General features: G+C 40.4%; 1 protein-coding gene across 1 annotated transcript; it reads left to right on the top strand.

Moving 5' to 3' along the window:
- The first annotated feature begins 44,409 nt into the window (after positions 1-44,409).
- PDP1 (pyruvate dehydrogenase phosphatase catalytic subunit 1) lies at positions 44,410-50,997 on the top strand. The gene is made up of 2 exons (XM_007934872.2): positions 44,410-44,542; positions 49,340-50,997. The coding sequence occupies exons 1-2, from the start codon at positions 44,410-44,412 to the stop codon at positions 50,995-50,997; spliced, it is 1,791 nt and encodes a 596-aa protein (XP_007933063.1).
- The last annotated feature ends 15,410 nt before the right edge of the window (positions 50,998-66,407 follow it).

Genomic DNA, 66,407 nt, shown 5'->3' with positions numbered 1-66,407 from the left:
CCTGCTACTCTGTGCTACGCCTGTGCTTACCTTGCTCCCGAAGACCTGGTCCCTCTCGGTAGGGTAACAAGGGAACGTGTTCAGTGCAGACACCAGTAGGTAGAAGGTTATAAGTACCATTCAATTGTTCTTACTAGTTCAAATCTATTAATAAAGTGATGCAGGAAAAAACGCATGCAAAATTATTTTCATCCATATAAAATTGATGACTTCTCATTTTAGAATGTCTCTTCATTTAAGTCATCCTAACTTCATTCTGTCATGAGGTTGTTATTAGCTGCTGGCCAATCTGCTCCTGACTCACAGTGACTTCAAGCACAAGGGAACACAACACTGCCTTGTCCTAAGCCAGCCTAGTGATCAGTTGCAGATGAGATCACTGTGATCCATAAAGTTTTATTTCCTGATTTCAAAAGTAGACAGCCAGGCCTTTTCCCCTAGTCTATCTTAGTCTGGAAATTCCACTGAAAACCTATTCGGCATCATAGCAACACAAGCCTCCACTGACAGATGAGTGATGGTTGTGCATGAAGTGCATTTGTTGGGAATCAAAGCCACATCTCCCACACGCGAAGCAAGAATTCTACCACTGGACCATATTGCCCCACACAACAAGGCAGAGGCATCTGAAAAATACAATAAATAAATAAGTACATATCAAGAAATGTGTTATATGTTCATTGTTTTATCCAAGGTTCCTATCTTCTTTCTGCCTCCTCTTGTTCCAATTTCAGACACACACACAACTCTTGGGCAATAATTTACCAATGCCATTGTTAAAGTTATTTTTCTATTGATTTGAATATTGTTATTTGAAGGACACCTGAGAACATTATTCCCAACTTCCTCTGGTCCTAAAATTTCCCAAATGTTCCTACTCCAGTGTTTCAATCACTGTGATCTAAGACAAAGTAGCTTTTAATAAAGAAGCAAGATTTTCATAAAAATATTAATCTAGGACATATACAAAGTAAAATGAGCTTACAAGATTGTAAACAGGGAACCAGAGACATCAATTGGCAAGTAAGGACAACTACAAACAAAAAGAGGGAAAAGACTGTGGAGTTGCAGAATTTCTAAATGGTGAGGAAGTTAAGAAAGTTGAAAGATAGAATGGACTATTCTAAACTCGGGGATAAAATTATAAATCATAGGGTAACTTCAAAGAAAAATGATAAACCTTCACATCACAATAAAAAAGAGGACAAGCACAAATATTCAGCATATACTAAAACAACAGCAACAAAGGAAATGATAACACGAGGACATTATGCTGAGTGAAATAAGTCAGTCACAAAAGGACAAATATTGTATTAGTCCGTTATTGTAAAACTTAAGGAAAGGTTTATCTATTGGAGGAAATTTTCTTTGTTGGTTACCAGGGGTGGGAGGGGAGGGGAGGGAATGCTGTTAGTTAGATAGAGATAAATATTGATTTGGGTGAAGAGAAGGGCAATGTACCAAATGAGAGTGATCAATATGGCAGCATTGAGGATGAGAAAGACATAGAGAGGTACATGGGAAGACAGACAACAAATATGAACCTTTTTGCATATACAGTACTGAGTTGTCAGTGAAGGCAAACATGGGTATATGGACGGATAGATAGATGGACAAGCTAAACGATTATGTCTATGAAATGGGGAGTGTATCCAAGATCATATATATGTATAGGGTGGGCAGACAATGGTCCTATAAGTTTATATGAATGATCAGAATTCCCAGGTATATAGTAGAGCTGACAAGGGGCAAGGTTGTGGTCACTGTTTGGTCACAGCCAGCTACCCAGAGGGACCGACTAGTTGAACCTGTGGGCTTGGGACCATAGTCGCAGGGGACATCAAGCTCAATTGACATAACATACTATATAAAACATTGTTCCACCTCCTACTTTGGCGAGTAGTGACTGGGATCTTAAAAGCTAGCAAGCTGCCATCTAGATGCAATGATGGGTCTCTCCTCATCAAGAGCAAAGAAGAAAGAAGAAAACCAAAATTAATGGAAACAATCAGTCCTAGTGACTGGTACACCATCCGATCTGCAACCTCTACAACTATGAGACCAGAAGAACTAGATGGTGCCCTGCTACCACTGTCATCCACTTGGAAGGGATATAGGAGATCCTGGATAGAGAGGGAGAACAATGTGGAACAAAAATCAAAATCATTTGGGGGGGGAAAAAAAAAAAAAAGAGAGAGAAGGTGAGGACCAGGTTTGCTGGTCCAATAGAGCCTGGTGGAACCACTGAGACTATGGCCCCTAGCTGCCCTTCAGGTCTGGAATTGAACCCACACCTGTGGTTGCCAGCCAAACAATGTACAGGCATGTGAGTTAAACATTTACCTCAAGTAGACACACGCCCTAGAGAGAACAATCATGGGAGAAGGAAGGGCTGCTTATGCACAGGGAGATAGCTCAGGGGGCAGGAGTGTATGGAGGGCTGGTCACTGGGAAGAGGTAACTATGGGGAGGAAGTGGGAGGGGAGCTGTTGCATTGTGGTAAACTGTGGTCAATGACATGAGACAAAGTATATGCGAACTGCTGTATGGAAAGTGAATTTGCTCTATAAATCTTCACCCAAATAAAAATTAATTAATTAATTAATTTTAAAAAAATTAATCTATTTTCATGGGTATTACTCTTTGCAATATTCTCCATCTATCTAAATACTCTCCATGCTTCCAGACTCACCTCCAGTCTTATCTCTTTCCTGAAGTCTCAATCTAATCTGGAATTTCTCACCTTCCCTCCTATGGTACTTGTACCTAGATATCAGTTATTACTTGTATATCATCATTTAGTAATGCTTTGGGTTAGGGGAAAAAAGACCCCAGATTCAAACATGTTCTATAGAGACCTTTTTATTAAGCCTTAGACAGGACAAAGACAATCATCTAGGATGAGGGAAACCATCAACATAGTACAGAACCTGGATGGAGTCTGCTGGATAATAGTGATAGTGTTCATCATATTTTAAGGAGCACAAAGGAAATCATCACAAGATCACAATTGGTGGCAAATCAGTCCCTCACTGTCACAGGTGGGACTACAGATGCAGGGGAAAGGACCATGATTGGGATACGTACATAATTGAAGATCAAAAAGGGTTACAGGATGGGGTTCTGGGGCTTGACTACCTGGCTATGTGGTGGTCAGGGTATGACTAATGACATGGAGCCTGAGTCATAGCCACAATGTGGCTACAAGACAATACTCTGGTCTTTAATTTAAACTAGATAACATACAGCAATTTTCAGTAAATCATTAATGGCACACTCAGGCAAGTTCCCTAGTTCTTTGTGTCAGCATAACTATGTTCATCCACACTCTTCCTGAGGGCAAATTACCCCTCCCTAGGTTTGTTCTGGACTTGCCTAGCCACCAAAAAAGCCAACCCACTGCTATTGAGTTGGTTTTGACTCATAGCAACCGCCACTGGGTTTCCAAGGCTATAGATCTTTACGGAAGTAGATTGCTTCATCTCCTTCCTGTAGAGCACCTGGTGAGTTTGAACTGCTGACCTTCTGGTTAAAGTGAGATGCCTTATCTACTAGGCTACCAGAGCTCCTTATGACCAGCCACATGGCTGTTCTACTCTAATGACATCTGAATGTATGTCATGACTCAAAACAGAGTTAGGGCTCCCACTGTACACTGCAGCCTTCCACAAACCAAGTGCTTTGGAATTTAAGCCCTAATACAATATACATATATAGTTACCTTACTGGTTCAAGGACAGGAACTATGGCTCAAACTTTAGGAAATTCTGCCACCTAGCATAATCAGAACTGATTGGCTTTTGTCTGCCATCAGACAACAGTAATGAAGGTAGAACAAAGAAATATCTAGTAGATATGTGAACAACTAAGTATAGTAACATTATGATAGAAGCTAGGTGGTAGGTATGAGTATTTAGTGTAAAATTTTTTCAAATTTTCTATAAATTTGAAAATTTTCATAATAAAACATTAAACAAAAATTCCTTAGCTTTTCTCATCTTCCAAAATTGGTGCATTCATCCTCCATTTTGTATTTCCTTTGCTTCTCACATTTCCTGGAAATAACAGAGACAGCCTTGTGACTAGATAACTATCTGTTGCTTTTTAAAGGACTCTTAAACCCACTGCCATTGAGTCAATTTCAATTCATAGCAACCCTATAAGATAGAGTAAAACTGCCCCATAAGGTTTCCAAGGCTGTAAATCTTTATGGAAGCATATTGCCTCATCTTTCTCCTGTGGAGTGGCTGGTGGGTTCCATCTGCTGACCTTTTGGTTAGCAGGTGAATGCTTTAACTGCTACGCCATGAGAGCTCCTTTGAGGGACTCCAGAGATCTTCTTTTCTGCTCAACATCCCCCTACCTCTTCTCCTATCTGTTAAAAAACAAAAACCAAACTCAGTGCCATCAAGTCGACTCTGACTCCTAGAGACCCTATAGGACAGAGTAGAACTACCCCATAGGGTTTCCAAGGCTGTAAATCTACTGTTGTTAAACGACAGCGGCTCTAGTTGCACAACAAGGAGGTCTGATATTGTAGAGGGTAAGACATTTGGTTGCAAATCAGAAGGTCGGCAATTCAAACCCATCAGCTGCTGCATGGGAGGAAGATGAGGCAATCTACTTCCCTAAAGAGCTACAGCCTTGGAAACCCAATGGGGGTGGCTGTGAGTCAGAATCGACTCAATGGCACTGGGTTTGATTTTGGGTTTGGTGGCACAGTGGTTAAGGCATTCAGCTGCTAACTAAAAGCTTAGCAGTTTGAACCCATCAGCACTCTGAGGGAGAAAGATGAGGCGGTCTGCTTTCATAAAGATTTACAACCTTGGAAACCCTATGGGGCAATATTACTCTTTCTTCTAGGGTCACTTTGAGTCAGAATCGATTCAATGGTGGTGGGTAGACTGTTAAAAATAATTAAAACTCACCAAAATTTGCAGATAAGGTTTACTCTGACTAGTTTTCTATATGCATATAGGTAAACCATTTTGATTCCAGAAAAAGCCAACAGCTTGAAGAAGCTAGGTACAATGGGGCTTCTAAAGAGAAGAAGAGGGAGAAATACAGAAAATCAACCACTGGCTAATCTTAATGTGATTGAACACTGCTCTCCCCTTTATTGAGATCATGGGATATCAGTTTACAAGATGGCCTCTGCCCCTCCACCCAACCGTATCTTTTGAAATTCAATTTTAGTAAGCCTGGCTTCAAACAGGTAAGAAAGAATTTCTTTGACCAGGTGTCCCCATTCTCTCTCTCCTTCTCTTCCACATTATTTTCTTTTCCCTGCATTGGTCTCTCCTCACTATTCCTCTACCCTTGGAAACCTAGTTTTATTCCCATGGAGCAGCACTGAGCCTGGAGGAAGAGCAAAGAGGCCAGTGGGGTTGGAGTAAAATGAGGGAGAAAGAGAGTGGGAGATGAGGTGAGAAAGGCTGCCTGGAGTCCTTGACTCTATTTGGTGGGTTCTATTTGGAAAATATCCGTGAGTGGTGCAAACAGCTAAAGCACTTCACTGCTATTACCCTAGAGGTGCCTCAAAAAAAGAAAAAGAAACCAAACTCATTGCCATGGAGACAATTCTGACTCATAGTGACCCCCACTGGGTTTCTGAGGTGGTAAGTCTTTATGGAAGTAGATTGCCCCATCTTCCTTCCTCAGAGCAGTTGGTGGGTTTGAACTGCCAACCTTCTGGTTAACAGTCAAATGCCTTAGGCACTGCACCACCAAAGTTCCTTAGAGGTGCCTCGCTTCCTTGAAAGAAAAGCTGCTGGTAGATTAATTTTGGCCAGGGATTTCTTTAACGTGCATATTTGGTTGCATGGGTAAGAAAATCCATAAATCAAAGCAAAAGATCTGCTACCCATTTCCCTCGTTGTCACTGTCAGGTCAGTTCCTGCTTGTGGAGAGCCCATGTGTGTCAGAGTAGAACTGTGTTCCATAGGGTTTTCAATGGCTGATTTTTCAGAAAGAGATCACCAGGCCTTTCTACTTGAACCTCCAACTATTTGTACCACCTATAGGGACCTAAGCATGGGCGCTCTGGTAGCATAGTGGCTAAGGCACTTGACTGCTAACCAGAAGGCTGGCGGTTCAAACCCACCAGCCATTCCTCGGAAGGAAGATGGGGTAATCTACTTCCGTAGTGATACTGCCTCGAAAACCCAAGGAGGGGTCGCTATGAGTCGGGTACGACTTGACGGCACATAACAACAACAATATAGGGACACTGCTAAAGATTTATTCCTTTTGATCTAAAGGGAATTTTTGGTCAAGAATCTCCTATCAAAATGCAAATATTCTAAAGTGAGGAAAGTAATCTAAGCCAAGAGGAAATTCACTGTCAAATAACTGAAAGAAAAAGGCCTCTGTTATGTTAAGCAAGATAAAGAGTAGACAGGATAAGAAAGAAGAAAGAGAATCCGTGTGGAAAACAAACTACAATGTACTGTCTTGCCTATGGCAAAGTTAAAAAACAGGGGTCACCAACAGGGGACAACTGCAATCTCTGCTCCTCAGGCCAAGGCAGCCCGAAACTAAAAGTCAGGTCAGGATAGTAGTCACCCAAAGACCTGTCTCTGGCTCTAGCCTCACTTGTTTTATAGGAACTTCAATTCCCTTCATTTTTCTCCAGTTGATTATGGGAGGACTCAGAGGGTGTCTAGTGACACCCTCAGTGAGTGTTACTTGAGAATTAATCTTCTCCCCTACCTTTACCCATTGAAGCTATGAATTCTTCCTGGACATTTCATCAACCCACCACCAAACTCACTGCCATCAAGTCAATTCTGACTCTTAGTGACCCTTTAGGACCTAGTAGAACTGCCCTATAGGTTTCCAAGGCTGTAAATCTTTACAGAAGCAGACTGTCTCATTTTTTTCTTACAGAGCAGCTGGTAGGTTTGAACCACATACCTTTTTGGTTAGCAGCCCAATGCTTTAACCACTGCACCACCAGAGCTCCTGCCACTGCATCAAAGCCAATGCCAAAGGCCTGGATGCCTGCCCAAGGCCCATCTCCTCCTCCATATCATCTCTGGTCCAGAAAAAGGCTGGCTTCAGCTTTGCTCTCAGCTGTTCTGCCTTTTCTGGGTTCTAAGAGTAGACCCAAATAAGGAATGTTCCCACCACCCTTCCCAAGAGCCTTATCTGAATCCCTCTTTTGTTCTTTTTATTGCACCCTCTTCTTAGTCCTTGGGCACAGATCATAGGGGCAAAGAAGGGGCCCTCACAGGGATAAACTAGTGTTGTACTGAGATAACACTACCCCTTATCACTGACTCAGTGTCCTTGGACAATCTTGTGACTTTCCACTCTTTTTCCCTAGGGTGTATTCTCATCTCCCTGAAGAGGCTCTTTAGTTCTTTATGCAAATAGATGTATAACTAACTCTCCTTCTGTTTCTTTTCAGGGAAGATTGAATACTAGGGAGACCCCAGCCAGGATGCGTACCTCCACTTTCCAAATATTGGTTGCCATTGAGTCACTCCCACCTCATAGTGAGCCCATGTGTGTCAGAGTAGAACCGTGCTCCACAGGGTTTTCAAGGTCGATTTTTTGGGAAGCAGACCACCAGGCCTTTCTTCTGAGTGTCCTCTAAGTGGACTCAAGCCTCCAACCTTTGGGTTAGCAGTTGAGTGTATTAATTTTCTGCACCACTCAGGGACATTTTCTAAATAGAACCCACCATACTGTCAAGGACCTTCTCATGCCATGGACTCTAGGCAGCTTTTCTCACCTCATCTCCTCCCACTCTCCCCCTCATTCACTTTAATCCAATCCCACTGGCTTCTTTGCTCTTCCACCAGTCTCAATGCTGCTCTGTGGGCATAAAACCAGATTTCCAAGGGTAGAGGAATAGTGGGGATGAGACCAGTGCAGGGAGAATAAAATATTCTCTCAAGAAATGTGGAAGAGAAGGAAAGAGAGAATGGGAAAATCTGGTCAAAGAAAGCTTTGTGTGTGAGTGTAATGGTGAGAGTAATGGTGACACTTTCTGTTTTAAGATGAAGGTAGAACTGACCGTGTTTATATATGTACAATAAGGAATCAGAGGAGAGAGACTTATTAAAAATAAACAGATTTTATATTTATGTACATTTTGATTGATTGCAAAAAAAAAAAATAAATAAATAAAAGGCAAAATATTTCCCCATCCCTGCATGCATGCTCCTTTTCAATATCACATTACTATTCCTTCCATGGGAGCTCTGGTAGCATAGTGGCTAAGACACTTGCCTGCTAACCAGAAGGCTGGCGGTTCAAACCCACCAGCCACTCCTCGGAAGGAAGGTTGGGCAATCCTACTTCCGTAGTGATAATGCCTCGGAAACCCAAGGAGGGGTCGCTATGAGTCGGGGCCGACTCGACGGCACATAACAACAACAACAACAACAACAATTCCTTCCATAAAGAGGTATAGTTTTATCTCTTCATCTCTTGTATGTCAGCTTGGCCATGTGATTTCTTTTGGCCAATGACATAGCAAATGTGACGCAGAGGCTTGAAAGAGTTTGTGCATTGGAATCTGCCCTCTTTTGCTTCTTTTCGAAACCAGTGGCCAATAAAAAGCCTGACGTGGCCCACTAGATCTGAAGAAACAAGGCCAAGTTGCCTTCCCACCATAACCAACCACCAGACATGTGAGTGAAGCTATCGATGATCTATCAGCCTCCAGCTGACCCACCATCTGATTGCAGCTACGTGATTGAGTTCAGGCAAGGCCAGCAGAAGAACCACCCCGCTGAGCTCCGTTCAAATTGCTGACATCCAGAACCATGACTTACTCAGTGATTGTCAGATAACTGACACATTGTTAGAAGGTTAGAAGACAGAATGCGTAATTGATGGGTTACGCATCTGAAAGGAGGTTGGATGAAATAATATCTAAGGTCCTGTTCAGATACTGAAATTCTGTGATTTGATAATAAGATCTCAATGTCTACAACAAATATAATATATACAATTTATATTTGGAGTTTAAGACTATGTCTTCTCCCACTCTTTTGTATTGTAAATCCCAGAGATACAAAGTGTATGACCACAAAGAACTAAGCCTGATTATCACATACACTGATCTGGTCAGGCCGTGGTCTGATGCCATGAGGCTGAGCCTTTCATATGTTTTGTACTTCACATGATTTGTATCCCGATCTTGGATAAGACCTATATGCATTTAAAAATAATAATAACAAAGAATTGAGACTTAAGTATGAATTAATTTTAAAAATAAAAAGATACTGAAATCATTTGCAAAGTCACACACAACCATAAAAGAATGTGGCCTCTGTAACACTAAAGGAAATTACTTCTAGGCTTCCATCCAGCACAATGCAATTTTCAATGATGAAGATAGAGGCCTTGAAAATAAGAGGTAATAATGGAAATGCTGACAAACCCATAACTCCTATTGCTGAAGGAATGAGAAAAAAAAAAGTCCAGAATAATAATGACCCAATATGAATTCCCAATGTTGTTACCTAGTGTTGGCAGGAAGTGACAGGGCAGGCTTTCATAATGACATTATAATGACATTACAAATTGTTTAGTTAAATCATGCCTAAAAATCAAGGAGAAGAGCACTATTTAATTTTGGGTAAGATTCCATTTCTCTAAGATTTTGCTTCCTGCTCACAAGTCAGAGATTTCTCAGATGGGCCACTACCCTGGCCTGGTGTATATAACGTCCAACTTGGGTATTGTGGAGGGCGATGCAGAAGGGGTTGGCGGATTCATCTTCATACAGAACGTGAACTCACCAAGGACGGTAGGCCTGGGATTCTGAGAAAATGTACTCTTTCAGATTTGCGTTTGGGGCTCTCCCCCTTCCCTGTGTTCACACAGTTTTCTCTTTGAAGCACAGGGACATCAGGAAAGAGTTAAGAGAGATTCTCATTTCCATTTATTCTCCCCCTGCCTCCTCTGCCTGTAATTCCCCTGAGGGCTCAAAGGGTCTGGTCCTCCCAACACTCAGAGGATACCCAGCAGGAGGGGCCCTGGCCAGTTTGAAGGTACAGCTGCCCTGATTCATTACAGAATGTTCTCTCTTCTTATCTTGCCTTTTTTTAGCCTGAAGGACAAAGTTGGAGAGAGGAGTCTTGGTTTTCCCTGTTAATCTGCTCCAGCTGGCACACTGTCCACCATCTGAAATCACTTCTGCTGTAACAATTGGGGGTGGGGGAGGGCAGTAACAACCATTTTATGTAATTTTATGAGTAACAGGAAGGGAATTCAGCTCAGAAAACTTTTTGACGAGCAATCATTCAGGCAAATAAAAATGAGGACAAAGGATGACTTATGATGAGCAAAATGAAACAGTTATGCCAAGAATTTACATGAATCTGGTTTTCCAAAAGCCACTTTATTATTTTATGGTTTGGAATGATCTGCAACCTCATTCACTTGATGAGGGCTCCTTACTTGCCCAAGACTTACTATCATATTGTGGTAGTTAAGGTTATGGGTCCACTTGGCTGAGCCTGGTTTTGAGTGCCTCATGATGACACTGGCAGTCAGCTCCATGGTGGGATCTGCCACGAGCAGCTGAGCAGCTGCCTTAGGGACGTGGTCTGCTTCCAGTGTATAAGAAGCAGCTTTGGCAATGGTCTACAGCTTTTTGGCATGCTTGGACCCCGCGTGTAGCTGAGTCTTCATTTAGCAGCCTGACATGTTTCCTGCCCATCTTGGGACTGTCTCTGGACTTGAACTTGTGGTCTGCCAGTTTGTGTGGTAATATTGAGACTATGCCAGTTTATTTGTTGACCTTGGGCTCGTTAGCCTCAGCACCCAGCAGCTGCCTGAGTGAAGAGACATACCTCTAGCTCCAGTGGGCCGGGAGCAAGAGACAGAGCTGAAGCCCAAGGGGATTTCACCTAGCCTCTAGGGCTGGCATTTGGACTCAGACTTCTAGCCCCCAAAACTATAAGAGAATAAAGCCCTGTTTGTTGAGATCACCCATTTTGTTGTATATTCCTGTTAGAGCAGCATTAGGTAACCAAAACACCTATGAACTTGGAACGAATAGACATACGGAAACTCAGACTCTCAAAGCTGAAGGGACCTCAGAGTTCATTTTGGTTCACCAGCTCCATCACATCACTCACTCCCATTTGAGTGTTGGAGAACAAAGATCAAGAGTTTAGGCAAACTAGGAAGAAACAGAATGTGTGTAAATGCTCCCATGAACAAATGACTCCTTTCCCATGAGACCAGAACAAGACAGTACCTGTCTATCATTACTGAACATTTTGATTGAAGATTCTATAGAAGAATCCTGATCAAAAGGGGTAAAATGTGGAACTAAATTCCAAATTCTCATGAAATCCAGACTTTCTGGAGCCATTGAGGCTGGATTAACCCCTGAAATTGTTGCCTTGAGATAATCCTTAAACCTTCCATCAAACATATCCCTTTAAGTCTTTAAACCAAACAGTAGGTTAGCTTAATTAGTAAAGAATGTTTTCCTTGAATATTGTGCTCCTTTGAAGAACCATGATATGAGATCAACTAAACAACAGCCACTTGAAAATTCAGATAGAAAGCTTGAGGGGAGAGTGAGTTTATATTAATTGTGGAGGAACAATTTGGAAAGGGAAGATGAGAATAGTTGCCCAACTTGAAGAATATGATCAATGCCACTGAATTGTTCATGTAAAAATTGAATTGGTGTATGTTTTGTTGTGTATATTTTCCACAACAATTTTAAAAAAGGCTTTATTCCTCTGAGGCATCACACATAAATTTTATGTGAATATGTTTTCTTGTATCTTTTGTTTTCATTCTGGATTTTTATAATAATTTCCCTCAAATAGATTTTTCTTTTTCCCCTTTCTATTTTGGAAAATTTGAAACCTACAGATTATTACAATGAACACACCTATTCTCTTTACGTAGATTCAGCAATAAAAATTTTTTGCCATGTCTATTTTTCTCTCTCCATATATGTATTTACTTTTTTTGGGGAACTATTTAAAGGTTGCAGGCATTATGACATTTCACACCTAAAATATTTCAGCATGTGTCTCCTAAGATCAGAAATATTCTTCTTCATTGAGATGAGATAAAAAAAAAAGTGCTACCTGAAAAATAGACTATAGTTAAATTTCCCCAATTGTCTCCAAAATGTCCTTTATAGTTGTTTTCTTCCTGTCTCATCTTCCTTCCCCCTCATTACTCCTTTCCTTCATTTTGGATCTAGCACTCAGTTATTCAGCCATTCTTTGGCTATAATGTCACTTTAGTCTTTTTAAATCTGAAACACGTCCTGCCTTATTTATTTTATTTTTGATTTGTTTGTTTTTTGCAATATTGACATTTTTGAAGAGTTCAAGCCAGCTGCCTTACAGGATGTCCCAGAATCTGGATTTGTCTGCTTCTTACCTCATGATTATATTAATATTAAATATTTTTGGTAAGAATTAGATAGTAATACTATGTGCTTCCCATTGCATCTCATCTGTAGGAACGTGTTGGTCAATAATGTTCATTATTGATGATATCTGATCACTTGGTAAGGTTGTGTCTGCCAGAGGTCCTCATTTTAAAGGTATCTTTTTTCATTGTAATAAATGAATTTCTATGGGGGATATATTGAGGGAAGATGTGTTCTTAATTACTTAATTCAGTACAGCCAGAGTTAAAAAAGAAATGTTGACTTGATATTAGATATTACCCCATAGTTGAAATGCAACACCTGACATGCCCTGCTTGACTTGCCACATATTTTTTACACTAGATGGGTGGGAGGGGAAATAAGATTAAAACTAACCCTCTGCCTTTACAAACCACTAGCCTGCAGAAATCTGAAAATCATTCTCATGGCTTTCCAGCACATCTAATATTATCTATGATTTTGGCCTCATCCAAGCTTTCTGACCCTTATTAAAATTCATGGTGAAACTTAAGAAGGCATACCAAAAAAGTTATGTATAACAAAGAGCAACAATGCCCTTGTTGTTGTTGTTGTTATGTGCCGTTGAATCAGACCCGACCCATGGCGACCCCTCCTTGGGTTTCCAGGGCAGTATCACTACGGAAGTAGATTGCCCCATCTTCCTTCCGGGGAGTGGCTGGTGGGTTTGAACCGCCAGCCCTCTGGTTAGCAGTCAAATGCCTTAGCCACTACACTACCAGAGCTCCCGACAACAACAATGCCCTAGGTAGATAATTCTCATGCTTAAAACACAATATTACACTAGGTAAACCAAAGGTTTGCTTCTCAGCACTTCAAGGCTGGAGTATCATGGATAATACAGAGCTTATTCTACTACACTTGAAGCAGGGTGGTATTTTCTTTGCTGGCTAGCACAAAGGACATGAACTTGAGAAAGCAGAACAAAAATAGATCTCCAATGCTATGTCAATCTTTTTTTTTTCTTCTAAATTTTATTTTGTAGTTCTTGTTGAGAATGTATATATACAGCAAAATGTGCACCAATTTCAGTTTCTACATGGACCAGTCAGTGATACTGATATTAAGTATGTTCTCTGAGTTGTGCAACAATTCTTACCCTCCCTTTCTGAATTGTTCCTCTCTCATCAATATAAACCTACTTCCCCCTAAGGTTGTTATTTAATCTTTCGAGTTGCTTTTGTTCATTTGATTCCTATACAGATAGTTCTTAAAAGAGCATAATGCTCAAGGCAGACTTTTTTTTTTTTTTTTTAACTAGTTAAGCTAGACTATTGTTTAGTTTTAAATTGACTTCAAGGGATATTTTTGTCTCTAGGTTTAAAGATTATCTTAAGGAAACAGTTGCAGAAGTTTACCAACTGTCCATGGCTCCAACAAGCCTATAGAGCCCAATGTCCATCACTTTTAGGTGAAAAATCCTTGCTGCTGTAACTGGAATTTACTGTTTTGGTAATTAGTATTCCAACACTGAAAAGAACATCTGTCTCTGAGTGTATATTAAACATGGTGCTGATGGTGCATAATGTATGCACCCCCCGCTTCATGGCTTTCCTGTGTCACGAGAGAGCCAGGAGGCCTGTGGAATCCCTGCATTCCCCCACGATATTGCAAGTTTCATGAGAACCAGAACAGACCAAACCAGTTGCAATAGAGTCAATTCTGACTCGTGATGACCCCATGTGTTACAGAGTAGAACTCTCCCCAGGATTTTCAAGGCTGTGACTTTATGGAAGTGGATCACCAGGCCTTTCTTCTGAGGGGCTCTGGGTGTAATTGAGCTTAAAAAAAAAAAAAAGCTTTTCAATTAGTACCATACTTTTACTCAAATATCATGAGCCTTGTAAGTTTGTTTGCTAACTGCTTCCCACCTCCCCCATTTAGGTATATTTGTAAGCATGCTATGCTAATTTTTTTACAGGAACATATAAAAATATTAGCAAAGTACTTACAATAATACCTTGCAGGGCGAGGATGTGGTTGGTAAAGGAACATAGGAGGTGGGTACTGATTATTTGCATAAAAATATGGTAGTTGAGCACTTAATCACTTGTACCACTCAAAGACTTCTATGAGAACAAGAGTTTGCTTCTCTGTCCCTGTTCATTGGGCATCCATTGATTATTGGTTGAATGAATTAATGACTAAACATAATGTTCTTCAAGGTCAAGTCAATTCAACATTTCCCTATGGAGTACTTTCTAAGCAAGTGATATAACCTCATGAACTTGTTAATTACAAAATTTGTGTCTCGGGAGTGTGTGAATAAAGAGGGCCTGCTTAGTTTCTCTTTCTGAACTTCCAACAGGTCAGCGAATCATTCAGAGACAGTGTAGGCTTTCAGGCACACCTCTTCATGGCAGATCACTCACAGTGCAACCCCTCAAGGCCACATGTCACTTTTTTTTTTTTTAGGCAAAGCAAGAACAGCAAAGAATCTCCCATCATCACTAGTGTGGTTATCTCCTCCCAATGTTGCCTTTGCTGAGCTACTACAGGTCACAGGAAGAAAGAAGTCTGAGGATGATTGATAGAATGCATAATTTGCTTAAATACCTAACATTATTTATCTACATGACTTTGTCTAGAAATAGTGTGATATAAAATTTTGGTTAATTTGCATAAATATATGGTGGTTAATCAAAATTATTTGTCTTGTAAGCATGAGGCATCCCTGAGTGATGTGAATGGTTAATGAACTCAGTTACCAACTGAAAGGCTGGAGGGTCAAGTCCATCCAGAGGTATCTTGGTAGAAAGGCTTGGCAATCTACTTCTGAAAAATCAGCCACTGAAAACCCACGGAGCATAGTGCTGTTCTGACAGGCCTATGTAGGGATACCATGAGCTGGAATTGACTAGATGGCAACTGGTGTTTTTAAACACTAGTGTATTTGTTGCTCATGCGTAGGCGTTTTAGTTTCAGCTAACCTGAAAGAATCAAGCAGAATATATGTTCACTTGAATCAGAACCCTCCAGACTCAATGACGGAAAATAGTGCATGGTACAGAAGGAGAAAAGGGGCAGGCAAGAGAGACTATCTTCCCTAAAGCAGGAGAAAGGGGATAAAAGCCAGGAACCCGGACAGAGGAGCAGTCAGCCCCAGGGATAACTCAGGGACGCCCAAAGCAGCAGGTAGGAAGAGCAGGAGAAAGGGAATTAAAAGCCAGGAAGCCAGACAGAGGAACAGTCAGCCACAGGGAGCCAGGTGGGGGTGATACGAGAGGTCTCCAACAGCAAGACAAACTTGTCTGTTGGTTTGTCCTACTGTGGTGACATGTAGATGTGAGTTTTGAGGCTGAGCCTCTGGTGTTTAAAACCCAGCAAAATGCACCTGGTACACAGGTAACAGCCCAGCTTATAGACTGAGACAGACTAGGAAGAAGGAAGAGGCCATCCACTTTTCAAAGAATTGGCCAGGGAAAACCTTATGAATCCCTAAATAAACAGCAATAATAAACATTAAAATGTAAGAATAGTAGGAGTAGTTTGTGATTATTGCGTGCTGCTCACAACAACCCTCTGAAATAGGGGCTAAGTACGATCCTTATTGTACAGAGGAGGAAGCTGAGGCTTAGCAAGGCTTGGAACTCCCAGTAAATGGGTGGAACAAAGATTTGAGCTGAGTGTCTCTGACCTTACATCCTTTTGCATCACTAGACACAGGGAATGCTTCCAAGTACACAGTAGAGATGAAAGATTGTTGTTTACAAGGGTAGTTTGGCAAGTTTTCAAGGAAATCTTTGATCATTTCTTAAAGTGCTTATGTTGGGAGGAACTCAGGGCAGATAAGCACCTGTAGGATCATTGCCCCAAGAGTTCAGACAGAGGGTTCCTGCCCTCCTTAGACATCGTTTTGATATCATCTAGGCTTTTTGTTGTCTTTGTGGTCCTCCTCGGATCCCTCTCCAAAAGTGACACATATGATACACTGATGGATATTGCACAGTTCCTGTGAGGCACCAATTTGCAAACTGACGAAAAGCTCTGCTGCTACAGGTGAGTTGAACTCAAGACCCTGGCTGACCCAGCCTTCCCTGCGGCCGAGTTAGAGTCTATCACTGCTGACCTTATATACACAGATCCAAACATCTCATCCTTTTCTGTCTTCCTTGTGAAAAATTAGGGAGGAAACACATACATGCAAAAGTTCTTTTTATTTTGTAGCCTGTTGTTGTTATGTGCTGTTGACTTGGACCTGACTCATAGAGACCCCTCCTTGGGTTTCTGAGGCAGTATCACTATGGAAGTAGATTGCCCAACCTTCCTTCCAAGAAGTGGCTGGTGGGTTTGAACCACCAACCTTCTGGTTAGCAGTCAAGTGCCTTAGGCACTACGCTACCAGAGCTCCTAAACCTAGAAATAAACAAAAAGTCTACATTCATCAAGCTTAATTTTATTTAAACCTCACAAGATTTTACGGGCAGAATATTCTCCTAAAACTAGCTTCCATATTGGCAACAGCCACTTTACAAAGCTATAGTTCAAATTCTGCCCCACTGTGGGCAGAATTTTTTCCCCTTCTACTCACTTTCCCCAACCCTTACTCCACCTAGGACACATCCACAGGTATATACAAGAATATTCAAAGCCAGTTTTTAAAAGCAAGCATATATCTTAATCAAAAGGGGGAAAATACAGAGCAAAATGTCAAATTCTCATGGAATCTAGACTTTTGGAATCACAGAGGCTGGATGAAGTCCCCAAACTATTGCCCTGAGATAGTCTTTAAAATATAAACCAAAAATGTCCCTTGAAGTCTTCTTAAAACTGAACAATAGTCTACCTTAACTAGTGAAGAATGTCTGCCTTGACAATTATACTCTTTTAAGAGACAATTGTACTCTTTTATCTATAGGGGATCAAATGGACATGAACAACTTGAAAGATTAGATAGGAACCTCAGGGGGCAGTAAGTTTATGTTAATAAGAGAAGTACACTTCAAAAAGAAGGCTGAGAATTTTTGCAAAGCTTGAAGACTTGATCAATGCCACTGAACCGTATATGGAGAAATTTTTGAATTAGTGTATGTTCTGCTGCATATATTCTCAACAACAAAAAGTAAAAATAAAAATAAATTATAAAAAAGATATTCCAATAAAGACAGCAACATTAAAATTTTAAAAAGTAAGCATGTATATTTTCTTTCTTTCAAATTACCTTCCCCCTAATGCAGATATGGTAAAAAGAAAATATAAGGAACTCCTTTGCCTACGAGTCTCTTTCTTCTAGCTCCAGTTCAAATGGAACCACCCCTAACAATAGCTCTTATACTTTGGGATTTCAAGGGCTAATAAATGAATGAAAACAAGAAGAGGCAGACTGATGTGAGGTTGCCAAGTTTCACTTGGCAACTAAGGAAAACACATAATATGCACATTGTCATCATGACTTTATAAAGGGCAATATAACAGAAGAAGCAGTAAAGTACATAATTTCAGGCTACAGAATAATTTTTAAAAATCCATAAAGTTAGTTTATAAAGTTTACTTTATACATAGGAAAAAAAAATAACCACTTTTGCTCTTCTTTTTCTCATTCTTCTATAAATCAGTGAAAATTCCATTATAAACTAGCACAGGTCCTAGGACTCATATTTGGGGACTACTAGCTAAAAGAGGAAGGAGCTCTGGGTAAGGTATTTGGCTGATAACCAGATGGTTAGGGGTTCAAACTCACCAGCTGCTCTGCAAGAGGAACATGAGGCAATCTACTTCCGTAAAGATTTACAGTCTTGGAAACCCAGTGGGGGTTGCTATGAGTTAGAATCAACTCGATGGCAGTAGGTTTGGGTTTTGGTATCTAAAAGAGGAGTCCCTTGGTGGTACAAATGGCTAACATGCTCGGCTGCTAATCTAATGGGGAAACACAGAGGTGCCTTGGAAGAAATGCCTGAGGACCTAATTCTGAAAAATTCAGCCTTTGAAAATCCTATGGAACACAGTTCTATTCTGACACACATAGCATTGCCATGAGTTGCAATCAATTCCTTAGCAGCTATTTAATCTGATAGAAAGTCTTTCCTGACACCTCCCTCCTCTACCCCCAGACAGAACGAATCTCATTCTCCTTTCTCCACAAGAATTTTGTGAATATTTCTGCTATATTACATAAATTCATAATTACTCCTGTTGATATTTATCTAGTAACTTGACTACAAGTTCTTAAATGCATAAAGATTATGTCATTCATTTTTCCACTTCAAGAATATAGGACAAAGTCTTTAAGAGTAAGCACCAGTAGTGTTTATCAAATTTATCTGTACATAAATAAGTCAAATATGAACAGGTTCTCTTCCTAGACAAAACTAATCACCTTATTTGCAAGCTGGCATACATGCAAAATGCCCTAGAGGTAAAAACTAGGGAAATAAAGGAAGTTATAAGAACATTCAGCTGTAACAGGCACATAGCAGTGGATTACAGATTTCAGTTGAAGTTGAAATGATTATTTAACACTATTGTTCAGAATAAACAATCTCCACTAAGAAATTGGTTTGTGATTGTCTTTATACACTGATAGTGGCATTGATTTATACATATTCCAAATGAAATTTCCAGATGCAGAACAGAGTAAGAATCATCAAAAGGCAGGACAATTGCCAGCAGTAAATGAGAACCTCTGAATTCCTTTCTCCAAGCCAGTTATTGGTGAGTCATGGATTTGTGGTCTGAATACTGAACACTGAACCAGCTAGCAGTTCCCTGAAACCAGGAAAACAACAAATCCTAATTTATTTCCCTGGTGAAATCTGGCTACAGTTCAGCAATGCAGTACAAATATGGTCCATAAAAATACCTTTATGGGTTTTCTCATTACATTGACAAATTTCTCTTATGAGGAGTGCAATCACCAAAAATGTCTATCCTCTATACATGTACATTTTCCATAAAGCAAAGAACATAAAAAAGTACAAGGAATTAAAATTGTAATGTTTTTTCTTACACTATAAAATTCAGAGAATATAAAAACCAAAACCAAACCAAACCCATTGCCATTAAGTTGATTCTGACTCATAGTGAGCCTATAGGACAGAGTAGAACTGCCCCATAGGGTTTCCACAGCTGTAAATCTTCATGAAAGCAGACTGGCTTATCCTCCTGTGGAGAGGCTGGTAGGTTCAAACTGCTGATTTTTTGGTTAGCAGCCAAAAGCTTTAACCACGGCGCCACCAGAGCTCCTTCAGAGAATGTAAGCACACATTAATGTTACCTTTGCTATTGTTTTAACTTCTTAGTGGCATTCAAAAGTGAAATAGTTTAGTGTTGATTTAAGGTTTAAATTTGGACTTACCTTCAATAATGATTAAATAGAGTTGAGAGGCTACACCAAACTTTATGAATAAAATTGGCGTTGGCAACTATAAGCAAGATCAGAGGAAAAAAAACTGGAAATTTGGAATATCACCACTTGCTGGTGCTCATTTTCTCAAGTTTCAAGATGAAACTTGAGCATGTTTGAAAGCTAATGGTTAAATATTTCCAACTGCTTATTTTTGTAGCCCTTAGGACCTAAGAACCCTGGTGGAGCAATCATTAAACACTGGTAACCCAAAGGTTAATGGTTCAAACCCACCCAGATGCTCTGCCAGAGAAGAGAACAGGTGATCTGCTCCTGTAAAGATCACAGCCTAGGAAACCCAACGGGGGCAGTTCTACCACGTCATCTAGGGTCATTATGAGTTGGAATCGACTCTACAGCATACAACAGGACCTAGATGAACCATCCCATGCTTTTGTAAAGACACTAAAGTGTAGGTTCAGCTCCAGAACTTACTGAAGCCTCCAGCCTCTAAGATGACCCCATTGATCGCTGCCCTTGGAATTCACACCTTTATGGAGTCCTCTCCCAAATTTTATACAGATTCATTTGTGTGACCCTTAGAATATGGCAGAAGTGATGGTCCATTACTTCCAAGATTAGGTTATACAAGACATTGTGGCTTCCATCTTGAGCTATCCTTATCTTTCTCACTCTTTCTCTCAGATCACTTGCTTTGGGGGAAGCCAGCTGCCATATCACAGGTGGCCCTATACAAAGGTCCAGGTGGCAAGGAACTGCTTTTGAGGCTGGTGCAGGACTGGGCAGGGTTTCGTTCTATTGTACACAGGGTGGCTACAAGTTGGATTCAACTTGATGGCACCTAACAATAACAACCACAATCTTTGTGGGGACAAATTGCCAGGTTTTTCTCCCAAAGGGCCACTGGTAGGTTTGACGCACCAAGCTTTCAGTTTGTAGCCAAGCCCTTAACACTTAACGCCACCAGGGCTCCTCCCTCATCTATTAAAAAACAAAACAAGAAACCCACCAAATTCATTGCCATCCAGTTGATTCTGATTCATAGTGACCCCGTGGGACAGAGCAGAACTTCTCCATAGTGTTTCCAAGGCTGTAAGTCTTTATGGAAGCAGACTGCCAAATCTTACTCCCATGGAGCAGCTGGTGGGTTTAAACTGCTGACCTGTTGGTTAGCAGCCAAGGGCTGTACCACTGTACCACTAGGGCTACTCTCATCTATATAGTCGGAATTAATGTAAATAGAATTGTACTTTTTCTCTTCTTTGTTTCAGAATGAGTTTATAATTACTTTCAGGGATATATAAAATCAAGATAGTATAAAATTAAAAGGAGATTGCGAACAGAAAAATAACAGTGAGGATAGAAAATGGAAATAGTAAAGAGGCTAAAAAAATCTTATAACTAGGCCAAAATTCTGGCTCTGAAATTTTGTGTAACTCTTCCAACCTTCTTCTTCCCCTGACACACACAGAGATTCGTATCAGGTAATTATTCAGTTCAGAGTTCAAAAATTGTTTAAAAAAGAAAATCCAATTACTTAAGAGACATAATTATTCTCGGTACTAACATGGATGGCAATTTTCTCTGGGTGCTGCCCTAAAGCAGACACGGTGTGAAGTACAAGCTAATGCTTTTGCACTCACAGGTCATTTAATGAAATGAAATGATACATACAACATGGCTTAATTCTGTACAGGCAGAATAGCTTCAATCAACAGTACCTATTATTATTACTATTTAGTGTAAAGTTTACCAATACCTATTACAGTTCAACTCTAAAAAACGTTTGCCTTTCATGGACTAATACTCATGGCTTTCTATTCTCATAAATATTAAAAACAGATCATTTTCAGCTATGAACTTAATGAAAACAATTTTTAAAAAGTCCTGGATGTATTTTCCCATATTTCTTCCAACTCAGTAAGAAAGAAAGAGGAGAAACTCAATGGACATGAATGTCTATCTTCAAGGTTGCCCATGTGCAGAGTTTTAGGCCTCCTTGATCCCTTCCTGTTTTTCATTCTCTCTTACTTACCTCACCACTAAGTGCAGACCCTTTTGTGTAACCTATTTCCCATCTGCCCCCTCCTTGACATTCTTGCTGCCACTGGCCAGCTCTGAATTTTAACTCTTTACCCCCTGCAGTGTAGTAAATTACCTGGTATGGCTTTCCTAGCCATAAGTCTTTGTAAACTTCATGGTGGAATTTGCCGTGACCAACTGAGGAGCTCCTGATTGTTAAAGTTATCCACCTGGGGTATTTCTGTTGCGAGTGGCAATGTTCTGGGAAGTTTGCTCTCTCTCTCAGGTGTTTAGAATTCTGATGTTATGATTGGATGGTTTGGCCACTCTGCCAGGCTCAAAAGGAGCCCTCCTAGAGGCAGGAGGAGTCTCTCTGACCGCTGGCTGAGAAAGACATGCTCCTGAGAGAAACGTGCTGCTCAAAGAGACACCGAGAGGCATGCACTGCTGAGAGAGAGACTGTTGTCTGAGAGACAGCAGGCTGAGAGAGACAGAGTGTTGTTCCTGAACTTGAATTGTAGCCTAGTGCATCCCTAATAAGCCCCATAATCTGTGACTTCTGTGTGGCCACTGCAGTGAATTATTGAACTCAACTGAAAGGTGGTGGGGAGGAATGGTTGGTGTCAGGGTTGATGGAAGGACTGGAAGGAGGCAGCATGTCTAGTCTCACAGGAATAGGCCTTGGGCTATTCATGATGACTCTGTCCTCTTGGGCAGTTAGAGGAGGTCGGAAGATGTGGCCTCCTTGCCCCTTTGACACCCCCATATTTAGGTAATTGCTTCAGCTGGTCTCCTGCCACTTGTTCTTCACAAGAGATCCATGATGCCTACAATTGTCAGATCACTCTTTCTCCTGTTTCATCATGATTCAGTCAAGTGAGAACCCGAGTATAGATTGCAGAATGAGAAAGTCCAACATCCTCAAAATTAAAGACTTTCCCAAATCAAGACCCTCTCTTGTGCCCCAGTGCTAACTGCTGCTCTTACCAACATAGCTCCTCCACTCAGACCTTGTATACTCTCCTCTTGGGGTCATTTCTTACTCTGTGGTTCCCACCTAGACTGCACTGCAACCACTCCCTTTCTTGGTTCCAAATCCATTTTAAATCTAGCTCAAATCCTAGCTCAGAGAATTGAGAGTCTCAGAGTTGTATGATCTCTAAAGGTATTGCGTTTGCCCCTCAACCTCATCCAGCTATCCATACACTTATCCACCCATCATTTATTGGGCTCCTCCTAAGCCAAGTAAAAATAAATATGATAGGGTCCCAGTTGAAAAAAGGGCACAATTTCTATAGGGAGCCCAGCATACTAATGATAAAATGAAGGTAAATACAATGTTAAAGAAATGAACAAGGTGTTTTGGGAGCACATTCTTTGTCTCTTGGTGTTTAGATTCTACTTGGATACCTCTAGTCACAGGAAGCTCATTAACTGAAAAGGTAGCTCATTCTGTTTTCAGAAAATTTTAACCACATAAATTTATTAAATAACAAAAACAAAAAAACTCTCGTTTCCATTGAGTCAATTCCAATTCAGAGCAACCCTATAAGACAGAGTGGAACTGCCCTATAGGATTCCCAAGGCTGTAATTTTTATGGAAGCAGACTGCCTCATCCAAGGGATTGGCTGGTGAGTTCAAACCCCCAACCTTTTGATTGGCAGCATCACTTTACCGCTGTGCTACCAGGACTCCTTAAAGTTATCATATTGAGGTTAAGTCTAACTTCCACATATATAACACATATATTGTACTTTTCTCAACTTCCAGGTCTTTGAAGAGAAATCTAGAATTGTTTTTATATGACTGTCATTTAAGTATTTGAAGACCATAGTATGAATATCCCTGACTTTAAAGTTAAACATCTTTACTTTGTGTATGTAGCTATGGCACTGTACTGGCTGCCTTCCTCTGGCTACACTGTAGAGTTTATTTTATTTTATTTTTTTTTCCTTCTTCAAAGTTTGGTGGGGATTCACCAAAGCAGAATGGAGGGAGGTAATCACCAACGTTATTCTCAATTTTTATAATGCAGCCAAAGATCACATTTACCTTTTGAGGAGAGACAATCAAAATACAGACAGTCAAAATTTCCAGTGATTCTTTTTCCTTCTTCTTCTTCTGTCTTACACATCTAAGTGATCTTTCCTCCAAAAGTCTGTGGCATAAACTTGAATGGCTCATAATGGCTCTTGATGCATGCTGCTTTGTATTGTCAGTTAATTTTGTGTGCATATCTAAGCTCTCAACGAGAAGAGAAGGTTTCTTGAGGGTAAAGTTATTTTTATTATCCATATTTTCCCTTAATATCAGGCATACAGTAAGTGCTTAATAAATATATGAATGAATGAATGAGTGCTAAGGGAGAAAAGTACTGTGGTAGCCTGAATAATGTGCCTCACCACCAACAATACCCAGGTCATAACATGACAAGGGGGAATTAAGGTTGCAGATAGAATTAAGGCTACTGATCAGCTGACTTTAAAATCAAGAGATTATTCTGGATTATCTCAGTGGGCCCAATGTAATCACACACATACACACACAAAAAAACCCCCAGTACCATAGAGTCATTTCCAACTCATGGTGATCCATGTGTGTCAGAGTACAACTATGCTCCATAGAGTTTTCAACTGCTGATTTTTCAGAAATATATGGCTAGGCCTTTCTTCTGAGACACTTCTAGGTGGACTAAATCACAGGGGTCCTTGATAAAGGGAGGCAGTAAAAGAGGGCAGAGTCAGAGAGATAACTGAAGATGCCACACTGCCTGCCTTGAAGATGGAAGAAGAGGCCACGAGGCAAGGAATGAAGACAGTCTCTGGAAGCTGGAAAAGACTAGACAACAGTTGCTCCACTATAGAGTCTACGGAATGGAAGACAGTCCTGCTGACACCTTGTTTTAGGTCAGTGAGACCATTTCAGACATCTGGCCTCCAGAACTGTAAGATAATAAATTTGTCTTACTTTAAGGAGCTCTGGTGGTGTAGTGGTTAAGGCATTTGGCTGCTAACCAAAAGCTTGGTGGTTTGAACCCACTAGCCACTCTGCAGAAAAAAAGATGGGGCAATCTGCTTCTGTAAAGATTTATAGCCTTGGAAACCCAATAGGGGTCACTATGAGTAGGAATCAACTCTATGGAAATGAGTTTGGTTTTGGTTTTTTGGTTTAAGCCACTACATTTGAGCTATACAGCAGCAACAGGAAACTAATATAAACTAGTTGCTATTTGTCAGCCATTATTTGGGAAATGAAAATGATTAACATCCCTAATTCTTACAACACACCTAAGAAAAATAATTGAAACTATTGGCTAAATGTGTCAAGATTATTCAGCTTGTAAGAAGCAGAGCTGGGATTTGAACTCAGATATCTTTGGCTCCAACTTACATCATTCCACAAAACCATGATGCCTTAAACAATGAAATCACAAGCCAATTTTCTGATTAGAAATTCCAGAGCTCATTGTTCCTAGCAGAAACCTGATAGATAATTTGATAACTATTGACATAAAGAGCAGTGGTTAAACACTTCATTGCTAATCAAAAGGTCAGAGATTTGAACCCACTCAGTCCCTGGGAGAAAAAAACCTGGCAATCTGCTTCCATAAAGCTTAAAACAAACAAACAAACAAATAAAAAAAACCTCATTGTCATGGAGTCGATTATTAACCTATAGCAACCCTCACTGGGTTTCCAAGGCTGTAAATCTTTATGGAAGCAGACCACCTCATCTATCTTCCATGGAGCAACTGGTGGGTTTGGACCACCAACCTTCTGGTTAGCAGACACCAACAGAGCTCCATAAAGCTTAAAGCCTAGGAAACCCTATGGGGGAGTTCCAAACTGTCATATACAGTCACTATGGGTCAGAATCAATTTGATGGCACATGACACTATTATTAATTCTGGGGAGTTAACCAGATGAATCCATCTGACAGTTGTTGATATGGTTGATACGAAGAGTATTGCTTGTGATTTTGGAAGATTCTTTAGTTACTTCTTCTTGAGCGACTTTATTCAGTAAAGTAAGGGTGTGTTAAGACTAAAGTTTAAGTTATGAACTGGGTTTTGCTCAGATCCAAAAAGAGGTCATTTATCAAAGGAAAACCTAGTAAAAGTGATTTCCTATAGTAGTGAACTATTTCTCTGCTGTTCTTATATCGATAGATGAAGAGAAACTCAAATCAGATTCCTGTAGTGGAGTGATCCACCAAGGAAGTCCAGACTGACTTGAGGTTGGAAATGCATCACATATACAACAATTAAAACTGTTGAAATGGTGAGCATAAGCATCTGCCCCATCTAGGAAAACTTTCGTAGAGGCATAACTGTAGCAAAGTTTTTTTTTTTTTTTAAAAAAAAAAGAAGATAAAGAAGTACATTTTTCAGTTCTGGTCCATGGTCTTGGGTCAGCTGTCTGCCTCAGATGTCATCTGCTGCTGGCCACTTACTACCATCGAGTTGATTCTAACTCATAATGACCACCATTGAGTTTCTGAGGTGGTAAATCTTTATGGAAGTAGATTGCCCTACCTTCCTTCTGTGGAGCAACTGGTGAGTTTGAACCACTAACCTCTGGTTAGCAGTCAAATGACTTAGGCACTACTAACTTTCAGTTTTCTGGTGGGTTGGCTAGTCCAAAGAGAAGTCTTAGCCTTTTTGAACTGTGACAAAAGGATCCAAGGTTTTATTCACTCTAATTTGGCTGTGCATGGATTGATGAAGAGGATTAAGTATAATTCCTTCCAACAAGATTCTAATGAGCCTTTTATCTGATGTCTCTTCCAATATATATATTCTCCTGAGGCAATGTTAGGCAAACGTCAGGAGTCTAGTTACTGTTCGTCAAAGGTTTCTTTAACCTGTGAAAGATAATCTTTAGAATATTGGATTAAAGATGGTGATACTTCAGTAATTCAGGTTGAATAATCTTATGGCCAGCACAGACAACATAAGGAAGGATCATGAATTCCCTAATAATCATTTCATAGCAGGTAAGTTTGTGAGATCCAAATGATGTAGATTTAGTCCAGTGAAAGTTTAAAGTTTCACGAAACTTCCCTATAAGGGTCTTTATTATTCTATTACTTCTCTCTACTAGACCAGAGGACAGAAGATGACAAGGACAATGTAGCCTTTGATAAATGGGAAAAACTCAACGCAGTTCTTGGATTAGTTGACTGGTGAAATGAGTTCCCTGATCACTACAAAGAGTTTTTGTTGCTCCCCTGATGGGTATGCTGTTTTCAAGCAGTTCCTTTGCAACAAAGCCTGCAGTAGTGCAATGGCAGGGGAAGGTCTCTACCCAACAGGAAAATGTACAAATCATTACTGATGCCCATTTATAACCATCTGAGGGTGGAGGCTGAATAAAATTTGGCTGCCCAGAAGGTAAGAAGTCTTGTCCTTGTGGGACTTTAAAGTGTTTTCCAGGATTGTACCAAGGGCAATAAATTGGTAGCAACATATTTGGTAGCCTTGAAAAATATTCCTCAGCAATTTTTTTTAAGGTCTCAATCATTTTATCTCATCCCTTGTGGGAGCCTTCATATAAAGCTCACAACATAGGAACATGCAGGAGTTTGTGCAAGACAGTTTTCTCATTAGGCCCAGTCCACAAGTTAATGGCAAGATCTTGGTAACAGCCTGTCTTTTTCCATGCCTTACTTTTGTCTGTTTAGGCAAATTGTTATTTTGAAAATGTTTTTTTAAAGTTAATTTATGAAGGTTGAAGTTAGCAATAGATAAATTTGGAGAGTCAATTCTTTATTTATCATAAGTGCAGAAATAACTTCTTTCTCTTTTTTTATTATTTTTAGTGCAGAAATAATTTCAAAGGCTGCTTCTTTGGCTGCCATATCAGCAAGATTATTTCCTCTTATTTCATCAGTTTGGGGTACTCCTTTTGGTTGACAAGCTTGCGGTTTTATCACAGCACTTTCAGAAAGGAGGAATAGAGTGTCTAGAAGGTATAATACTAAAACTCCACTTTTTAATGGCATTTCTGGAGATTAAATAAATCATCTTTGTTTCTAAAACATGCCAAAATCATATACAATTAAAAAACAATATATACAGCCCATAAAAATATTAACACATTTTCTGTACATTTTAGTGAGGGTAATTAATTTGGCTTGTTTGGGCTAAAGTGACTTCAGGGAGAGCCTGACTTTCAAGGACTTCAGTAGAATTCATAACTCTATATCCAGCTTGATAGTGAGGATTAGTAAGATTAGGTTTTAAACAGGAACCATCCACGAACAAAACTAAGCCGAGATTAGTTAAAGGGGTCTCTTTTAGGTCTTTCTGAGGGATGAAAAGTCGCTCAGTCAAGTCTAGACAATCAAGTGTAGGATAGTAGTTCTCATTATTTTCAGGTAGAAGAGTAGCTAGATTTAAAACAGGCCACAGAATGTAGTCTAGTGTTAAATGTTGCTAGGAAGAGAACTTCATAGGAGGTGAGCCTGTTGGAAGAAAGATGTGTCGAGGCAGGATTAAGTAAGGGAGACACAGCATGGGGCACGTAGGCATCTTAGAAGTTTCCCAGTACCACATTTGCTGTGGTTTCCACTCATTTGACAGTAGCAGCCTCAGCCCTAAGGCAAGGAGAGTATTCCCTGGCTACAGAGTGAAGCTGTAGGCTATAATAATTTATAGGTCTTTATTGTCCTCCATGTTTTTGAGTTAGTACACCTAGAACATTTCCAGATACAACATATACAAATATGGAAAAATCTAGAGCAACTGTGCTCATTAAAGCCCCTTTTAATTGAACTATCGCCTCTTGATATTCTGGTGCAATTTGGGATGACTCTAGCTCAGAGGCTTATATATTTGTATAAAAGTTGAGCCCACAAAGAAAAATGGGGAATCCATGTTAGACAACAGCTGCAGAGTCCTAGAAACCCCCATAGCTGTTTCTTTGTTTTGGGTATAGGAAAGATAAGAATAGCTTCTTTCTATTTAGGTACCTCAATGGAGGTACCTTCTGCAGAAATTAGGTGGCCCAAATATTTAACAGAGGCTGAGCTGATGGTAATTTTTCATTAGAAATTTTTTGTCCACTTGTTGTTGTTATGTGCCGTCGAGTCGGCCCCGACTCATAGTGACCCCTCCTTGGGTTTCCAAGGCAGTATCACTACGGAAGTAGATTGCCCCATCTTCCCTCCGAGGAGTGGCTGGTGAGTTTGAACCACCAGCCTTCTGGTTAGCAGTCAAGTGCCTGAGCCACTATGCTACCAGAGCTCCTTTATGTCCACTAGCAGCTAGATATTTTGAAAAGCTACACTGTCATCAAGGCAGGATTGCTGGGAGGCTGAGCAAACTAGCAAATCATCAACATATTGCACCAATGTGGTTTTTTTTTTTTTTTTTTTTTTTTTGCAAACTGTAAGCCTACAAATCCACATACAGAAGCTTAGAAAAATATGTGAGAGACTCAGTGAATCCTTGGAGCATTACATTCTAGGTAAATTGTTGATTTTCCAGATAAAAGCAAACAAATATTGACTTTCAAAATGTACTGGAATACTGAAAAGGGTGCTGCAAAGATCCACAACTGTAAAATGAGTTGCATCTGAAGGGACGTTGGAAAGTAATAAATGAAGTCTAGGGATGACAGGGAATCTGGGAAAAACAATAGAGTTTATTGCACGCAAACCTTTGGCCCATATTATTTTATTTTTAAACTTGAAGAACAGGAGTATTACACAAGCTGGTACAAGTGTATTAGAGCTTAAATTCTGAAGCACTTGGTTTGTGGAAGGCTGCAGTCTACAGTGAGAGCTCTGACTCCATTTTGAGTCTTTACATAATTCAGATGCCATTTGAGGTCTTTCTGACCATTAAAACAGCAATGTGGCTGTGAATAGACAGGCTCAGGACAAAGCTAGGGAGGGACAGTTTGCCCTGAGGAAGAGTGTGGTTAAAAGTTGATTATGCTCCCACTAAGAATTAGGGAACACTCCTGGGTGTGTCCCTATGTAATTTAAATTAAAATTTGGGGTCCTGGTATTCTCTTGTAGCCACCTTGTAGCTATGACTCAGGCCACATAGCATGAGTTATACCCTGACCACAACATAGTCAGGTGGTCAAGCCCCAAAACCCAGTCAAGTAACTGTTTTTAACCTTCAGTTATGTGCACATCCCAATCCTAGTCCTTTTACCACTGCTGTAGTCCTGCCTGTGACTGTGATGAGCTGACTTGCCACAAGTCTTGATCTTGTGATGCTTTCCTTTGTACTCTGTGAAATATAATGAACACAATGACCATAATTCAGTGGACTCCATTCAACTTTCTGTACATACTGATGGTTTCCCTCATCCTGGATGATTGTCTTTGTTTTGTCTAAAGTTTAATAAAAGGGGTCTATATAGAACATGTTTGAATTGGGGTCTTTTTCCTGTAACACATAAGGGACAATTAAACATTTAGAAAGGAATTCTTGTATTATGGAAGCTAGTCCTTTTTTGCTTCTCACTTGAATGGATATTGGGGAATTTTTGGCAGAGGTTTAGATATTTCTATTTGAATGTTAATCAGCTCAGCTGATAAAACTCAACTTACTTCTGTGGATGTATTTCAGGAAGTAGAGAAAAAATGTCAAAGGGTGAAGGCTAGGCTGAATTGAGAGAGACACAACAAGTGCTTGCATATGGCAAATGGTTTCTTTCCAAATATGTCTAATTCAGAGCCTTCTCTGTTGATTTAGGGATATTAGGCAGATGCAATATTTCCTCCTTTTCATTAAATAATAAATGACAATTACATTTGGATAAAAGATCTCTTCCCAATTGATTGACAGGGATACCAGAACTGAGAAAAAAAGGGTGTAAATCTTCACTAGGCCCAAGAGATACTGGAAGAGGTTGGGAATGAATCAACGTGTGTTCTTGATTGATGACCTCCACTACTTTTGAGGTTTTAGTACTCTGGAGTAGAGCTTTTATAAACAGGCGGGGTTAACAGCAGATGAGATTGCTCCAGTGTCATTTAAAAATTGGCAAGATTCTTCATTAATAAGTAATGTAGTTTTTCCTTGCAGATTAAGAGCCACTGCTAAAAAGGCAAGGAGGCCACATTCTCTGACCTCCTCTAATCACACAAGAGGAAGACAGAATCACTTTCAGTAGCCCAAGGTCTATTCCTGCAAGGCCAGACATGCTGCCTCCCTCCAGTCCTTTCACCAACCCTGACACCAACCGTTCCTCCCAAAGCACCCACCACCTCTCTGCTGGGTTTGATAATTCACTGCAGTGGCCACACAGAGGTCACAGATTATGGGGTTTATTAGGGAAGCACAAGGCTACAATTCAAGTTCAGGAAAAATGCTCAGTCTCTCTCCCAGCCCTCCATCTCTCAGCCAACAGTCTCTCACAGTCTCTCTCCCAGCAGTGTGTGTCCCTTGGTGTCTCTCTCAGCAATGCGTGTCTCTTGCATCTCTTTCCCAGCAGTGCATGTCTCTCAGGAGCACATCCTTCCTTAGCCAGCAGTCAGAGAGAGAGTTCTGCCTCTAGGAGGCCTCCTTTTGAGCCCGGCAGAGTGGCCAAACCATCCAATCATAACATCAGAATTCTAAGCACCTGAGAGAGCGGGGGAACCTCCCAGAACATTGCTTTGTGCCACTCCCAACAGAAATACTCCAGGTAGACAACTTTAGCAATCAGGAGCTCCTCAGTTGCTCACAGAAATTCCACCATGGAGTTTACGAAGACTTATGGCTAGAAAAAGCCATCCCAGGTAATTTACTACACTGCAGCCACCATAGGAAAAGTCCCTGTTTTGTCCCCAGACCTCTTTCAATCTGATTCAGATTGTAGGATTTTAAAAAATTTTTTACTGTGATTTGGGTGAAAGTTTGTGGAACAAATTTATTTCCCATATAGCAGTCCACATACACTTTGTCTCATGACATTGACTGCAATTTACCACAATGCAACAGCTCTCTTCCCACTTCCTCTCCGTAAATACCTCTTCCTGGTGTCCTTCCCTCCCATGTACTCCTGCCCCCTGAGCTGTCTCCCTGTGCATATACAGCCCTCTATTCTCCCATGATTGATCTTTCCAAGGAGTGTACCCAGATTGCAGATTTTTTTAAAGGGAGACTATGTCAGTCTTTTGTTTGCTTTTTAGCTTATAGCATTCATTTTTCCAATGGCCAAGTGTTTTACAATGGTGACAAATACTCACCTTTATGCTATGGGAAGGTTTAGCACTTTTCTTTTGACTGCTGTTGTTGTTGTTGTTAAGTGCTGTTGAGTCGTTTTACGACTCATAGAGACCCCATCCACAGCAGAATGAAACACTGCCCGATCCCACGCCAGCCCCACAGTTCTTTTGACTGGGCTATTATAATCATTGCAACTGAAGGACCATTGATTTATTAGCCTTAGCAACCCTTTCACCTACAAGAGTCTGGGAAAGTTTGTAAGCTAAGTTGTTTAGCTCATCTGTAGGAGGTGTCTCACAGTAGAATCAATGTTGCCTGACTAAGGCTGAGGTATAAGGTTTAAGACCAGGTAAGAAAAGATCGCTGGAAGCATCAGAGGCACCAGTCATGGTCAAGATGAGTCCAGAGTGGACAAAAAAATCCCCCCAAAAAACAAAACTCTGAAGCAGCTGAGTCTGATAATCATAAACACTTTTATTTTTATTTTGCTTATGAGAATGAATTTTAGTTCAGTCAATTAGGGGAGGAAAGTCCTTTTAAGATAGTCTCTAGCATTTTTTTTTTTTTCCCCCTGAGAGTCTTCTAATAACTCAGTGGCTGTATTATCAGTATTTAAGGCTAAACTGTTTTGGGGGTCTTTCCATTCTGCCTGTTCTAGTCATATTTGGGCTTCCCCTCGGCCAGTAATCATTTGAGGCCAGGCTAGTAGCCTTCAACAAGGATTTTAAATTATTCAGAAAATTCCTCACAAGGTTTAGGAAAATCAATTCCAATGCAACACAATTCAAAGTGTGTCCATGGGACAAAAGTGTTATGATAGGTATCTTTAGCATCCTTGCTGGGATGAAATCTAAAGGGTATTTCAGGCAAGGGTTTATTTGCTGGCTTTTTAGGGGAAAAGTATGAGAGATGAAATTTGGCCATTCTCACTTCTAAGGAGTATTCCAGCTGTACTTCCTCCAAGACAGACTTTTTTGTTCTTCTGGCAGTCCATGGTTCACTCAATATTCTTTGTCAACATCAAAATTCAAATGCATCAATTCTGCGATCTTCCTTATTCATTGTCCAGCTCTCACATGCATATGAAGCTATTGAAATACAATGGCATGGGTCAGGCACATCTTAGTCTTCAGAGTGACATCTTTCCTCTTAAACACTTGAAAGAGGTGTTTTGCAGCATATTTGCATGCTCCAGTACACCATTTGGTGTCTTGACTGCTGCTTCCATGTGTATTGATTGTGGATCCAAGTAAAATGAAATCTCTGATAATTTCAATCTTTTCTCCATTTATCATGATATTGTCTATTGGTCCGATTTTAAGGATTTTTGTTTTCTTTATGTTGAGGTGTAATCCATACTGAAGGTTGGAGTCTTTGATCTTCATCAGTAAGTACTTCAAGTTCCCTTGGCTTTCAGCAAGGAAGGTTGTGCATCTGCATATCACGGGTTTTTAATGAGTCTTGCTCCAATTCTCATGTTGCATTCTTCTTGCCAATGCCCATCAACAGACCTGCAGTCCCACTACTAAAAGAATTTAAATCTCTTATTAAGAACCGATCCTTCATATTCTTTGTCATGTCAGATTTATGTACAGAAACTTCCTGCCTACTAGCCAGGAGACTTGTCTTCTAATTTTGCAAGACAATAAAGTTTTAGTTTTTTTCTCTTAAATGTTTTATTGTTCCATGAATTCTCAGAATAATTTCATTTATGGTAATTTAATTGCTTTGCTATATAATGTATAACAAAACACTTGCCAATTCAACATTTTTTAAATGTACAATTCAATAACATTGATTACATTCATCATATTGCGCAACCATCATCACTATCTATTTGCAAATTATTCCACCATGATTAACGGAAATTCAATGCTCCCTAAGCAAAGACTTTCTCTTTTCTCCTCCCTCCTGCCAGTAATCACTAATAAGCTTTGCTGTCTACACATTTGCCCATTTCATATCACTGGGATCATACAATATCTGTTCTTTTGTGACTGATCAGCATCATGTTTTCAAGAGTCAAGAACTGAGTACTTTTAAAGTATAAAACGAGACTAATGTGAAAGTACCTAGCACAGTCTCTGGCCCAAAGGAGGTTTCCTGCAATACATGTTCTTTTTCTAATTTAAACTTTTATTACACCAATATATATATATATATATATAGCACAAAGTTTAGCCTTTTAACCATTTTTAAATGTATAATTCAGGTGCATCGATTATATTCACCATGTTCTGCTGCTATTATCACTATCCATTTCCAAAAGTTTTGTTATTGTTGTTATGTGCCATCGAGTCTTCTCCGACTCATAGTAACCCCTCCTTGGGTTTCCGAGGCAGTATCTCTATGGAAGTAGATTGCCCAATCTTCCTTCTGAGGAGTGGTTAGTGGGTTTGAACTGCTAGCCTTCTGGTTATCAGGCAAGTGCCTTAGGCACTATGCCACCAGAGTTCCTCCAAAAGTTTTATATCATCCTAATTTATATCTTTCCTGCAGACCATTTGGCATTTGACTGCTAACCAGAAGGCTGGTGGTTCAAACCTACCAGCCACTCCTTGGAAGGAAGATTGGGTAAGCTACTTCAGTAGTGATACCAATTGGAAATCTAAGGAGGGGTCACTTTGAGTCGGATCCAACTTCACGGCAGTGGGTTTGGTTTGGTAGACAGAACAGGTATTTTTGCACTCTGCTTTCTTTCAACCATATATGTTTTGCTTTTTTTAAATTGTGATTTGGATGAAATTTTACAGAGCAAATTCATTTTCCATATAACAGTTCATACACATTTTGTTTCATGACATCAATTGCAATGCCCATAATGTAACAGCTCTCTCGCATTTCCTCCCTATGGTTATCTTTTCTGAGTCCTTTTTTCCTATGCATTCCTATCCTCTGAGTAAATATTGCTCTTCTGATTTCCCATGGTTGATTGTTCTAAGGAGTGTATTTACATGGTGTAAATGTTCACCTTATATGCCTGTCTACTGTTTAGACCATATTATTTTTGAAGCTCCTTCCTCTTGCCTTGCCTGCCCTTCTCCACAATAATCCTGGGTTGTTTCAGTGCCACTTTCAACACCTTCCAATGTCTCAGTGTCATCAGGTATTCTGGTGGCTGAACAGTCTGTGTCAGGTAAGTGCAGCAAGCCAAGGACCAGCCCTGGCCTCAGCCAGATGTCCATGTGATACTGAATAGCACTTTTGAAACAACCTCATTGGGTGGCAAAATGGAGGTTGTTCTAGATAGAAGAAAACAAGGCCAGTAGGGAGACAAGGTTGAGTGTATATGATATTCACTGGTGTTAAAAGCAGTTGGTAGCTCTGCTGAAGGACTGTGACTTTATAATATCTATATGACTGAATCTTAAAACTTTGCAACTAGAAAATAGAACTTACACCTCTAAATGAGATTGTTTATTTCAGTCACTTTAAGGAGGCTTTATTTTGGTTCCAGAAATACTTTAGCATAGCCTTCAATATTTATGACTAATTCTTTTGACTATATTTAGTGGTGGCAAATACCAGTTATTTTCAGAAATAGTCAAGTCATTCAAAACTAAAGAGAATAAGATAGAGAATCAATGTTCATTTGGTAAAAAACCAAGACACTGCTATACTTAAATGAGTTTTTTTGTGCAGATTTGAGAAGGGAATTTCAAAAGTGCTCTGAATAGAAAAAACAAATGCTAGTGAGGATGTGGGGAGACTGAAACCCTTATCCACAGCTGGTGGGATTCTAAAATGGTACAACCACTATGAAAAATGGTATGATGCTTCCTTAAAAGAGCTAGGGACAGAAATATTTTATGGTCAAGCCAACCCACTCATAGGTATATACCCTAGAGATGGAATACACAGGCATCAGATTGACTACATCTGTGGAGAAGCTCAATATCATCATTCAGATAAGGCCAGGAGCTGACTGTGGAACAGATCATCAATTACTCCTATGCAAATTCAAGCTAAAGCTGAAGACAATTAAAATAAATCCACAGAGTCACAATAGACACGCACATCGACGTTCACTGCAGCATTATTCACAATATCAGAAAGATGGAAACAACCTAAGTGCCCACCAACAGACGAATGGATAAAAATATGGTATATACAAACAAAAGAATACTACAACTATAAAGAATAGTGATGAGCTTGTGAAACAACTTATAACATTGATGAATTTGGAGGACATTATACCGAGTTATTTAAGTCAAGCACAAAAGGGCACATATTATATGATACCATTTTTATAAAAAGATAAAAATAGGTATACAGACAGAAATCAATGTTCTTTGGTGGTTATCAGGGATGGGAGGGAGAGCAAGTTTCAGTCTCTTCTAACATCCATTTTGGTCTTTTCTTCCTTTACTATTTTTTTAGTGACCTTTTTCTTTCTTCATATATGATGTTCTTGATGCCATCCTACAACTCATTGGGTTTTCAGTCATTGGTGTTCAATGAGTCAAATCTATTCTTCAGATGGTCTCTAAATTCAGGTGGGATATAACCAATATTTTGAGTCTGTGGGCTTGTTTTAATTGTCTTCAGCTTCAGCTTGAACTTGCATAGGAGTAATTGATGATCTGTTCCACAGTCAGCTCCTGGCCTTGTTCTGAATGATGATATTGAGCTTCTCCACAGATGGAGTCAGTCTGATGCCTGTGTATTCCATCTGGTAAGGTTCACTTATGTAGCTACTGCTTATGTTGTTGAAAAAGGTATTTGCAGTAACTTGTTGGTCTTACAAAATTCTATCATGCAATCTCGGGCATCATTTCTATCACCAAAGCCATATTTTCCAAGTACTACTGCTTCTTCCTTGTTTTCAACTTTCTCATTCCAATCACCAGCAATAATCAATACATCTTGATTCATGTTTGATCAATTTCAGGCTGCAAAAATTGATAAAAAAATCTTCAATTTTTTTTTCTTTTGCTTTGGTGGTTGCTGTGTAAATCTCAATAATAGTGGTATTAACTGGTCTTCCTTGTAGGCATATGGATGTTATCCTAACACTTACAGCATTGTACTTCAGGATAGATCTTGAAATGCTCTTTTTGACAATGAATGCAATGTCATTCCTCTTCAATTTGTCATTCCTGACATAGTATACCATACGATTATCTGATTCACAATGGCCAATACCACTCCATTTCAGCTTATTAATGCCTAGGATATTGATCTTTATGCATTTCATTTCATTTTTGACAACTTTCAGTTTTCTTAGACTCACACTTCATACATTCCACATTCTGATTATTAATGAATGTTTGGAGCTGTTTCTTCGTGTTTTGAGTCATGCCCATCAGCAAATGAAGGCCATGAAAGCTTTACTCCATCCATGTCATTAAGATCAACTCTACTTTGAGGAGGCAGTTCTTTCCTGGTTGCATTTTGAGTGTCTTCCAACTTGAGGGGCTCATCTTCTGGCACTATATCAGACAATGTTTCACAGCTCTTCATAATGTTTTCCAGTAATATATTAGACATGTGTTTAACTGCTGTTCATAAGGTTTTCAGTAGTCAATTTTTTTCAAAAGTCCTGTCCTTCTTCCCAGTCTGTCTTAGTCTGACCCTGATGGTATTTAAAATGCCAGTGGCATAGCCTCTAGCCTCACAGCAACACACAAGCCACTACAGTATGACAAACTGTCAGACGAGTGCTGATGTATCTGTAGGGCATACATGTTGGTGTGTGTTGCACATATATTTATAATACATATGAGACACAGTCGCAGTTGTCTCCCAGACAAAACCAAATACCTTGCAGCACTAGTTTACAGGGTTTGAAGGCTTAGGACCATAGTCTCATGAGGACTATGGTCAACTGGCTCTATCAACTGTCATAACAGTCTAAAAAAGTTTATGTTCAATATCATAATATGATTAAGTGCTGTCTGGAGTTTTAAAAGCTTGTGAATGGTCATATAAGATACAACTATTGGGCTCTACTTCTCTGGAGCAAAGAGAAAGAAAGAAAACAAAGACTCAAAGAAGAATCTAAGTTACATGACTAATTGCCTATGCACACCATGGCCTCATCTACCTCAAAACTAGAAGAACTAGCCAGGCTACTACTAACAACTGTTCTGACCAGCAACACAATAGATGGTTCCAGATAGAATGGAAGAAAATTTAATAATTCTTATTTAAAAAAAAAAAAATCCAGACTTACTAACTGGGAGAGACTAGAGGAACCCCTGAGACTACTGCCCCTTTAAACTTTGAATTGAAACTACTTTTGGAAGTCACCTTTTAGCTAAACAAACACACTGGCTCATAAAATATACAGTATCATTCATGAGTCCTGTGCTCCTTTTTTTTTTAAAAGCATACACATGAGTTCAAATGGTCAATATTTTCCCTAAAGCATAGATGAGGGGGGCAGCCAGGGAAGCTGGAACAACCAGAACAGAAATATGGAGAATATTGACAAAATGTGGAAAATGTAACCAATGTCACTGAACAATATGTGTAGAAATTGTTAAATGGGAATCTAACTGGCTATGTAAACTTTCACCAAAAACCAAAATACTCATTAAAAAAAAAAAAAAAAAAAAAGTTCTGAATAATGGCAATATCAGTGTGGAATACAAAGTATATGTCACCAAGATGAAAACTCTGAAGAGGTCTCACTGATACAGATGCAGAAGTTCTAGGGTTTCATTACTGTATTTTCACAGTCAATAGGAAAAGGTTTATAGACAACAGAAATGTCTAGTATCAAGTTCATTTCCTGAGGCAGAAACTTGTAAATTGAAAATCCACTCAGTCTCAGTTAACTGGGGTAGTTCTTCATTCAAGCAAAGTAGAGGCTAAGGAGTAATGACACTGCTTATGTAAATTATACTGATAGTCTAAGATTTTAATAAACTCTTTTAAATTAAAAACCAAAGAATATATAGTACTTGGACTTGGGTCTCCTACTCCCCAGGAGCCCTAAATCTAAGACAGATATAGCAACCTGGGCATACATATATATAAATAACAAATATATCACTTTGAGGACTATGGTGCACTTGACTCAAGACACAGTATTTTCAATTGCCCCATATGCATATAAAAACTAGATATAAGGAAGATCAAAGAAGAAATGATGCATTTGAATTGTGTTGGTGAAGAATACTGAAAATATCGTGGACTGCAAGAAGAACAAACAAACCTATCTTGGAAGAACAGCCAGAATGCTTCTTAGAAGCAAAGATGGTGACATTTCATCTCATGCACTTTGGACATGTTATCAGGAGGGACCAGTCCCTGGAGAAGGATATCGTGCTTCCTAAAGTAAAGGATTAGTGAAAAACAGGCAGATCCTCAACAGATGGACTAACATAATAGCTACAACAGTGGCCTCAAACACGGCAGTGATTGTGAGGATGGTGCAGGACCAGGTAACGTTTTGTTCTGTTGTATAGAAGGTTACTATGAGTTGGAACAGCTAAGGAAGACCAGGAAATGAATAGAGTGGTTTGGAACAACTAAGAGAGACAAATTTGTCAGTTTGTCATACTGTGGTGGCTTGTGTATTGCTGTGAGACTGAAGACTATGCCACTGGTGTTTCAAATGCTAGCAGGGTTACCCATGGTGGACAGCTTTCAGCAGAGCTTCCAGAATAAGACAGACTTGGAAGAAGGAAGAGGCCATACACTTCTCAAAGAATTGGCCAGTGAAAACTTTATGAATAGCAGTGAAACACTGTCTAATATATTACTAGAAAACTTTATGAGTGGCCCTGAAACATTGTCCGATACAGCTCTGGAAGATGAGCCCCTCAGGTCAGAGGGCACACAAGATATGACTGGGGAAAAGCTGCCACCTCAGAATAGAGTGATCTTAATGATGTGGATAGAGTAAAGCTTTTGGGACCTCATTTTCTGATGCGGCATGACTCAAAATGAGAAGGAACAGCTGAAAAATCCATTAATAATCAGAAAATGGAAGGTCTGAAGAATGCATCTAGGAAAATTGGAAACTGTCAGAAATGAAATGGAAAGCATAAAGATAGATATCCTAGGCATTAGTGAGCTGAGATGGACTGCTTTTGGCCATTTTGAATCAGACAACCATATGATCTACTATGCCAGGAATGACAGTTTGAAGAAGAATGGTGTGGCATTCATCATCACAAAGAAGCTTTCAAGATCTACCCTTAAGTACAATGTTGTCAGTGATAGGACAATATCCATACGCCTACAAGGAAGACCAGTTAATACTGCTATTATTCAAATTTATGCACCAACCACCAAAGCTAAAGATGAGGAAGTTGAAGATTTTTACCAACTTCTGCAGTCTGGAATTGACTGAACATGCAATCAAGATGTGTTAATTATCACTGGTGATTGGAATGCAAAAGTTGGAAACAAAGAAGAATCACCAGTAGTTGGAAAATATGGCCTTGGTGATAGAAGTAATGCTGGAGATTGTGTGATAGAATTTTGCAAGCCCAATGATTTATTCATTGCAAATACCTTTTTCAACAACACAAACCATGGTTATACACATGGACTTTGCCAGGCAGAGTACACAGGAATCAGATTGACTACATCTGTGGCAAGAGGTAATGGAGAAGCTCAGTATCTTCATCCAAAACAAGGCCAGGAGCTGACTGTGGAACAGATCATCAACTGCTTATATGCAATTTCAAGTTGAAGTTGAAGACAATTAAAACAACTCCATAAGAGCCAAAATATGCCCTTGATTATATCCCTCCTGAATTGAAACCATCTAAGGAATAGATTTGATGCACTGAACACCAGTGACCGAAAACCAGAGGAATTGTGGGATGACATTAAGATCATCATACATAAAGAAAGCAAAAGGTCATTAAAAACACAGGATAGGAAGAAAAGACCAAAATGGATATCTGAAGAGACTCTGAAATTTGCCCTTGAATGGAGAGTAGCTAAAGCAAATGGAAGAAATTACAAAATCAAAGAACTGAACAGATTTCAAAGAGCAGTTCGAGAAGACAAAGTCAATTATTATAATAAAATGTGCAAAGACCTGGAGTTAGAAAACCAAAAGAGAAGAACACACTCAGCATTTCTCAAGCTGAAAGAACCAAAGAAAAAATTTAAGCCTCAAGATGCAATATTGAGAGATTCTATGGGCAATATATTGAATGATGCAGGAAACCTCAAAAGAATATGGAAGGAACAGAGAGTCACTGTACTAAAAAGAATTGGTAGATGTTCATCTATTTCAGGAGGTGGTATATGATTAAGAACCAATGGTACTGAAGGAAGAAGTTGAGGCTGCACTGAAGGAACTGGTGAAAACCAAGGCTCCAGGAACTGACAGAATACTCACTGAAATGTTCCAACAAACGGATGATGCACTGGAGGCACTCACTCAGCTATGCCTAGATATTTGGAAGACAGCTAGCTACCTGGCCAACTGACTGGAAGAGATCCATCCATATTTGTACCCATTCTAAAGAAAGGTGATCCCACAGAATATGGAAATTATTGAACAATATCATTAATATCATGTGCAAATAAAATCTTACTGAAGATAATTCAAAAACAGTTGCAGCAGTATATTGACAGAGAACTTCCAGAAATGCAAGCTGGATTCTGAAGAGGATGTAGAATGAGGGATATCATTGCTGATGTCAGATAGATCTTGGCTGAAAGCAAAGAGTACCAGAAACAAGTTTACTTATGTTTTATTGACTATGCAATAACATTCAAATTGTGTGGATCAAAACAAATCATGGGTAACATTGAGAAGAATGGAAATTCTAGAACACTTAACTGTACTCATCAGGGACTTGTACACAGGCCATGAGGCTGTCGTTCAAAAAGAGTAAGGGGATACTGCATGGTTTAAAATCAGGAAGGGTGTGCTTCAGGGTTGTATCCTATCACCATACTTACTCAATCTGTGTGCTGAACAAATAATCTGAGAAGCTGGATTATATGGAGAATGTGGCATCAGGATTGGAGGAAGGCTATTAACAACCTGTGATATGCTGACGACACAACTTTGCTTGCTGAAGATGAGGATGACTTGAAGCACTTACTAATGAAGATTGAAGAATAGAGTATGCAGTATGGATTACACCTAAATATAAAGAAAACAAAAATCCTCACAACTAGACCAATAAGCATCACGATAAATGGAGAAAAGATTGAAGTTGTCAAGGACTTCATACTACTTGGTTCCAGAAACAAAAAGGAGGCTGTTTTGCTTTTTCGTGGATGTAAAATTTTTGTTATTACAGAAAAATCAGATAATGTAGGATTAATAAAAATACGGAAAACTCCACACTACTACCTAGAAGACTTCAGTTAACAAGTCAGATTTTACATGTATTCCATATTGTATGTTTGTGAACTTTAATTGGCTAGTAAGCACAGATGTCTAAGAAATCAAAGTAAACTCCTTAACTATGCAGGATGACAAGTGCAATGATCTATCCTACTTCTCCAAGGAAGCTTCTATTAGCTGTCAAAGACTCAGCTCCCATAAAGAGGGGCTATGTGTGGATGGAGAAAAGTGAAGAAGCATTTCTGATATCTTTGATTTAAAAAATCACAGAATGCTAGAGCCATCAAACCTATCCTCATCTTACAATTGCAAAGGCCATCTCATGGAGGGGAATGACAAGCTGAGACTCTAACTTGGATGATTGTCATCTGATTCCAAGTCCAGAACACTCTCCACTTTTGCAGGCTGCACCCTTTAACCATTCAGTGGAAATGAGAGAAAGCCTTATTCCAAGGCGGAAGGAATGCCTTCATCACAACTTCCTCTTGCTGCTGTTTAGATCTGCTTTCTCTCTGGGACATAAGGGGGAGGGGAAAAAAAAAGCAAAAAAAAAAAAAAACCCACTCATCAAGTGGATTCCAACTCATAGCGACTCCCATTGGGTTTCCAAGGTGGTAAATCTTTACCAAGTAGATTGCCCCATCTTCCTTCGGCGAAGTGGCTGGTGGGTTGAACCGCCAACCTTCCAGTTAGCAGTCAAATGCCTTAGTCACTGCACCTCTAGAGTTCCTTCTGGGACCTAAGAGGTGTCCAGAAAAAGAGCACTTATCAGAACAACAGGTAGCCTCAAGGTTCTTTGCAATGCCTTATATTCCAGGTTGGGGTGAGCTGCAGGAAGTCTCTTTTCTCTTTGGGCTGGGAATCGCCACGCAGCCTAGCATACAAAGTGAGGCCCACCGTGAAGAGACGGACAGGCTCGGCCACTGAAATTGGCTATCCGTGCCGCCCAACCCCCGCTAGGTGCCATGGATTCGCGGAAGCCCACCCCACGGGGGAGCAGGCTGCCTCCATAGCCCCACGCGTGTGGGGATGCTTATGCTGGCCCAGGCACTTCCTCCCTACCCGGCTCGCTGCCAACCCTAGCAACTCCGCCCAGCACCGCGGATAGCAGCCACCAAACATTGCGCAGCCCCGCCCCCCACCGGCGACAGAGTGAGTCACGTGAGGCCCTGTGGAACCAATGGGCAGCTCGAGCCGAATGGAAAGGATTGTCTGACCCCCATGACGTCACAAAGCTGGCGGCAAGAACGCTCTTGTTCCGCCTCCGCCCTCTCGGCCGTGGCCCGCCCTCTTGCTCCCCGCCCACCCGCCACTGTGCAGCCAATTAGGAGGCGGGAAGTGCTCCGGCCCGAACGTGCGGGCGGGGCAGAGTGGCAGCCGGGCGGGACAGGGGCGCGGAGTGGGCCGGCCGGGGGCCAGGGGTCGAGCGCCGGGGAGTGGCGTGGGGCTACGTGAAAGAAGGGAAGGGTGCTGCTGCCGCTGCCTCGCCGAGAAGAAGCAGCTTGTCCCCTGCCAAGCCCGGTTCGTATTCCTTACCCTGGGCACCGAGCCGCCCTGTTCTGAATCCCCTTCCACCCGCCGAAAGTTGTGAGGAGGGCGTCGGGACAGGGGCGTCTGGCGGGTGTGGGGAGCTGTGGCCGCGAGGCGTGCGGAGGGCGGGGCGTTGACGGACGGGGCGGGGGAGGGACGAGTCCTGAGCGCCAGGTGCGCGCGGGGGCTGCGGGGCTGGCGTGAGGGACTGCCGCGCTGCCCTCCGCAAGTCCCCCTAAGCCTGCTGTCATCCATTGGGCCGCCGCGGGGACCTGCGGGAGAGGGTGCTCCAGGCAGGCTCCGGCGCTCCAGGTGCTGGGGGATCTCTGTTCTTTCACACATAGCGGGGTCTGATCTAACTTCATGGGCAGCTTCAGTGTCTGGACTGAAGCTCGCGCCGCGTGGGGCTGGGCTGGGCGGGGCGGGTAGCGGATGCCGCGCGCCGTGGGCTCCGAGTCCGGGCTGGATGGAGGGGCCAGTCTCGGGGCACGCCGCTCCTCGGGTCGGTGTCCCTGCTGCTTCGGGCCGTGGTTGTGGTTCTGCCTCTCCCACGGGGTGGGTTTGTTTGTTTGGTTTCCTACTTCTCCCCATCCCTTTCGGCCGTTTCTATCCTCTCCCCCCTCCCAGCCCCATTCACGAGCCTGGAGCGAGCCCTTGCCCCTCCTCCGCTCCCGCCTCCCCCGCAGCCGCCTCCTTCTAATGAGCATCTCTGCCTTGCTTTCAATGGGCCGGTGCTGCTGTCGCTGCTGCTGTCCGCGCGGGTTGTGGATGTTGTCGGCTCCGTGTTGTGATGACAGGAGAATGTGTGTGTGTCCCGGGCCCAGACGAATTGGTAGGTATTCACTTAACTACCTGCGTTGGGTACCCAGGAAGGATGCTGACTGGTTTCTTGTGTGGTTTTAGGTGGTTAGGCGTGGAATGAGGTAGATAGGGAAAGGGAACAAAGGCGTCCTGGGCTGGGACAGCCTTGATGGTTTATGGAGTGCAGTTTTCAGGTAGGGACAAAGGAAACTAATCAAACAAGTGAGGGCTTGATGCTTTGTGTCCTGCGAAGGAAACCGGTTTCTTCTTCATGTAGAAATCACAGGAACTGTGAAATGGCTAGAAAATGTTGAAAAATCGCAAAGAATCTTTATGCAGGATGTTTAATGCTATTGGATTACATAAATTGGAGTTCTGACAATTAAACGACTTGTATAACATACCTTTTTGCATTTACCCCCAAAAGCTTTGCAACGCTGAAGAGCTCCGGAGTAGGTGCAGTAACAAACAGTATTTTCTAATTAATTGGGTCCACGGATTCATTGATGAAGTGGAGTCGTTTTTTGGCACAGGCTCTGTGGAGTCGTTTTTTGGCCGAGCACATCAGTGAGGAAGGATGGGTTCTGTCCGTGTTTATGGGTTGCAGCGCATCTGCCTTTATTAGTCATTGGCAAAATCGGCCAAAGCTGCCTAGGACCGAGATGCTACATCTAACGTGGCTGCATCTCCATCGCGGGGTAGGAACTTCTCAGTGAAATTGTGATGAGAAATAACTTGAAAATTTAACACTGCTCCAGTTTGCTAAGAGCTATACCTTGTTGCTGTTCTTATTGCCTAATCAAGAGCCTTCTACTTCATTAGTTTAGCAAGTTTGTCACCAAAAGTTTTGATTTCGTGTTGTTGTTGTTTGTTGTTATTTGCCATCGAGTCAGACCCGACTCATAGCGACCCCTTCTTGGGTTTCTGAGGCAGTATCACTACGAAGTAGGAATGCCCAACCTTCCTTCCGAGGAGTGGCTGGTGGGTTTGAACCGCCAGCCTTATGGTTAGCAGTCAAGTGCCTTAGGCACTATGCTACCAGAGCTCCTTTTGATTTCATAGGGTTTTGTTTTTTGAATCGCAGGATATTCAGAAAGATAATGAATTTTTGAATGCTCACTTACTGTTTATGAAAGCATTTGAAAACACTTCGACTTCTCAGGGTGTCTGGCCTGTTGGAGAGAATATATCACTTGCACCAGAGATGATGATGCTTGTTAATCACAGACTATGGTTTTCATAAATTCTTGCCTCTGTCAGAATTTGTCTTTTGAAGGCATGTTGGAGATTGGAGGATTGAGATACTATCTCAGTCCATATGCTGAGCCGCTGAAAAACTGAAAGTAGAGTTGATAAAATTCACTCTGTTTGTTTTTAATCTTGAGAACTTTTGCCTTGGAGGAGAAATGTAGTTTATTATTTGAGTGTTTTGTGTTGCTTGTGGTTTAAATTTAAGTATTATTCAAAGTATTTGCTGCATGAATCATAAGCTCTTTTTGCCAGAAGATTTCATTAATTTTGCAGTCAACTACAAAAGTTAAAAAAAAAAAAAGTCAAAAACAAGTGTATTTCAGGAAAGTACAGGTTTCCTGGATTTTACACTTTGATTAGGCTGCCATATAATCAAACCCTGTTATGTACTTGTCTGTCAAACTCCTCCAAATACACACATACACACAGAGTACTTTAATTCAGTCTACATTCCAGTCAGACAGACAGACAGAAATATTTTGCTTCCTGTAAGATTCTTAAGTTTTAAAGGACAAATGCAAACTTATATAAAGTTGGGAAGACAGTTTATTTTCACTAAGATTAGCATATGTTTACATTTTTTAGTGATAGAAAATCTTTATACAAAGCATAGATTGCGAGCTTTCCGCATGCAGACCTAAAAAGCAATATGGTTTATGTCTGAAAGCCAGTGTCATGTGGCTCAACATTTGAGCACATCTCCTGGCTCAGTCATGTACACTTAACCTTTGGATGACTTTCAGGTTTTCAGTTTGAAGTGCTGTTATTTAAGTGGTTAGTCCTTGATAGATTCTTGTTCTTCTGGAATTTCTGTTTTTCAATACTGTGTTTCAGGATGCTTGTTTCCTTATGATTCTTATTTCCCAAAATCTGACCGTCACCTTTTATTGCCTAATGTTCTCTTAGTGCAGTTAAAGTAAGTGCAGTTCAATCTGTGTAAGAGGGGTCCTTTATTGCTTGTGTACGCAGTGCTTATTATTTCAGAAGCAAACAAGAATCAGTGATTGGTCAGTGTTTGGGTTTCTCAGCTCCCCACCCCCACCCCAGTTACTGCTTCTTTTCAACTTACTCTTCAGAAAAGAATATGTGAAAATAATTTAATATATAGCTAACATTCTCATGATAATCAGTAGACTCAGCTTTGAGAAGGAATAATTGGTATTGACATTCAAATGAGTTAATTTCCTTATTCCTTTTTCTTTACTGTGTTTATTTTCTTAATTAAAGTCTTTCTGAAACTTGTTTCTCTGTAGGTCAAGAGAATAGTTTGAGGCAATACCTTAAGAATTCAGGGGAAATATATGTTACTGAGAAAGATGGGAGTTTGCTTTTTCATAGATTATCTGGATTAATGGTACATAGTCTTCAAATTTTCTACATAATGACCCAGGAAAATATTTTCAGTGTCATATTGTGAGTGATAAGAATTTTTTTTATTCATAATAATAATACCATACTTTTAAAATTCAAACTTTATCATTGTATTATTATTCATTGCTTTTTTTAAGGCAAATACTTCTTTTAAAAAATGTAAAAGATTTTTCTGGTACAGAGTTTTACTTGTGATCCATTATTGTTGTTGTTGTTAGGTGCTGTCGAGTTGGTTTCAGCTCATAGTGACCCTGTGTACAACAGAAAGAAACACTGGTCCTGTGCCATTCTCACAGTCAATACCTTGCTTGAGCGTATCGTCGCAGCCACTGTGCCAGTCCATGTCATTGAGAGTCTTCCTTTACACTCTGTATTTTACCAAGCATGATACCTTTTTCCACGGACCTATCCCTTTGACAATATGACCAAAGTATGAGAGATGAAATCTGGCCATTCTTGCTTCTAAGCCACATTCTGGGTATACTTTCTCTAAGACAGCTTTTTACTCCATCCATGTCATTAAGGTTGACTCTACTTTGAGGATGTAGCGTTTTCCCAGTCATATTTTGAGTGACTTCCAACCTGAGGAAGTTCTGCCACTTTATCAGATAGTTTCCCTGCTATTCATAAGGTTTGCAGTGGCTGGATTTGTCAGCAATGGACCTAGCCATGTCCTCCTTCCTAGTCTGTCTTAGTTTAGAAGCTCCACTGAAACCTGTCCACCATGGGTGATCCTACTGGTATTTGAAATGCCGTGGCATATCTTCCAGCATCACAGCAATATGCAAGCCACCACAGAACAGCATGTTGTTGTTGTTGTTATTTGCTGTCGAGTCGGTCCCGACTCATAGCAGCCCCTCCTTGGGTTTCCGAGGCAGTTATCACTAAGGAAGTAGGATTGCCCAACCTTCCTTCCGAGGAGTGGCTGGTGGGTTTGAACCGCCAGCCTCCTGGTTAGCAGTCAAATGACTTAGGCACTATGCTACCAGAGCTCCCACAGAACAGCATAGCAGATGAAAATAGTTTTTTGTAGCTTTCCTTTATGGCTAATAAACAGGGACAAAGCTAGCAAATAAATTCCAGAACTATGACCGTTTATATTACTTACAAAGTTTTTGAGCTACTAACTAAAACACCAGACTCCCTGTCATCAAGTCAATTCTGACTCATAGCAACCCCCATTGGGTTTACAGGGCGGTAAATCTTTACGGTGGTAGATTGCCCATCTTCCTTCGACCGAGGGACTGGCGGATTTAAATCACCAGGCTTCTGGTTAGCAGACAAATGCCTTAGGCAATGCACAGCCAGAACTCCTAGAATATTAATTTTTTTTTTTTAAATCATGAAGGGCACAGTAAAATTAAACTGTGACTGAACTGAATAAATAGAACCTGCATTTGATTTCAAGTGTCTGCTCTGATCTGTTCACTTAAATTTAGGAAACTGAGGTTCAAATTGGTGAGCTGGCTTTCCAGGATTATCTGGTGAGTTGGTAGCAGATCTGAATCCCTTAGGTGGCCACATTAGTGGAGTGGTCTAGAGTAGCAGAGTTTGCAATGCCATCCACTGTACAGGAAGGAAATAATTGGAATTGCTGTTGCTATTTCATTATTAAGAAATTTTCTGTGTGGAATGTAATGAACATTAATACAGTAATACATGTATATCACTCACAAATAACTTATATACACACATGTTGGGGTCCATCTTGACACTTTTTTTCTGATAATTGTGTGCAGTCAAATGCTAATAATCAACCATGGATCTGAAAACAGGATCTTCATCAATAGAGGAGAAATCCCTGTGTAATGTGGGAGATCCAAGGCCTTTTCTAAGGATATAAAGGGAGAAGGATGATTGGCCAGGTAGACTGCTGCTGTTGCATGATGTTATATAACCGTCATCTCTCCTTTCCCCAGCCGAATTTATTGTACATTCTTCATGGTTTGTACTGCACAAAGAAATACACAGGGAAAAAAAAAAGTGAAGCTAGACTACAGTTCAGTTCTGGCTCCATAAATGATTGGGAGTTGCACTTAACAGAATGTATCTTGTAGAAGTAGTACATAATATGTGTATAAAATATAGTGCTTCCTAGCATAGGATCTAGCATGTATATTTACCTGCTAAATATTTATTAAAAGAGAGGATAGATTCAGTGATCTCAACTGTAACTCTGTGTGTATTTGTCTAATTTGCTGTCTAGGAATCCCAGTCAGAAGTCCCAGCCTGCCACTGTTTTCTGATGCCATGCCAGCACCAACTCAACTGTTTTTTCCCCTGATCCGTAACTGTGAACTGAGCAGAATCTATGGCACTATGTGTTACTGCCATCACAAACACTTCTGCTGCTCATCACCCCATGTTCCTCAGAGTCGCCTGAGATATGCACCCCATCCAGCATATGCTACCCTTTGCAGGCCGAAGGAGCACTGGTGGCAGTACACGCAAGGAAGGAGATATGTTTCCACACCACAGAAATTTTACCTCACACCTCCACAGGTCAACAGTATCCTTAAAGCTAATGAATATAGTTTTAAAGTACCAGAATTTGATGGCAAAAATGTCAGTTCTGTCCTTGGGTTTGATAGTAACCAACTCCCTGCAAACGCACCCATCGAGGACCGGCGCAGTGCAGCAACCTGCTTGCAGACCAGGGGAATGCTCTTGGGAGTTTTTGATGGCCATGCTGGCTGTGCTTGTTCCCAGGCAGTCAGTGAAAGACTATTTTATTATATTGCTGTCTCTTTGTTGCCCCATGAGACCTTGTTAGAGATTGAAAATGCAGTGGAGAGTGGGCGAGCACTGCTACCCATTCTTCAGTGGCACAAGCACCCTAATGATTACTTTAGTAAGGAGGCATCCAAATTGTACTTTAACAGCTTAAGGACTTACTGGCAAGAGCTTATAGACCTCAATACTGGGGAATCAACTGATATTGATGTTAAGGAGGCTTTAATTAATGCTTTCAAGAGGCTTGATAATGACATCTCATTGGAGGCCCAAGTGGGTGATCCCAATTCTTTCCTCAACTACCTGGTGCTTCGAGTGGCATTTTCTGGGGCCACCGCTTGTGTGGCCCATGTAGATGGTGTTAATCTTCATGTGGCCAATACAGGTGATAGCAGAGCCATGTTGGGTGTGCAGGAAGAGGATGGCTCTTGGTCAGCAGTCACTCTCTCTAATGACCACAATGCTCAGAATCAAAGAGAACTGGAACGGCTGAAATTGGAACACCCGAAGAACGAGGCCAAGAGTGTGGTGAAACAAGATCGACTGCTTGGCTTGCTGATGCCTTTTAGAGCTTTTGGAGATGTCAAGTTCAAATGGAGCATTGACCTTCAAAAGAGAGTCATAGAATCTGGCCCAGACCAGTTGAATGACAATGAATATACTAAGTTTATCCCTCCTAATTATTATACACCCCCTTATCTCACTGCTGAGCCAGAAGTAATTTACCACCGATTAAGGCCACAGGATAAGTTTCTGGTGTTGGCTACTGATGGGTTGTGGGAGACTATGCATAGGCAGGATGTGGTTAGAATTGTGGGTGAGTACCTAACTGGCATGCATCACCAGCAGCCAATAGCTGTTGGTGGCTACAAGGTGACCCTGGGACAGATGCATGGCCTGTTAACAGAAAGGAGAGCCAAGATGTCCTCAGTATTTGAGGATCAGAATGCAGCAACTCATCTCATTCGCCATGCTGTGGGCAACAATGAGTTTGGAGCTGTTGATCATGAACGCCTCTCCAAAATGCTTAGTCTTCCTGAAGAGCTTGCTCGGATGTACAGAGATGACATTACAATCATCGTTGTTCAATTCAATTCTCATGTTGTAGGGGCATATCAAAACCAGGAATAGTGAGTGGATCTTTCTCCAGCAATCCTCAAATAAGTTTAAAGGGCGGATAGATTGAAACAGGATGTCATAAACTTTGCCAGTGGGTTGTTCTAAGCATTTGCCCATTTAATACTCTGGCTAGTAAAGTACTCCAAATTGACTTTAGGGCAAGGTGGCAGGATTGGGTTCTAATTCTGCCTAATTTGGACTTCCCAGCACCTGCTCTTGAGGTACCCCTTATTGAGGGTATCTCAAGACATTGACTTTTTACCAGTGTGAGAAAATCAACATGACCTGGCAAATAGAATACTGAATAGGCCAAAAGCAAGTATTTTATTGGGCATATTCTCATGGTAAAAGGAAAGAAACATTATTGCTCATGCCTGCATACCCCTTCTAATGTGTACATGACAACATTTATTTATTGCATGATTTCCTAGATACACAATCTATGCATTATTCATTGAAATTTATTTTAGCCTGAAATGGTTTTCTAATCCATTACTTAAGCCATAAGTGACCAAGAACCAAACAGTGTGAAGTTGTACATTGTGATGATTTCACTGAAATGCTTCTTGCATAGAAGAACAAACTCTACCTTCCCCACCCCTGTTTCCTAATGTAATTTAAACATTTTCTGTTTTACCACATGCTTGAAGACAATATTTTTAGTTTATGTACTCTTATATTAATGTTAAATAAAAAGTTTTTAGTTTCTGTTAATGAAAATTTTATTTAGTTTAAAATAAAAAGATGCAGAATAAAAAGGGGAAACTGATATGTTCCATTCTTGCCATCTGTACCCACCAGCACATCATTCTTTCTTAATATGTAATCCCTAAAGACTTGGCATACTCTGTGAGGTGGGTAGACTGCTGCTGGAAATCATACTTTCGGATTGAGTAGTGATAACAATTTTCAACCCTTTTGGAATTTTAAGATATATATAAATACATTTAGATTTCAGTTTGAGGGGTAAGATTTAATATTACCATTATGTGTTGAGAATTGGGGAGGTAGTTCCCCCTCCCCCAGGTCAATTAAAATATTTGGTTTAAAAATTGCTAAATATTTTAAACATATTATAGCTTATAAATAGGAATGTTAAGATAATACATGAGAAATTAAAAAAGGTAACTATTGTGCATGCCTGATGCTTAAATAGAACACTTAATAGCATCAAATGTTGTTTGCAGCAGTTTCCCTAATTATATGCAATCCTTTCTAGATGCTGTATCAAAGTAAGTGAAAATAAATACATTCAAATTGGCTTTTTGGAGCTTATTTGATATGCATCAAATGACATTTTGTTCCTGTGTTTAATGGTGATCTGTGTACAGCTGTGCATATATTTTATTTGCTATTCTAGCATCATTGTTAAAAAAAGACTATGTTTAATATTCGTATAGATTTTAATATAAAACATCACCTTTCCATAGTGTAATTACTTGTGGGGCGTTTAGGAGTCTTTCAGATTTTTAGAATATGAACTAGATGTTCAAGGGCTCCCACTAGGCTGTGGATGCTGAAGCAATGCATTACTGGCTGCTAAATTTGTTCCAATTGAAAATAGACTCAGGAAGATTACAGCTCAGAACATCATATAATGTTTGTTTACTGAATTTTATTTTTATTTTATTAAATCAGCTTGGAACTTTTTTCCAGGCAATATTTTTGAGGGGAAAGGTTGTACTATATATTTACTTCTAGATGTTTTGACAGACTTCATCTTTTAATACATGTGGACTGCAGTAGCAATTAAAACCTTTTAGCTATTATTTGAATTCCTCTTGAACAGAAGAGTTCAATATTCTTAATAAGGTCTCATCTGTATCATATATATATATTTGGTTTTCTGTGGTCATGATCAAGATGGTAATTCTTATTATTACATAAGAAACTTGTTGTGCAATCTGAAAGAAATGAAAACACAGTGTGGATATTGTCATTGTGGAAATGGCAATAACTGGGAATTAATTAGAAGTCCAAATATACTATCATCCAAAAGCAGTTGTGATTTTATTGTAATTGGTTGTCACTATGATGTAATAACTAGAATTAAAGTAAAGAACACATGTAAACTTTCATGGTATTTAGCCTTAAATTTTTTATTGTTTAAACTTCCTAGCTTATATATTCAACGTCTGTATTTATATTTAATCAGTGGTTCATAATACTTACCATACTTCTTAAACTTGTTAAATGGAATATTGATATGGTACACAGTACTTGGTAGGAAGAGTGTCTTACAAAAGATGTATTTGTGTGTCGACATACATGTTTGTGTATAATAAAGAGAATGGTCATAGAGATGCCCACAGTGAATTAAAGCTTCATATCTGCTTTCTGAATGCCTGTGTTGGTTTTAATGATAGTAAGAGTCATTAGATACTTTCTATAGTAGTATATTTAACTTAAGAATCCAGTGGACGAGTAGTATTTTGACCTTTTTTGTTTAATAGTATAATTTACATTCAACAAAATGCATAGATTTTAAGTTTAGTTTGAGTTTTGGTAACGACTACCCCAACATTTTTATCAACCCAGAAAATTCCCTCATGTCCCTTTCTAGTAATTCTGTCCTCACACAGCTATGTTCTGACTGCTGTTATCATAGATCACGGTTGCTTGTTCTAGAACTTCATGTAAATGGAATCATTGATATTTTTGTGTTTGGCTTTTGCGCAACAGTTTTTTTTTTTTTGATTCATTCTTCTTGTTGCATGTATGCATGGTCTGCCCCTAATTCCTAAGCAACATTCCACTGTATGAATATTTCAAGCTTTAGCCATTCTCTATTGATGGACCTTACTAGGACTCTCTTTAAAAAACGCTAGCCTTTAACAATTCTCAAGAGTGCTATTCAGTGTAGGTGTAACTTTAACTTTGTAAATAGACATACAGGTGAGTTTATGCTGTATACTCAATGGTAGGACTTTTTTTTTTTTTTTTTTCCTTAAAGTGGCCTTTAAATCAATGATGGACATTTTTCATGGCAAAAATATTAGGGGGTGGGGAATCACGGAGTGGGCTGTTACTTTTGATCTCTCTGTACCTGTCCCACTGAGAGTCTTGTTGAGTTCATTAAGACTTAAATGGTTAAGTTAATGACTGTCTTATAAGAAAAAGAGAAAGTATAGCTTGGTTTTTGATGGTCTTGGCTGTTACTGTTGATGAGGGATGATGAAGGAAGTAGGTATTTAAATGCTGACTTAAGTTAGGACTGGGATGGGTAACTGACTTGGGTATTTCAGCTTTTATTAAGCAAGGGTAACTACCTAGGATGAGCTTCCCTGTCACTGGTTAGACACATGCCTGAATGTGGATTATTGCTAGCTTTGTCCTTGGGTATAGCAAGAGATTCTCAGTAACTGTTATACTTAGTCTTTATGTCAAAAGGTCTTAGTTCTGACCTTTTTCATAAATAATAAAACAATTGCTATTCATTATAGCATTTTTCAAATCTTCAGAGGCTGGGTCTTGTTAAAATTGATGCATTGGTGACATAACTACTACTTGACAAGTTGAGTGGATGAAGACGTCTTAATGGGCACCTGAATTGACTCGTTCCAGTATAAAGGTGATTTCCTTTTTTCCTTTTTAGAATTTACTCTAAAAGCCAAGCTTAATCCTATTAAATCTTATCTGCCCAGTTCTTGTGACAATAGATTTGTACCCTGGATCAAATCCTAACCATACACGGCATTGTTTTCCAAATAGCTCTCAAATTACAAATCTTCGAAGTGAATACGTTAAGAGTGATGGAATCCATGCACTTCATATGTCATTAATAGTGATTATCCAGTGCAATTATTTTAAGAACTACACAATTTAGGTGCAATTACTTGGCCAATATTTAGAGCCACAAAAATGTATCTGGTTTTAAATGGTTCCAGTAATTTTTTAGCATCTTGTTTCTCTATCAAAATTTCTGATCTTTAAGGGAAGGGCCCCTGGGTTTTGTTTCTCTATTTGAGCTAGCACAAAGTTTAATAAAAAATGTTTAGCATTCACTTTATTTTTCATTAGAAGTATACAGTCAATAAAAGTATGGAAGTAAACTTTTAAGAATACACCTACTCCATGGTTAGGTTCCAAACACATGGCTGTTATGTGAAAATTAGTATTATGTGAAAATGGAGGATGACCACATCAAATCACAAAATGGAGGGTTACTACATTATTACATAACTGCCAATTTACTTCATTACATAACTGCCAAACCACTGAGAATCATGGCCCAGCCAAGTTGACATATAACCATAGCAGCCTACGTTACTCTCCCCTAACACCTCAGCATTCACCACTGTCAGACATATATTGTTAATAAGCAAAATAGGTAGCAGGTTTTTTACTATTGTTGCAAAATGTCAGATAATGAGGTAGTTGATAAATGAGGAACAGGTGAATATCATTCTGTTCTTTGTCAAAAGCTATCATCTCAATACAGATAAAATTTATTCCTATGCAGCTAAAGAGGCCACATCTTCTGACTTCCTCTAACTGCACAAGAGGAAGACAGAATCGCCATCAATAATAGCCCAAGACCTTTTCCTGTGAGGCCAAACATGCTGCCTCCCTCCAGCCCTTTCACCAACTCTGATACCATCCATTCCTCCTGCAGCACTCACCACCTTTCTGCTGGGTTTGATAATTCACTGCAGTGGCCACGCAGAACTCACAGATTATGGGGTTTATCAGGGAAGCACTAGGCTACAATTCAAGTTCAGGAAAAATGCTCAGTCTCTCTCAGCCCCCTGACTCTCAGCCAACAGTCTCTTTCAGCCACACTCCCAGCAATGCGTGTCTCTTGGTGTCTCTCTCAGCAATGCGTGTCTCTTGGTGTCTGTTTCTCAGCAGTGCATGTTTCTCAGGAGCGCGTTTCTCTCAGCAGCATGTCCTCTTTCTCAGCCAGCAGTCAGAGAGAATTCTGCGTCTAGGAGGCCTCATTGAGCCTGGCAGAGTGGCCAAACTAGCCAATCATAACATCAGAATTCTAAGCAACTGAGAAAGAGAGCAAACTTCCCAGAACATTGCTTTGTGCCACTCTCAACAGAAATACCCCAGGTGGATAACTTTTACAATCAGGAGCTCCTCAGTTGCTCACAGCAAATTCCACCATGGAGTTTACAAAGACTTATGTCTAGAAAAGCCATACCAGGTAATTTACTACACCGCATATACCTAGTTTCATTTTATCATAGAGATGATAATTCCTAAAACCAAACTTCTACTTGGATGCTGTCAAGTCTTACTCATAGTGACCCTATGTTGAATAGAATGAAACCCTGTGTGGTCTTGCACCATCCTCACAATAGTTGCTATGCTTGAGCCCATTGTTGCAGCCACTGAGTCAGTCCATCTCGTTGAAGGTCATGACCTTCAACTTCACCAAACGTGATGTTCTCCAGGGACTGGTCCCTCCTGATAACATGTCCAAGATCTTGCCATGCTTACTTATAAGGAGCATTCCGGCTATACTTCTTCCAAGACAGACCTATTTGTTCTTCTGCCAGTCCGTGATATATTCAATATTCTTCACCAACATTATAATTCAAATGCAACAATTCTTTGATTTTCCTTATCCATTGCCTAGCTTTTGCAAGTGTAGGAGGTGATTGAAAATACCGTAGCTTGAGTCAGGCACACACAAAGTGATATCTTTGCTTTTAAACACTTTGAAGAGGTCTTTTGCAGCAGATTTGCCCAACACAATACGTCATTTGATTTCTTGACTACTGCATCCATGGGTGTTGATTGTGAATCCAAGTAAAATTAAATCCTTGACAACTTCAATAGTTTCTCCGTTTATCATAATGTTGCTTTTTTGTCTACTTGTGAGGATTTTTCTTTTCTTCATGTTGAGTTGTAATCCATACTGTAGCCTCTGATCTTCATCGGTAAGTGCTTCAAGTCCTCTTGGCTTTCAGCAACCAGGGTTGTATCATCTGGGTATCGCAGTTTGTTAATGAGTCTTCCTCCAAGTCTGAGATTGTATTCTTATTAATATAGTACAACTCAGATTATTTACTCAGCATATAGATTGAATAAGTGTGGTGGAAGGATAACAACCCTGAGGCATATGCCTTTCTTGATTTCAGCCATGCAGTATCCCTTTGTTCTGTTCAAACAATTGCCTTTTGGTCTATGTACAGGTTCCACATGAGCACAATTAAGTTTTCTGGAATTCCTGTCCTTCATGATGTTCTCTATAATTTATTATGATCCACACAGTTGAATACCTTTGCATAGTCCATAAAAGACATTAAACATCTTTCTGGTATTCTCTGCTTTCAACCAAGATCCATCTGACATCAGCAGTGATATCCCTCATTCCACATCCTCTTCTGAATTTGACTTGAATTTCTACCAGTTGCCTGTTGATATACTGCTGTAACCATTTTTGAATGATCTTCAGCATTATTTTACTTGTGTGTGATATTAATGATACTATTAAATAATTTCCACATTCTGTTGGATAACCTTTCTTTAGCATGGGCCCAAGTATGGACCTAATTGATTTTAAAATCAGTTATTGAGAACTATTTGAAACAAAAAAAATTAAAGTGTCAATATACAAATTAGCCCCATTCACAGGTTTAGTCCCATATGGGAGATGGCATGTTTATAGGGAGAAACCTTAAGGACTCGTCAGTTGACTTGAGCCCCAAAAGTCAATTCCAGATTCCCTACTAAAACACTGCTAAATCCAAGTATGGCAAGACCTTGGATATGTTATCAGGAGGGACCAGTCCCTGGAGAACATCATGTTTGGTAAAGTTAAGGTCAAGACCCTCAACGAGATGGACTGACACAGTGGCTGCAACAGTGGGCTCAAGCATAGCAACAATTGTGAGGATGGTGCATGACCAGACAGGTTTTCATTCTATTCAACACAGGGTCACTATGAGTCAGGATGGAAGAAGTGTTCCTTTGAGGGCCTACCAAGTTTGTAGGAGCTATTTGAAAGTGTCAGGCACCTAGCTCCAAAAAACAGTTGCCCTCAAGTTGATTCTGATTCCTTGAGACTCCTTGTGTGTCACAGTGGAACTGTGCTTCATAAGGTTTTCAGTGGCTGACATTTTGGAAGTAGATCCTGAGGTCTTTCTTCCGAGGTACCTCTGGGTGAGCCTTCAACCTTTTGAATAGCAGCCAAACATGTTAGCTGTTCACAACACCCAGTGACTGTCTCCAAACCCACCATCCACCCACTGCCGGTGACTTGATTCCAGCTCTCAGTGACCCCATAACGCAGAGTAGAACTGCCCCCATAGGGTTTTCAAGGCTGTAAATCTTGACAGAAGCTGACTGCCTTTCTCCCATGGAGTGACTAGTGGATTTGAACCGCCAACCTTTTGGTTAGCAGCTGAATGCTTTAACCATGACACCACCAGAGCTGCTTGTATCTCCAAAAGGACTGGGTATTTCATCTTGGGTTTACCTTACTATCTCCACCCAAAGATGGGTAGGGAAAGAGTTTTCTACCTAAGACTGTCCAAAGTTACAGCTTCTCTGCATTTCTGCTTTTCTCCTTTTGTAAGCTACACCAAATTCTCCTTTTCTAAGCTACAGTGGTTTTGCTCTCTCTGCAGCGTACACTTAAACAAACTGCACAAATTTTACTACAGTGCGAGGAGGTTAGTGATCACATTCAGCTTTCCAGAAAAGCCAAACCCTGGGCTGAGCAACTGAAAACAGCCAAAAAGAGCCAAAGAGCCAAAGATTTTATTGCACCTGGAAGGTTAATCTCAAATTACAAATCTTCGAAGTGAATACGTTAAGAGTGATGGAATCCATGCACTTCATATGTCATTAATAGTGATTACCCAGTGCAATTATTTTAAGAACTACACAATTTAGTTTGTCTCCTTGAAGGAGAGGAATAGGTTGATTGGCTGGCAGAATTGACTTAGAGGCCAGTCTTCTAGCATGAAAGCTGAGAAGAATAGGAAACATGACCAGAGACCTAACAGAGGAAAAAGAAAAGCCAGAGAAGGCAGAGAATGGTGTTAGCGTTCACGGTAGTGATTAAAGGCAGTAATGTGGGTAGGGAGGCTCAGATCCTTTAACATCCTGGCCTGGTGACAGGAAGGAAAATGAAGCAGAGGACAGACAGCAGCAGAGCAGAACAGTGGCGAGGCAAAGGATTGAAGAAAGAAAAATAGCCTTAAGAAATCATAGATTTTATGTGAAGGCAGCAGCAGTTGGAATGTAGGACATTTTGCATTATCATGGCCATTTTGTCTCAGTCCATTAGATATGAGGGGAAAAAAACCATGTTTGAACCTGCCCACATGGAAAAGTGATCTGTGGTTCCTAAATGGACAGTGTTCCCAAAATAACTTTTCCCTAGAAATTATTATTTCTTACTTCAAACCTGGGAACAGGCTAAACAGCCTAATTTAGCCTGATGAGAATAGAAGGAGGGATTATTAAAGCCCCAGCGTCAGGAGAAACAGCTGTGCCTGAGACCAAGCCGACCAGAGAGAGAACATTACTAAACCAGGCCAGCTGATGGCATGTCAGAGTCCTGGGCTATTGCTTACAGGCGCTGGGATGGCATCAGGAATAGCCAGGATGTCCACTGATCTCACGATCATAACAACAGTAACTGCTACTGTTTCTTGAGCATTTCTAGTGCCGGGTCTATGCATTGTATGCATTTTATCACTTAATGTTGTGCTGGCTAGTCTCTGGCTGTTCAATTATTCTCTAGCCATTTCTGTCCTGCTTGTAAGCCTTGAAGCTGAACACTGCAGGCTGCATTTCCCAGGGCAGTGTGGCCTCTGATTGCCATTTAGGTTCAATCAATGGATAACACCAGCTGGTAGTTGGAGGGTGGGATGAGAGGAAGGCTGGGGAATTTCTTCCTTGTTCCTTTCATGCTTTGGGCTGCATTTCCAGGCTTTGCTGAGTCCCTCACACTATAATTCCTTCGAGGCTGCCCCTGTTCCACAATTCCAGTTCTCAGTGGGCTCAAGTAACACTGCTTCCTCCCTTTGTCCTTTTGGCCTCAGAGATTTTGTGCAATGGCTTCCTACTGTTGCTAGTCTCTGAGTGCCTCACCAACTGTTGTTTTGTTCCCTCCATCTTGGTCACACCTCTGTAAGTAGTCCATTCCTTTGACTCACTTGAGATGAAATCATTCATGTCAGGACCTGACCAATATAACCCTCAAAGCAAACTAAAGCGTTAGTGCCCCTATTATACCTAGCACAAAGAGGCTAGGTAACTCGTTCAGCATCACACAACAAGTAAACCCATATCCATATATTTCAAAGGCTACATGTTTAATTACTACACCATACTACCTGGCCTTTCCATGTAATTATAAGGAGCCCTTAGAAATTAGGATAACTGGTAAGTGGCCAATAAGCAAGTGATGTTTTGGGAAGCAGAGGAAAAGATCCTCATAAGAAGTGGTATTGATGTAGCCCACTGAGCACATGAGGTATGAAGCCACCCACAGATGAATGGAGAGCACCAAGTGCCAAACAAAAAAATTTTGGTTTTCTAGGTTAGAAGCAGGGGTGTTTCTCAGCAGTGCATTGTTCTGTTTCAGTTGCCATCAAGTTGGTTCTAACTCATGGTGACCCCACATGTGTGAGTAGAACTGTGCTTCATAAGGATTTCACAGGCTGATTTTTTTTTTGCAAGTAGATCACAAGGCCTTTCTTCTAAGGCACCTCAGATGAACTCGAACCTCTGACCTTTCGGTTAGCACCTGAGCACATTAACTGTACCCCTATAGATATGCAATTCTTTTTGTTCATTTGTTGAAATATTTATTGAATATTGTAGTCTAGGATATGAGAATGGGTGATGGGGGTAAAAGGGGGAGAAAAGGTAGGGTTTGCCTTGAAGGAGCTCACAGTTTATTATGGAAGATGCATGTGTGTGTGTGTATATATATATATATATATATATTTTTACCCTTCAGTAATTAAAAACAGTTTAAAAATTTAAAACAAATTATAAATTCCAACAATAATCCAGAAAAGAGAATGATTTACTCTGTCCTGGTGTGCCACAGGGACAGGGTGGGCTATGGAGAGACACCAGAATTTCATTAGAAGGGACAGTGCTTGAGCAGAGCTTTGAAAGGTGGAAAGGAGTTTGTAGAAAAGGAGGGACCCAGAAATGACATTCTTGGCAGAAAGCACAGCATGTGTCAAGGGACAAAGGCATGAAACAATGCTGTGTGTTCCAGATTCTCTGAATACCTTGGTAAGAGTGAAACATGCTGGTATCATGGAGGGGGGACCATGGTAGGAAAGAAGGAAAGGTCAGGTAGAGTAGGATAAAGCCTTAGGGAAATACACGGAGACTCGCAATCACCCTTGTTTATCTTTAGAAACATCACTAATTGAGAAGGCAAAAACTAGCTAAGCTAAGTATCGAACTGAGGAGTTGGTGGAGGCAGGTGTGAGAAAAACAAAGCAAGGTCAGCCAGGCTTGTGCCAGCCCTTCCATGGGTAAGAGACTTGACTAATTCTAAATGAGAAAGGATTGGTGGTTAAGCAGAAGAACATCTGTGTGATTTATATATTGTCATTAGTCATTCATGTGTCTACAGTCATCATTTAGTAGCCTTCAGTTCAGAGGAGTACTGGTGATGCAGTGGTTGAGCAGCTTGGCTGCTAACTAAAGGATGACAGTTTGAACCCACCAGCCACTCTGTGGGAGAAAGATATGGCAGACTGCTTCTGTAAAGATTTACAGTCTTGGAAACCCTATGGGGCAGATCTACTCTGTCCTACAGGGTTGCTATGAGTCAAAATTGATTCAATGGCAGTGGGTTTTTTTTTTTTTTTTTTTTTTTTTGGTTCAGTTTAGTTCAAAGGAGCCCTGGAGTTGCAATGGTTAGGCAATCAACTGCTAACCAAAAGGTTGCCAGTTCAAACTTATTAGCTGTTCCAAGGGAGAAAAGACTTGGTGATCTGCTCCATAAAGATTACAGCCTAGGAAGTCCTGTGGGCAGTTCTACTGTATTCTATAGGGTCACTGCTAAAGGATTGAAGAGGCAACATCTTCAGACTGTCTCTAACTACACAAGAGGAAGACAAATCACCATCAGCAGCCCAAGTCCTGTTCCTATGAGGCCAGACATGCTGCCACCTTCCAGTGCTCTTACTAACCTTGACACCAACCATTCCTCCCACGGCACCCACCACCTTGTTGCTGGGTTTGATAATTCACTGTGTGGCCATACAGATCTCACAGATTATGGGATTTATTAGGGAAGCAACCGGCTACGATTCAAATTCAGGAACACACTCAGTCTCTCTCCCAGCCAGCAGCCTCTCTCTCAGCCAGCAGTCTCAGTAGTATCTCTCAGCAGCACATCTCTCTCTCAGCAGCTTGTTTCTCTTGGCAGTGCATCTTTCTCAACCGGCAGTCAGAGAGAGACTCCTTCTGCCTCTAGGAGGGTTCATTTTGAGCCTAGCAGAGTGGCAAAACTAACCAATCCTGACATCAGAATTCTACACACCTGAGAGAGAGCAAACTTCCCAGAAGACTACTTCATTCTGGGCCAACAGAAGTATACCAGGTGGATAATTTTAACAATCAGCTACTCAGTTGCTCACGGGAAAGTGGGAGTTTCAAAGACTATGGCTAGAAAAGCCATACCATGTAATTTACTACACCACAGTCACTATGAGTAGAAATCAACTTGATGACATCCAACAACAAATAATTCATGCATGGTCATATTTTAGCTTTCTCAATCCCTTGGTTATTGTCTTAGTTATTTAGTACTGCTATAATGGAAATACCACAAGTAGGTGGCTTTAACAAACAGAAGTTTATTTTCTCACAGTTTAGGAGGCCGGAAGTTTGAATGCAGTGTGCTAGATCTAGGGGAAGGCTTTCTCGCTCCATCAGCTCTGGAGGAAAGTTTTTTGTCTCTTCGCTTCTGCTCCTGACTGATATTCATGGGGTTTGGCATCTCTCTTGTTGTATCTCTGCTTCTCTTGCTTGTTTGTTTAATCTCTTTTATATCTCAAAAGAGATTTATTTAAGACACCCTACACTAATCCTGCCCCATTAACATAACAAAGACAGCCCGTTCCCAAATGGAGTTATAACCACAGGCACAGAGGTTAGGATTTACAACATATTATTTTTTGGGGACCCTATTCAATCCATAACAGTTGCCATAGTGCACAATTACTGAACTCCACTCATGTATGGGACAATTTGAAACAATTGAACTTGGGTGACCCAACCAGCCATCCATCGAAGTTTTACACCATTACACCTGGCCTGAACTGCTGTCACCAGTTGGTTCAGTGCAATTTAACAAAGTTTGTTAGGCTTCTTTAGGGTTTTAGGTACTAGAGATATGTGACAGCATGCCTGCAAGATAGCTTCAAATAATCTCGGCCTCCTATTATTATGTAATCTGCTCCCTGAGTTGGTTTGTATGACCAATAAAATATAGCAGATACAATAGGATGTCCTTTCTGAGATTAGACTATGAAAGATATTGTGGCTTCTGTCTTGGTTACTAGTTCACTTGCTCTGGGGGAAGCCATGTTGTGAGCAGCTTTATAGGGAGTTGCACATGGCAAAGGACTGAAGCCTCCTTCCAACAGTCATAAGAGTGATCTTAGAAACAAATTCTGCAGCCCCTATCAATTATTTAAAGCTTGCAGCCCTGGCCAGTCGTATGACTACAACCTTGTGAGAGACCTTGAGCCAGAAAACCTGCTCCCAGATTCTAAATCCTCAGAATGGTATGAGAAATAACTTGTTTTAAGGTGCTAAGTTTTGGGGTAACATTATACTCTTGAGAATCTTATAGTTTGATCACACAGACCTTGACCAGCTACCTTTCCTAAATAAGGAAAGTCTCCAATTTGAATTTTACCTGGGTAACAAGATGTGCAAAGAAGTGATGTGTTTAAAGGCCACCTGTGTTGGGAAAAAAAACACAAAAAACTATATTTCTATATCTATCTGTCTATGGAAGTAGATCTATAAGCACTCGTATGAAAAGACTTCTGAGACTTAATTGGGTGAAAGAAAAAATCAAGTTCTCTAATTGTTGTTGTTAGGTGCTATCAAGTCAGTTCTGACTCATAGCAACCATATGTACAACAAAATGAAACATGCCTAGTCCTGTGCCATCCTCATCATCATTGCTGTGTTTGAGCTCATTGTGATTGGAAGAAGACTCATTAACAACCTGTGATATGTTGATGACATGATCTTACTTGCTGAAAGTGAAGAGGACTTGAAACACTTACTAATGAAGGTTAAAGACTACAGCCTTCACTGTTGACTACACCTTAACATAAAGAAAGCAAAAATCCTCACAACTGGACCAATAAGCAACATCATGATAAATGGAGAAAAGATTGAAATTGTCAAGGATTTCATTTTATTTGGATCTACAATCAATGGCCATGGAAACAGCAGTCAAGAAATCAGATGGTGTATTGCATTGGGCAAATCTGCTGCAAAAGACCTCTTTAAAGTGTTCAAAAGCAAAGATGTCACTCTGAGGACTAAGGTGCACCTGACCCAAGCCATAGTATTTTCCAGTCATCTCATACGTATGTGAAAGCTGGACAATAAATAAGGAAGACTAAAGAAGAATTGATGCATTTGAATTATGGTGTTGGTGAAGAATATTGAATATACCATTGACTGCCAGAAGAATGAACAAATCTATCTTCAAAGAAGTACAGCCAGAACGCTCCTCAGAAGCACAGATGGTATGACTTTGTCTCACATACTTTGGACATGTTATCAGAAGGGACCAGTCATGGAAAAGGACAAAATACTTGGAAAAGTAGAGGGCCAGAAAAAAAAGCAGAAGACCCTCTCTTAATGAAATGGTTGACATAGTGGCTGAAACAATGGGTTCAAACATAGGAACAATTGTGAGAATGGTGCGGGGCTGGGCAGTGTTTTGTTCTCTTATACATAAGATCACTGTGAGTTGGAACTGATTTGATGGCACCTAAGAACAGCAACAAACATCCCAGATTTTGGAGTGCCCTTACACATTCCCTGAGAGCCTCTTACACAATGGGTTGTGATAACAATCTGCATGAAAATGCCCTAATAGAATATTCTGGGGACTTGCCGGTGCCTTCTGCCTTGACTAACCACAGGACAAACATTCCTTAGTCACAGGCTTGGATCTGCAGGTTAACAACCTGTCGGCAAGAGGCAGAAGTTCAGAAGGTTAAGGGACCAACCCTGGATCTGCCATATTAATTTAGTCAAGTGTCCTATAATTTGGTCTCCACGGTACATATATGCTTAACTACATTCAAAATCATTTTTAGAGGAAAAGAGTTAATAGTATTGGTAGTAAATTAATGATATATAATATAAACATTGGGAGCTCTGGTAGCATAGGGGCTAAGGCACTTGACTGCTCACCAGATGGCTGGCGGTTCAAACCCATCAGCCACTCCTCGGAAGGAAGGTTGGGCAATCCTACTTCCGTAGTGATACTGCCTCGGAAACCCAAGGAGGGGTCGCTATGAGTCAGGGCTGACTCGACGGCACGTAACAACAACAACTAATAACAACAATATAAACATATGAGGATTCACTGGCCTATGACTATAAAATAAGGTCACATATCATTACAATTTTTTAAATTAATCTTTTAAATTAAGGTACAATCGGATGGATAGAGACAGGTGGAACCCCCAAGACAATGGCCCTGGATTATCCTTTGGGCCTAGAAATGGACTCACTTCCGTTGATTAGCTCTCAGCCCAACAGTAGAAAGATCTAAAAGCAGAGCATCTACCTCAGGGAGCTGCACCCCTTAGATCAATCAACCATGAGACATCAGAAGGGCAGCACTCACATAGAGTGAAAGCGGGACAAACAGGAATGCATAGATAGAAGGGCACAGGGAAGAGATAGTCAGTCACAGGGAGGAGACGGGAGGAGAGCTTTTTGTGGTTGGGGATTGTCATCGGGGCCCTGAGACAAAATGTGCATGAATTATCGAGAGTAAAATTAATCTGCTTTGTAAAGTTGCACCCAAATCACAATAAAAATTTTTAAAAATAATAAGGTACAATTAGCATTAAAAAAAAAAAAAAAGCATAGATCTTAGGTTATCCTTTAGATTATCCATTAGATAACTGTATAACTATCATCCAAACAATATGTAGAACAATGCAGGGCCCCAGAAAGTTCCTTGTGCCCTTTCCTTTCAATTCTTCTCCACTCACCACAAGCACATTCCAATTTCTGTCCTCATAGAAATATGATGATACCTGACTTCTTTTGCTCATCGTAACGTTTTTGAGATTCATCTATGTTGGTGTGTGTTACATTGTTGTTATGTGCCGTCGAGTCAGCCCTGACTCATAGTGGCCCCTCCTTGCATTGCCCAGGCAGTATCACTACAGAAGTAGGATTGCCCAACCTTCCTTCCGAGGAGTGGCTGG

This window comes from Orycteropus afer, unplaced genomic scaffold (genome assembly GCF_000298275.1).
Source record: "Orycteropus afer afer isolate SDZICR_OR568_19922 unplaced genomic scaffold, OryAfe1.0 scaffold00021, whole genome shotgun sequence".
NCBI classification, from domain to species: domain Eukaryota; kingdom Metazoa; phylum Chordata; class Mammalia; order Tubulidentata; family Orycteropodidae; genus Orycteropus; species Orycteropus afer.
Note: the sequence above shows the minus strand (reverse complement) of the source record. Positions and strands in the feature narration are given on the sequence as shown.

Coding starts and splice junctions, on each gene's coding strand:
- PDP1 (XM_007934872.2), top strand. CDS start 44,410: ATGAGCATCTCTGCCTTGCTTTCAATGGGCCGGTGCTGCTGTCGCTGC. Junction 44,543..49,339: donor TCCCGGGCCCAGACGAATTG/GTAGGTATTCAC, acceptor TTTGCTGTCTAG/GAATCCCAGTCAGAAGTCCC.